The sequence below is a fragment of the Pelophylax lessonae genome, assembly GCF_965119305.1.
Source record: "Pelophylax lessonae genome assembly, chromosome: 12".
Classification (NCBI taxonomy): Eukaryota; Metazoa; Chordata; class Amphibia; order Anura; family Ranidae; genus Pelophylax; species Pelophylax lessonae.
In genome coordinates this window covers 179,263,919-179,336,007 of record NC_138779.1, presented here as the reverse complement: position 1 = coordinate 179,336,007, position 72,089 = coordinate 179,263,919, and the positions used below count along the sequence as shown (strand labels likewise).

The 72,089-nt window shown below is 43.4% G+C and overlaps 1 protein-coding gene across 1 annotated transcript; it reads right to left on the bottom strand.

Annotated features, from left to right (window-relative positions):
* Positions 1–30,929: 30,929 nt before the first annotated feature.
* LOC309568724 (uncharacterized protein) lies at positions 30,930–63,705 on the bottom strand. Its single transcript, XM_082274472.1, has 2 exons — positions 63,048–63,705; positions 30,930–31,052 (listed from the first exon to the last, which is right to left on the bottom strand). The coding sequence occupies exon 1, from the start codon at positions 63,590–63,592 to the stop codon at positions 63,059–63,061; it is 534 nt and encodes a 177-aa protein (XP_082130598.1). The 5' UTR covers positions 63,593–63,705; the 3' UTR covers positions 30,930–31,052; positions 63,048–63,058.
* Between the last annotated feature and the right edge of the window lie 8,384 nt (positions 63,706–72,089).

Below are 72,089 nucleotides of genomic sequence, written 5' to 3'. Positions count from 1 at the left end.
CAGAGTGGCGCCAAACATTGGTACTTAAAAATCCCCATAGGCAACATTTTAAAAATTTCTGCAGGTTACCAGCTTAGAGTTACAGAGGAGGTCTAGGGCTCAAATTATTGCTCTTGCTCTAACGATCGCGGCGATACCTCACATGCATGGTTTGAACACCGTTTACATATGTGGGCGGGACTTGCGTATGCGTTTGCTTCTGCGCGCGAGCTAACGGGGACAGGGCGCTTTAATTTTTTTTTTTTCCTATTTATTTTATTTATTATTTTTTTATTTTTACACAGTTTAAAAAAATGTTTTGATCATTTTTATTCCTATTACAAGGAATGTAAACATCCCTTGTAATAGAAATAGGCATGACAGGTCCTCTTTATTGTGAGATCTGGGGTCAAAAAGACCTCACACCTCACAACTACACTAAAAAAGAAAAAAAAAAAAAAAATTGTTGAAAAAGGAAAGAAAAAAAAAAAGAAAAAACGGCCCTTTAAACCGGTTGCTAGGCAACGACTTTTTACGTAGCTCCGGTCCTCCAAGACCATAGAGTCGAGTGAGAGCCATCTTGCCCTCACTCGACTTCCTGTCTCTGAGGATCCGGGACCGGATAGTTTTCCCCGCTGCCGGTGGGTCCGGTAAGCTAGGAAAACGTCTGGGACGCGGCGGGAGGGGGGGCACCTCTTCCCCTGCACCGTAAGGGTAATTCCACAGCGAATCCGCCACTGGGACCACCCTTATCTGAAAGCCGACCGCCCGCCGTTTCAAAAAATACCGGGGTTATGGGGGCTATCTGCTGCCATAACCCCAGTATTTAGCTTTTAATGGCCGACGCATATAGTCGTTAGGCGGTCGGTAAGTGGTTGCATGTATATGGCAACCACTTACCGATGACTGATGGGGTGACAGGTGACTGATGGGGTGACAGGTGACGATGTCTGATGGGGTGACAGGTGACGATGACTGATGGGGTGACAGGTGACAATGACTGATGGGGTGACAAGTGACGATGATTGATGGGGTGACAGATGACAATCACTGATGGGGTGACAAGTGACGATGATTGATGGGGTGACAAGTGACGATCACTGATGGGGTGACAAGTGACGATGATTGATAGGGTGACAGATGACGATGACTGATGGGTTGACAGGTGACGGTGATTGATGGGGTGACAGGTGACGGGCAATGGTCACCGATGGGTGACAGGTGACGGGCGATGGTGCACGGTGGTACTGATGGCAGTCTCTGGTGACAGGTGAACTTTAGGCTACGTTCACATGTGAGCGTAGCGATCACGGGCAGAATCACTGCGATTCTGCCCGCGATCCAGAAATCATTGCAAATTGCGGGACGCCTGTGCGTTGCCTGTGATTTGCAATAGCACCCCAAACGCTGTGCGATGTTGCTGCGATTTCCGCCTGCTGAATCGAGGTAACATCACGCAAACAACACATGACGCCCCAAAGAAACTCTTGTACCTTTTTTGGGCGTCATGCGATGTTTGCGCGATGTTACCGCGATTCGGCAGGTGGAAATGGCGGCAACATCGCACAGCGTTTGGGGTGCTATTGCAAATCACAGGCAATGCACAGGCGTCCCGCGATTTGCAATGATTTCCGGATCGTGGGCAGAATCGCTGTGATTCTGCCCGCGATCGCTACGCTCACATGTGAACGTTATGGATGTCAATTTCTGGGCACTGATGAGGTGACTGTTGGGTGACAGGTGCAATTGGGGAGGGCTGAGGACTGTGTGGGGACCTTTATTTTTGTGATTTTACATTTGACATGTATACAGAGCAGTAACTCACTGTTTCTAGCTCTGCTCTCCTCACACTGGAAGCTGTATGAGGAGAGAAGAGCTAGTAACAGTGAGTTACTGCTCTGTATTTACATTTTGTGATCAGCTGTGAATGGATTCACAGCCGATCACATAGTAAACAGTCACTGTCAGTGACTGTTTACTACTGCCGGTGACAGCTGTGTTCCTACGGAACACAGTGCCACCGACATGACCGCGCTGCGCGCTGCGCGCTCCCGATCGCGCATGCGCGGTCATCTTGTGGGCGCCTCCATTGTGATCGCGTGGGAAACAGCCACGCCCATTGGCTCATTGGCTGTTTCCCCCCTGCCGGTGACGGGGGGTGTCCCGGGGACACCCCCTGACACCGGCAGTGCAGGGCGGCGCGCACGCGATCGCGCACCTGCCCTGCTTAAAGTGCCGCCGTCATATGACGGCGGCCCAGAACAAAGGTCGCACCGCTCCGCCGTGATATGACCTCGGGCGGGCGGCATCTGGTTAAAGAGGACTGATTCACACAGGTTCTCTGTTATGTTTGTGTCCACTAATAATGTTTAGTGTATTTATAGTGAAAATATTGTCCTGATATATTCGGGGGGGAGGGCCCTGCCAGGTAGGCTGTGCGGGGGCCCCGTGATTTCTAACGGCAGCCCTGCCTATAGGTAGTGGAAATATCTCCTAAACATGCACCGTTTAGAAGATTTTTACTGACCTAGCAGCCAGTTACGTCACTGACGCATGCGCTCTGAAGGAACGGCTGCCCGTGCCGTATTTTCAGAGCAGTGAGTCATGACTGGCTGGAGCCACGAACCTGGAAGGAAGACCAGGTATAGATGGACGCTGCCTCTTGCTGGAACGCTTCATATTCAGGTAAGTTTAACATAATGTGCTAGCATGCCATGTATACTAGCATATTATGCCTTTCCTTGCAACCGCTTTAATGACATTCTTTTTTATGTAGGCTCATGTAGTACTGTCAATGTAGGCCTTGCTGTGTGTTGACTTCTTGGGCCTCCCTCTGATTACCTGCAGATAGTTGCTGTGGGTTTTTCACATATCTCTCCTTCCTCCTGTTTTACTTAATAAACAGTCCAGGAATATTTGTTTTTTTGTATTTATTGTGGAACTTGGATGGGAGAAGGGAAGAGTGGGAACTAAATTATTCACAATAGACAAGGACAACTCTCACTTGGCCTCACCCTCACCCACCTCATTACTTGTGGAAGCAGACATACTGCTTTGACCATACTGACACTTGTATGGAAGAATGAAGTCTTCTTGCTCTTTTTAGCAGCAGACTTGATGCAACTACTTTATCTTCACTCTCTAGCATCCCCTTGATCCACTGACTCTTCGCCCTGAAGGGATGGCCATTACATGTCAGGCCCCATGACACAGATCTGTACTCACTGTAGGCAGATTTAGATCTTTTCCAGTGTCTCCCTTCCAGTCAGCTCTGCATGACATCTGGGTTCAGCTCCTATCTGACTTCCAGGCCCTCAGGTTGACTACCCAAGGCCGCATGCAAGCTTCTACAGAGGAGGGGCAGCTGCCCCCTCCCTCTGGGACCCCGCTCTCCAGCTGAAGACCTCGAGCACATGTGCCCTTGGCATTTATACAGTCATCCAGCATGCACCGAGACACTTTCCTCTGCCAATCACCAGACCTGTAACAATGCACATGCTCTTACTTGTCAGGTTTCCTCCCACTGTCCAATTTGCCTCTCTATTGGACCAGTGTGAAATATTCAGACAAGCTGAACTGCACCTGAGCACCATGAGCAGACCCTACCAATGGATCCTGCTCCCTTGTAGGCAGAGATCACTATAAATTTACCTGGCAATCTTCCTGGTAAGCAGAAAAACCCAAAAACTATACTCTCTTCTAGCACCTACTCAGGAGGGTGCTACACTCGGATAATATGTTAAGGGTTTTGGACTTATTTGCTGGGGTGCCTTCTGGGTTCTTGAGGGGTGACTTGGGCCTAACAATTGGCCCAAATTTCTCAAAAACCTGTATTTTTGTTACATAAAGCCATAGGTTTTTATTGTGCAGCATTACAACCAGCTGCCAATCAATGATATCATCGATTGATAAGGAGGAAGTCGGGCGCCTGCATCCTTGTTTGCTCACCTCTCCATCAGTACAGGGGTCACTTTAGCTGAATGAGGGAGAAGAAACACTGGAATACTAGTCAGTACCAGTGTGCGAAGGTATAAATACATTTTATGAATAAATCGCCTCTTATGTTGGGTGTTCTACATGTTGAATGTTGCTGCATTATAGAAAACTGATAGTTTAGCTTTTTACGTTTTAGAATGGGGTATTTTAAGACTTTGCAAAATTTTAAAGGGTGCCACAACTGAAAAGGTCGAGAAACATTGGTTGAAGAGAACCTCCTAATGCAGAATGTTGATGTAAAAAAATGAATTTACAGACAAGTACTACTAACCTCATGTAATAATAATGTCCCCTTTGGTTGAAAACATGAACTATGAAGAGCATTATTGATCTACATATTAAAGTATTACAAGTGATATGTCTGTGGCAGAAGATAATGTGTCATACTAAGATTTTATGTGAGCCTGGGGGAAAGGATGAACATTATAAAAATGTTACTTATGATATCTATACTCAAAAAACCGCCGCCCATCCGGAGAGGACACCATGGACATGTAGTACAGAGCTGGTCAAAGGAAATCCAAATCCAAATTGTATAACTTACGGGTCCAACCCAAATAGTTATATGAAAACGTTCTCAGCAATTTTAATTGATTGATGGCAGCCAGGTCTTTACCATTCCTGGGCCAGCTTTATTCATATGATACCAAGCTCTGACTAGCCCATGAGTGTCCCTTCGTTACTAACTACCAATCACATTGCGGTGACTTTTGTCCTGCATAACAAGTATACAGAATCCATCTACAACATTTATTCACAATTAAGCTCCAGACGAAGCCTCTGTATGAGGCGAAACATGTTGAGCAATTGAATTATTACTCTTTGTCACCATTATCTGACCCTGTGCTGGACGGTGCCTACAATTGACAGGATCTCCTTGATGTATTTATAGCTTCTTTCTCTTATTCAGGATATGGTTAACAGCATTGTATTTGTGTAGAATCAAATTCATTAGAACTGCTGTATGTTATACATACGATTGGTGAGCCATCTGGGGCCCTAATCGGTTTTATACTGGACATGTTTTCATCATTTGTTTTTTCTTTTTTTCTTTTTTATGGAATTTAAATAAATATTGATTTTAATTACATTGTGTGCCTGGAAAATCCTTCCTTCCCAGTCTTCCATGTTCTCTATGTAGTAAACTTTAGGATGTGGCATGATCACTAATTCTTCTATATGCTCAGACTGCTGCTGTCTGAAGGCATATTTCATTCACATGTTGGGATACTGTTTAAAAGACAGGAGCACATGTGCTCGAGGTCTTTAGTTGGGGAGCAGAGTCCCAGAGGGACTGATCCTCTGTAAAGGTGCCATGCGGCCTCAGGGAGTCGTCCTGAGGGCCTGAAGAGTAGCAGTGAGGAGCTGAACCCAGAGGTCCAGGGAAGTTGACTGAGAGGGGAGACACTGGAGGATCTGTCTCTGCAGTACAGTGAGTACAGAATCTTGTGTCAAGGGGTCTGACCTTAGGGGGGCCACCCCTGCTCTTATGATAGTCAGTGTACGGGTGTCAGCTGAAAGGGGATGCTAGTGAGAATGTCCTGAAGATAAGATGTAATTCACCAAGTCGTCTTGTCAGAGAGTAAAGGGAGCAAGAGACTTAACCCTTTCTACACTTGTGGAAATGTGGATTAACAGCTTGGCTGTTCCTAAGTACTAAAGAAGTTAGACATCCTCATCTATGTGAATAGTTCAATTGGAGTATACAACTATTCCCTTCTCCTATCCCAATTACCAGTAAACAACAAAAACCAACACCCCTAGACTGTTTATTTCTGTCAAGAGCTTACAGGAGCAAGGAGGGATTTTTATCTAATTATAACCATGTGCTGGTAACCAGGGAAGCCGCAAAGTCAATATCCAGCAGTCCCTGCGGGGGCAGTGCTACACAAGGAAACAGAATATACACTATATTGTTAAAAGTATTGGGATGCCTGCCTTTACACGCACATGAACTTTAATGGCATGCCAGTCTTAGTCTGTAGAGTTCAAAATTGAGTTGGCCCACCCTCTGCAGCTATAGGAGCTTCAACTCTTCTGGGAAGGCTGTCCATAAGGTTTAGGAAAACGTCCTGGCTCGCAGTCTCCGCTCTTATTTATCCCAATGGTGTTCTATCAGGTTGAGGTCAGGACTCTGTGCAGGTCAGTCAAGTTCCTCCACCTCTAACTCACTCATCCATGTCTTTATGGACCTTGCTTTGTGCACTGGTGCGCAGTCATGTAGGAATAGGTAGGGGTCATCTCTAAGCTGTTCCCACAAGGTTGGGAGCATGAAATTGTCCAAAATGTCTTGGTATGCTGACACCTTAAGAGTTCCCTTTAATGGAACTAAGGGGCCAAGCCCAACGCCTGAAAAACAACCCCACACCATAATTCCCCTCCACCAAATGATTTGGACCAGTGCACAAAGCAAGGCTCATAAAGACATGGATGAGCGAGTTTGAGGTGGAGGAACTTGACTGGCCTGACCTCAACTCAATAGAACACCTTTGGGATGAATCAAAGTGGAGACTGCGAGCCAAGCCTTCTCGTCCAACATCGGTGCCTTACCTCACAAATGCGCTTCTGGAAGAATGGTCAAACATTCCCATAGACACACTCTTAAACCTTGTAGACAGTCTTCCCAGAAGTGTTGAAGCTGTTATAGCTGCAAAGGGTGGGCCAACTTAATATTGAACCCTACAGACTAAAGCCCCGTACACACACGCAGATCGTCGTCATACAAATGTTCGTCTTTTCTCCCCGGGATGTCGGTGTCTGTTGAAAAGTGCAAAGACAGCACAAGGACAGCACAAGAATTTTGTCCGCAGACTTCAGCTGACTGCAGAAGTGATGTCATGTAATGGTTAACTTTCCCTGTGTTTTTTATTTTCTGAGCATGCCCAGTCTTGCAAATCTGCGGTCTGTCGGCCGAATTCTGTACTGACAGGCGAACAATCGTCCGTTCTGGTGTCCGCAGACAAAAATTTTCATGTTTGCAAGAAAGACTTTTGTCCGCGGATTGTGCGCAGACAGCTGTCGGAGGCACCATACTAACACGCGTACAATCGGCAGATCTTTCGTCCGCCGACGTTTGTATGCCGACGATCGGTACGTGTGTACGGGCCTTAAGACTAGAATACCATTAAAGTTCATCTGCTTGTAAAGGCAGGCATCCCAATACTTTTGGTAATATAGTGTATTTCACATGATAGCCTCAATCAGAAGCGCTTCTTTTCCCCAGTTGCTATATTGATCTAACTTTGATCCCAGGAGTCTTCTAAGGATCCATATACATTGGACTATACTGGGCGCCGTGTTCCTCTTTTTCTGTTGTTCCAACTCAATATTGAACCCTACGGACTATGACTGGGATGCCATTAAAGTTCATGTGCGTGTAAAAGCAGGCATCCCAATACTTTTGACAATATAATGTATATTCCCTCTCTAACAGGGAACAACATTTGATTGTGAAACATGAAAAGAACCTTCTCATACACTGCCACTAGAGGACTCCACCTGGCTAAACCCATGCCATCAATGTACCATTGAATACTGGCTGCAAAAAATTGTGCAGTATTAGTAAAAACAAGTACCTAATTTAAGTACAGTTTATAACATTTTGTAGCATATGATTTACGCCAGGACTTTTCTTGAGCTTGGCACATAATCTCTGTTGACTACACAAGTTTGCCCAGGAAAAGTTACAGGAAACCAGAGAAGCAAGAGCACCACACTGTTGTTGAACCAAGAAATTAATGGACAGTAAATAAAAGTATAGAATAAGTAATAATTCAACCGTGAGTCTAAATTAATATGTGTTGTTTACTTTTACTGTATGTGCTGCTCATATCTTAGATCTTTAGACGTGATAACTGGGATGTTTTAAGCCCTCAAAGTGTGTTGGCTCACATTTTATGAGGAACATTCTGAATTCTGAAATTTTAATGAGCAAGGGTAGGCCCAAAGGGTCAAAGTGCAGGCTGGGGTTTTACTACAAAAACGAAGGCACTGCAAAAGATACAGCAGCATAAAATTGGCCAGGAGAACACTTTTATTCAGGAATAATAGGCCTAACCAGGGCCTAACTTTGAGTTTTCTTATGGAGATGGTGGGGTGCGGTAAATGGAATTGATATATCTTGGTTTAAGTGCACACGTCAAAGGATGCAGCAGCGTGATGGTCAGTATGAAGTGATTGCCGTGTTTGAGCACACCAAACTTAAAAAAAGGGCCCTATCAAGAAACCCCAAAAGAAAAGGAAACATCCAAAATTAACCCCTGAAACAAAGTCCACTTTTTTTTTTAAAGGGAACAAAGTTTGCTATGGATGGAAAAGCAGCTAAAATCAACTGCTGACCTCAAATCTACCACTAAATAAGAATTACTTAAAAAAAAAAAAAAAGAAGAAGAAAAAGGCAACAAAGGGCTTGATTGCCCAAAGAGCTAGCAATCAGTAATAAAGAATAATTTCCTAACTGACCCTAATCTCTCTATTTGCAGTTTGTCAGCTCTCCCTATCCTTTGAGCAGATGCCAATACACTATCACTAAAGCTGCTCTATAGCCCCCTTTTATAGTGAAGTGTTGGCTTATCCAAAAGCCATCCTATTGGTTCTTCTAAGCACCCTGGCGATAGTTCATAGGCAATGCACTGCATTATAGTTTCTCCCGGGCAAATCTGTACACAATTTCCCAGCAAAAATGCCTGTTAGCGCTGTCTTGACGCCAGCCGACGCTAGCCAATGCTTCCTGACGCTTGAACACCGTGTAATTACTGAAACTGTGCTGGATCCTCGACTTTAGTCCAGAAGATCCAGGACTGTAGAACTGCTTGACTTGTAACACTACAATAGTTCAGAGTCACTGAATGGCTCCCTCCAGCACTGCACTGACTGAGAAACTCCTTGTAAGTTCCTGTACTGCTGCAACTCTCAACTGGCACACTTCACACTGTGTACTATCACTTCAGGGACCAAACCACAGGCGCCCCTTTTACACTTTAAGCTCTTCAGGGTCCACTGACTATGTACCCCCTCTATTACTCCAGGGTCCTCAACCTAGGTACCCCCTTTCACCACTAGCTGGCACTGGATCCCAGAACCTCTTCCAGAGTGGTCCCCTCTAACTTCAGACCCCCAGGGGCAATCCGCAGTACTCACGACCTGTGTAGGCTTTCCTGGGACTGGACCCCTCTCACTCTCCGCAGGTTAACATTGAACTTCTCGTATGTAGCACTACTCCCAAGGGAGCTGCTGAGTGTGAGTCCCCCTGAGTTACCGCTAGCAACAACAGTACCTTTAAGCATGTTTTCAAGTGTGAGCACCTTAGACAAGAACCAGTCCAGTTTCTTTGGTTTTTAGGGTTTATTTGAGAACTTGGATGGGAGAAGGGAGAAGTGTGATACTCCAACAACCGAACTATGCACAATTAGGCAGGGACACTGAAAAATGCTGCTTGACGCTGGTTAGCGCATCACTGATGCTGGTAAACGCTGACTGATGCTGGCCTCGGCTAGGCCCATTACTAGACCTTCCCCTCTCACTGTGAAGAAGTCCTTTTAAGCTCCCCAAGCACTCTTTCTGAGGTAGCTGACTTTAATGCAAACTGTATTGCTGAACACTTCAGGGCCCTTCCTGGCTCCCCCTTTTACTCCCCAAACTTCAGGGCTTTACTACTTGGCACCCCTTTACTGTGCACTCCTGGTTAGCTGGCTCCTGGATCCCCTTTTACCTCTCTGGAGTGGTCCCCTCTCCTAGGCAGACCCCTGGGCAGATCTTGAGTACTCACAATGCTGTTTTTCCTGAAGATCTCTGCCCAGCAGCTCCACTCGGTCAGCAACTCTGGATCCCTTGCAGCCCAGATCAACCTCCGGTCCCTAGGCCAACTGCCTGGACCACCTTCTCACATTTATAGGAGGAGAGACAGCGGTCACCCTCCTCCTGGGACTTATGCTCCCGCCAAAAGACACCCTGTCACATGCTCCCCTCCAATTTATGTGCAATCCCAGGATGCATTGCAGGAATGCCCTCCCACTGGAACTAACATAAACCAGAGTGTATCACTGGCTAGGTTTCCTCCACTGTCTAATGAGCTCCCTCATTGGCTGCAGTGGAGACACTCCCTCAGACCCAGGGAATCACACTTGGAAACATGTAACAGGCTAAACTAATAGATCAGACCCTCCTGATAAGCAGACAGGACCACAAATTTACTTTTCCTAACACCTACCTAGAAGGGTGCTACACAGAGGCGTACCTAGGTTCTCAAGCGCCCTTGGCGAGGAGCTGTATTGGCGCCCCCCCCATGACCATGCCAACCTCCCCACTTCCTCAATATTTCCCTCCCCCCTTCCTCAATATTTCCAGCCCCCTTGCCAACCTCCCCCCCTTACTCAATATACCCTCCCACCCTTCCTGAAATCTACCTACCTATGCAATCCTCGTCCCACGCAGCACTCACAGAGCCAGCTGTTCAATAAATGGCTACCCTTACTTGCCTCCCTCCCTGCGTTTTGCCTGTCATGGTAGGGGAGAGGAGGGGGGTCGTCCAATGTCTGGTGTGCTGTCTGTGTCATGCTGAGCGCCGGGTAGTTACGTGACACCCGGCGCTCCTACGCAGACCGCGAGGGGGAGGTGCTCCCCCTGTGTACTGTGCAGGGCTGGTTAAAGGTGTTTTGACATCCTAGGCCAAACCTCATTTTGCCACCCCCCCTTCCCCCCAATTGGCCTCGCCCCTGACTCCACTACCTTTGCCCTGCTCATGTATACAGTGGAGACTACACAGACCTACCTGGTTTCCACTTTCACCTACCTAACCACTACACTGACCACTATACTGACCTACCTAACCACTACACTGACCTACCTAACCACTACACTGACCACCCTAACCACTACACTAACCACTACACTGACCACCCTAACCACTACACTGACCTGCCTAACCACTACACTAACCACTACACTGACCTGCCTAACCACTACTATAACCTGCCTAACCACTACTCTAACTTCTACACTGACCTGCCTTACCATTACACTGACCTGCCTAACCACTACTCTAACCTGCCTAACCACTATTCTAACCTGTCTAGCCACTACTCTAACCACTACACTGACCTCCAAACAAATATTTCACTCGCTCACTTCAAAGGGGAAGACTGGCGTGCTGCTCTCCTCAGGCATGGAACTCCAAATCGGGTACATGAAAGAAAGGAAAGGGGGCACAACCACCTAGTGCAGGGGTGTCAAACTCCATTTCATCGCGGGCCACATCAGCATTATGGTTGCCCTCAAAGGGCCGGTTATATCTGTAGGATTAGATGTCCAGAGCACCCCATGTCCTGGGGGGGGGGGGGCAAAGAGGACCCTTTCTACAGCTGCACAGAGGAGTGCAGGATCTGGTAAAGGAGTTTTGTCCTCTCTGCTGTCGACTACAGAGACAAGGTGGGGGCAGAGACAAGGGGGGTGCCGTAGCTGCAGGAGAGGTGTGAGGGCCACATGAAATGGCCTTGGGGGCCGCATTCGGCCCACGGGCCTTGTGTTTGACACCTGTGACCTAGTGCATTACCCGTGGTACTGTATAAAATATTTAATAAAAAATGTCAAATGCATACTCACAAACATGCAGAAATAAAATTGTGTTACAAATTCCCTTCACACGTGTGCTGGAACATGTCCCTTAAGATGCGACAGTTAACGCATTTCGGGAGTCAAGCCCCCAGCTCTGAAGGCCTCTTTCTGTAACGTTCATGCGTTTTTGTTAATGGATGGATTTTCAGCTGCAGAATTATCACACTCAGTAGCCTTGTAGAGATACTGTTGAATAAACCTATCCAACTCTCAGGACTTCATCACGGTGTACAGCCTGTTATGCAATATACATATACTCAATCAGATGTTTTAGTGGAGGGATAGAACATATGAGAATGTATAGATGAGAGACAGGTTGTATGGTGATTACTAGGAGTAATATTAGGAGAGTTGCAGGTGATGGTAAAGCAGATAGGTTCTGATGTCTAGTATAGTGCAGATGGTAAGAGGACACAGATGGAGTATACTTAGACAGAGTAACCTAGTGCAAGGATAGTTGAAGGTAGTCCCAAGAGCTAACAGTCTATGCAGATGGTATGGAATAGATAGATAGATAGTCCTGGTAATTGCAGTAGATGACAGTAGGAGAGTGGTTAGTAAGGAATCCCCTGTGGGGTACTTATCACTTAGATAGGTTAGTAGTAACAATGTCCATAGATAGAGAGGTGATCCCCGTAGCGAGATACGGATCAGCGGTGAGGTTCCGGCGTCAGTTCAGCAAAGGAAATGTCAGCAGCTCCAACTTCACAGGAGAAGGTGCGGTGAACATGTGGTTTGAACGAGCGATGAGTGAGAGAAAGCCGGCGATTGAATTAGCCGCTCATAGCGGCGCTCGGCAATGATGTCATCCGGTCTTAAAGGTATATGCGTCTCTTGTTACACAAGATGGGACGCAATTAGCAAAGGAGAAATATGGAACAAGGGTACCAGAGGTACCAGAACATTACAGTACCCCCCCCCCCCCTTAAGGCCGGCTCCGGAAGGCCTCTAGAACTGTTTTTTCTGGATATTTCGAGTGGAAATTGCGAATCAGTCTAGGGGCATGTATATCGGAGGTATCCAGCCAGGTGTCATCTTGGGGCCCATAGTTCTTCCATCGTACAAGATACTGGAGTCTTCTTCTATTGAAACGGGAATCCAAAATTTCTTTTATCTCAAATTCTTCTCCACCTTCCACTTGTACAGGAGGTGGAGGTGAGATAGTAGGCCTTATTCCTTGGTTAGGAACATGGGGCTTCAGTAGAGACACATGGAAGATAGCCTAGGATGTATCTTGAGGTCTGCTGGTAATGTGAGTTGTACTGCAGCTTTTCCAATAAGCTTCTCTATTGGGAAAGGTCCTAGAAATAGAGGTCCAAGTTTTTTACTAGGGATTTTTAATCTCAGATTTTTTGTAGAAAGCCAAACAAGATCCCCAATGGCATATTGGGGAGAGGGTTTCCTACGGAGGTCGTAGTACCTCTTTTGTTGGCTATGAGCATGTGATATGGTATTGTTGAGTAATCCCAGAGAATCCTTTATCTGGGCAAGATAATCAGATGCCACTGGATTACTTGATGGCAAGATACGTGGTGGAAGGAGTGTGGGATGAAACCCGTAATTTAGGTAAAATGGACTTTGTTTAGTAGTGCTATGAGTCGCGTTGTTATAGGCGAATTCCGCCAGCGGGAGGAGATCTGCCCAATCGTCCTGTAGATACGAAGTATAGCAACGCAGATACTGTTCAATGCACTGGTTAACTCTCTCTGTCTGTCCGTTGGTCTGAGGGTGGTATGGAGAAGTAAGTTTACGCTCTATTCGTAGTATCTGACATAGAGCTAGCCAAAACTTTGAGATGAATTGTGAACCACGGTCAGACAGCAGTGTTTTTGGAATACCATGTAACTTAAAGACATGTTTCACAAGTAATTCCGCTGTTTGTTTGGACGAAGGTAGTCTTCGGATAGGAGTAAAATGTGCCATCTTGGTCAGATGGTCCACTGATACCAAGATGGTGTTGAATCCTTTGGAAGGTGGTAGTTCCACTATGAAGTCTAAGGATACCACTTCCCACGGAACCTGGGGTATCGGTAAACTACAAAGTAACCCCGATGGTTTCGTGTTGTCGATTTTAGACCTTGCACAGATATCACAAGATGAAACGAACTTTTTTACGGTTGTCTTCATGTCTGGCCACCAAAACTGCCTAGTAAGTAGATTTAAAGTTTTAGTCATACCCATATGTCCTGCCATAGGTACATCATGCGACAATTCCAAGATCTTGGTTCGCATAGTAGGGGGTATGTATAATTTATCATTGTAATAGAGGAAGCCTTCTGCGTCAGTAGTTAGTTGTGGTGGAGGTGAGTCCAGTCCTATGCTGTGCAAAATCTCTTCCTTCAGGGAGTGAATGACACCGATAATACGTTCAAGTGGTATTATAGGAACTGAGGAAACCTCGGTAGAATCTTTCTCGGCTAGTCGTGAAAGTGCATCCGCTTTTTTATTTTTGTCTGCGGGCGTATAAGTCACTAAAAAATTAAACCTCAGAAAGAATAACGACCACCGAACCTGCCGGTGGGAAAGAGTTCTATTAGTCTGAAGGTATTGAAGGTTTTTGTGATCAGTATATATCAGGATTGGCAATTGAGTGCCCTCAAGTAGATGTCGCCAATTCTCTAATGCCAGTTTTATGGCTAATAACTCCTTCTCTCCTACTGGGTAGTTCACCTCGGGGCTGCTTAATGACTTTGAGAAGAAAGCAACTGGGTGAAGAGGTGAGGTGTTTGTTGGTCGTTGTGAGAGAACTGCTCCTACTGCCATATTTGACGCATCTACCTCCAAGATGTATTGAAGGGATGGGTCTGGATGGCATAGTATGGGGGCAGTAGTGAAGCTTGATTTCAGCAGACAGAATGCTCCATCTGCTTCTTTTGACCAATTAAATGGTTTCTTCGTGCTTGTGAGTTGTGTGAGAGGTTTCACAATCGCAGAGAAGTTCTTAATGAATTTCCTATAGTAGTTAGAGAATCCTAGGAACCTTTGCAATGCTTTGCGAGTGGTTGGCACAGGCCAATCCAGAATGCAGGATATTTTGCTCATGTCCATCTTGATTCCATTTTTTGATATAATATATCCTAGGAATAGTACTTCCTCTTTATGAAACAAACATTTTTTTTGATTTAACATATAAGTTATGTGCAAGTAGTCTTGACAACACAAGTCTCACATGTTTTATGTGCTCAGGTAAGGAATGAGAATAGATAAGTATATCGTCCAAATATACTACAACACAAACGTCAAGCAAGTCTCTGAATATCTCATTTATAAACCGTTGGAAGGCTGCGGGAGCATTACATAGCCCAAATGGCATTACAAGGTACTCAAACAGTCCGTATCTGGTTCTGAATGCCGTCTTCCATTCATCCCCTTTACGGATTCGAATTAAATTGTATGCCCCTTTTAGGTCCAATTTTGAAAAGAGAGAAGCTCCACGCACCTGTTCGATAAGTTCAGGAATAAGAGGTAAAGGATAACGATCCTTTATTGTAATGGCATTTAATTGTCTGAAATCAATGATAGGCCTAAGGCTAGAATCCTTATTGCGCACAAAGAAGAGTCCAGCAGCAGTGGAGGAAGTAGAAGGTCGGATGAATCCTTTTGCCAAGTTCTCATCCAGATACTCCTTAAGATGAGAGAGTTCATCCTGTGAGAGAGGATAAACATGTCCGAAGGGCAACTTGCTATTAGGGAGTAGATCGATACAACAATCATAGTCCCTATGGGGAGGTAGCATTTGAGCGTTTTTCTCAAGGAAAACCTCCGATAAGTCCTGATAACACTTGGGTATAATGTCATCCGGCACTACAGACAGGATCCTATCATATGTGGGATTACACGTCGTTTCACAATAGTGAGAAGAGAAAGCTAGCGTTCTTGTTTTCCAATCGATGATTGGTTGATGTATGTGTAACCAGGGAAGTCCCAAAATGATTGGGAAATGTGGTGATGTTAACACATCAAAGGTGGTGGTCTCCACATGAGACTCGTCAGCAGTTACAAGGAGTGCCTGTGTCTGACTGGTGATAGGACCAGAGGATAGGGGGGTACCGTTAATAAAACTAACGGAGACAGGTTTGGGTTTTGAAACAATAGGTATTTTATTAAGGGAGACAAAACAAATGTCAATGTAGTTTCTACAAGATCCTGTGTCGATCATAGCCTTGGTGGTGATCCTAGTTTGGTCCCACTGCAATGTTAAATTAACAAAAAGATAAGGATTAGAAAAGGAAGTTGTGAGTCCGCCTAGCAAGACATTTGAACATTCACCCTCTTTTCTGCGGACAAGGGGACAGCCGCGTATCAAATGATTCGGAGATGCGCAGTACATGCAGAGATGTTTGGTCTTCCTTCTGGCACGTTCAGAAAGGGTCAGAGGGGGGCGTATCATTCCTACTTCCATAGGAGTAGGGTCAGCAGGCAACATCCGAGAAGGACTGGAAAATGGTGAGCCCATCTTCTCAGCCTTTCTTTCTCGTAGCCGTCTGTCAATATTGATACTGGTCTGTATCAGTCCCTCCAGAGTGCCAGGTAAATCCGCTCGGGCGAGCTCGTCTTTAACGGCCTCAGATAGGCCGAGTCTAAACTGCGTTCTCAAAGATGTGTCGTTCCACCCTGAATCAGGGGACCATCTTTTAAAATTTGCCACGAAATCTTCAACGGGTCTCCTTCCTTGTTTCAAGGCCCGTAACTGGTTATCAGCGGTACTCTGCTTATTGGGATCTTCATATAAACTAGCGAGTTGTGCTAGGAATAGAGGGTAAGAATTAAGGAGTGGATCATCCTTTTCAAAGAGAGCGTCTGCCCAGGCCCGGGGTTCACCCGTTAAATAGGAGATGATGGTACAAACTTTAATTTGGTCCGTGGTGTAGGTTAGAGGTTTTAACAAAAAAAACAAACGACATGCGTTTTTAAATTCACGAAATTTGCTCCGATCACCAGAAAACACTAGAGGAGGGTTTATCTTAGGCTCACGGGGCTGAGCAGCAGAAAGCTGTGTGAGACGGCCAACCTGCTGTCTCAAGGTCTGATTTTCGTTTTGTACCTCTGTAAGCGCAAGGATCAATGCATCTACTTGCTGTTTTAATTGTAGTACATGAGTGGGTAATTCTGCTGAATCCATATTTTTTTTTTAAGGCTCGTTCAATCTGTAACGTTCATGCGTTTTTGTTAATGGATGTATTTTCCGCTGCAGAATTATCACACTCAGTAGCCTTGTAGAGATACTGTTGAATAAACCTATCCAACTCTCAGGACTTCATCACGGTGTACAGCCTGTTATGCAATATACATATACTCAATCAGATGTTTTAGTGGAGGGATAGAACATATGAGAATGTATAGATGAGAGACAGGTTGTATGGTGATTACTAGGAGTAATATTAGGAGAGTTGCAGGTGATGGTAAAGCAGATAGGTTCTGATGTCTAGTATAGTGCAGATGGTAAGAGGACACAGATGGAGTATACTTAGACAGAGTAACCTAGTGCAAGGATAGTTGAAGGTAGTCCCAAGAGCTAACAGTCTATGCAGATGGTATGGAATAGATAGATAGATAGATAGTCCTGGTAATTGCAGTAGATGACAGTAGGAGATTGGTTAGTAAGGAATCCCCTGTGGGGTACTTATCACTTAGATAGGTTAGTAGTAACAATGTCCATAGATAGAGAGGTGATCCCGTAGCGAGATACGGATCAGCGGTGAGGTTCCGGCGTCAGTTCAGCAAAGGAAATGTCAGCAGCTCCAACTTCACAGGAGAAGGTGCGGTGAACATGTGGTTTGAACGAGCGATGAGTGAGAGAAAGCCGGCGATTGAAATAGCCGCTCATAGCGGCACTCGGCAATGATGTCATCCGGTCTTAAAGGTATATGCGTCTCTTGTTACACAAGATGGGACGCAATTAGCAAAGGAGAAATATGGAACAAGGGTACCAGAGGTACCAGAACATTACACTTTCACACGAAGCTGCAACCCATGGTTCTTGTAAGAGCTGACTGAGGGAGGATGTCTACGGATTCTGTCTGGTACTACTGAGGAAGGCTGCCGTAGGTGCTTCAAGAGCCATGTGAGCACAGACCCCACGGGGATCTCTGGGACTTGTGCTGCTAGATTCCCCTCTGGGTGCTAGAGGTCAGCGGCTGGTTGCAAGCTAAAGGGGACACTGGCTAGTGTTTGGAAGAGGCAAAGTTCACTGAGTTCTTTCTGCTACAAAGGGACTTGTTCGTTCTGTACAGCTGCTGTATAGTCCTACTGATAATCTGCTACACAGTTCTATTGAGTAGTTGTCCTCACCTGTGAATAGTTCATGCGAAGTATCCTATTAATTACCTTCTCCTATCCAAGTTTTCCAAATAAAACATAAATACAAATCCCCTAGACTGGTAATTGGAGATAAGAAGCAGAAGAGTGTGTGCACCCGGTTGTGTGAAAATACCCTGTGACTGGCTATGGACCAATCAGTGGACACCAATATTCAAGGGGCTCCTGCGGGGGTAGGGTTACATACAGTACCTTTCAAAAGCATTTTACTAATATCTTGATTACTACAAAAAGACACATTTTGATCATGCTGATAACTTCTTGCTCTCTGCACTTAAGGCCTCACACGAACGATCCGATCGGCCTGTCAGTTTTTTAGGCGGATCTGATCGGATCCTCCATGCATCCCTATGGGGCAGCGGATGTCAGCGGAGACATGTTCGCTGACACCCACTGCCATCCGCATCCGATCCTGTCTGTGAAACCTGGACGGATGGAAACCGTATTTTCCATCCGTCCAGGGAATCGGATCAGATGGGATCGGATGAGATCATCCGATTCCCCCATAGAGATGCATGGGGCTCTGACACCTCCCTCTCCGCACACAGAGCGGAGAGGGAGCTGTCACCTGCCTGTTCAGCGGGGATCAGTGTATCGATCCCCTGCTGAGCAGCACGGATCCGCCTACGGAGGCGGACCATGTGAAAGGAGCCTTAGGGCTCTTTCACACGGGCGGTCCGATCAGATCCGCCTGTCAGTTTTTTAGGCGGATCTGATCGGATACCCATTCAGCCCTATGGAGCAGCGGATGTCAGCGGTGACATGTCTGCTGACACCCGCTGCCATCCGCATCCAATCCTGTCCGTGAAACCTGGACGGATGGAAACCCTATTTTCCATCTGTCCAGGGGATCGGATCGGATCGGATGAGAGCTGACAGGCGGCACGCTCTCATCCGATTCCCCCATAGAGATGCATGGGGCTCTGACACCTCCCTCTCTGCACACAGAGCGGAGAGGGAGCTGTCACCTGCCTGCTCAGCGGGGATCTGTGTATCGATCCCCTGCTGAGCAGCACGGATCCGCCTACGGAGGCGGACCGAGTGAAAGGAGCCTTAGTGATATAAGTGATAACAGTTAAGAGGTGAAAAAGTTAATAAGCATATCATCTCACCTCAATGGTATGGAAAAGTGCAAACATAGAAATTAAATTAATATTATAAGTCCACAAATGGTCAATGGTAAATTAGTGTCTGGTAGAGGTGCAGGAGAAGGCAGCAGCAGGTTGTTTTGAGAGAGATCTGGCTTTTCTATTATTGGATCCGGAAGAAGAGGTGAATACATAGGGGACCGATTGATGACTCTTATCAGGGGATTTAAAACTGCACTATTTGACTATTCTTTGGGGTGGTCATATCCTTACGTTAAGATGCTGCTTTATTGGGGTGATAGTCGAGGACTTTCTTAACCAGTTCTGCCCCCTTAATGACCAGGCCACTTTTTGTGATTTGGCACTCCATTAATTTAACTGAGGATTGCGTGATCATGTGACGCTGTACCCTTAAAAAATGGATGTCCTTTTTTTCCCCACATAAAGATCTTTCTTTTGGTGGTATTTGATCACCAATGCGATTTTTATGTTTTGCGCTTTAAACAAAAAAGGGTGACAATTCTGAAAGAAAAAAATTATATTTTTCATCCTTTTAGGCCAGTTTGTATTCTGCTACATTTTTTTTGGTAAAAAAAAAAAAAAAATCCCAATAAGCCGTATTTTGACTGGTTTGTGCCAAAGTTATCACGTCTATAAACAAGGGGAAAGATTTTATGTAATTTTTATTTGTTTATTTAATTTTTTACTAGTAATGGCGGAGATCTGAGATTTTTAGCAGGACTGCGACATAGCGGCAGACAGATCAGACCCCCTTACTGACATTTTTGACACTTTTTGGGGGGGACCAGTGATATTACTACAGTAATCGGTGCTAAAAATATGCACTGTTACTCTAGCTAGCTATAATGATAGCTAAAAAGGTGTACAGCGCCAAATATAAATTGATGACATATATTAAAAAACATTTGTAAAAAATTTCAATAAAGACCAAAGTCCATAAAGTCCTTAAGCAGGTGCATAAAGTCAGTAGTGAATGGGAAAAAAAGTCCAACACCATACAGCTTAGATGTTAAATCTTGGAGAAAAACCACGTGTTCTAATGACAGATGTCTCCTTACTGGAATGTTTGACCCCCGGTCAAGAGATGTCAAACAGGCATAGATCAAAAAGCTGGAAGCCCAGAGTACGCAGTGTCTCCAAAGATAATTGGCACCAGGTCAGTCACATTCGGTCCTTAAAGGTCATTACTCCCAAATGTATTCAGTATTCACGTCTCCTAAGTTCCTCACATAGATGGTTGGATTGCCCCTCCAAAAAACAGATGGAACTAAGATGGTGAAGTATGTTTGGTTTATTATGATTAACAGAAGCAAAAAGAACTACTGTAATAATGACACTGGCAGGGAAGGGGTTAACAGTATAGTTGATCAAAGGGTTAAGTGTGAGCCTAGGGGAGTGATTCCTTACTGTATGGGGGATGGACTTGTGGAATCAACACAGAGACCTGTGATGCTAAATAGGAGGATCACAGGCTCTCTGTGTTCATTCCAGAGAGAACAACAGTTTGCTGTGTTTACAATAGCAGATCGTCGTTCTCTCTTAGCGGGGAGCAATTGCGGGTACCCGGCAGCAATCATGGCAGCTGGTCCCATGGATCGGCTTCCCTGCTTCCTAATGGGGGTAAGCGCTCCCGCAAACCACCGTACCTGTATACCAGTACCAGCATATCTGCGGCCGGTGGCCGGCAAGTGGTTAATCTGTGTCTCACCTCTAAGCACCAGTCCCTACGGATCTAGGAGCATTTACATGGACTCATGTTATTCATTTTATTTTATGTGTTTGCACTTTTCCACACCTTTGAGGTGGGATTATATGCGTATTACCTTTTTTACCTCTTAACTGATAGCGCTGCACTTGCTGCTATATTTTATATTAAGTGTTTTGCCTACATATTGTGCTATCTGCTTTTTTATTTTCTTCATTAGGCTGCATTCACATGTCAGCGTTTGGATCGCGGGCAGAATCGCCGCGATTCCGCCCGCGATCCGGAGATTATTGCAAATCGCGGGACGCCTGTGCGTTGCCCGTGATTTGCAATAGCCCCCCCAACGCTGAGCGATGTTGCCGCGATTTCCGCCTGCCGAATCGCGGTAACATCGTGCAAAAAAAAAACGCGGGCCGCAATACGCTCCAAAGGAGCTCTTGTACTTTTTTGGGCGTAATGCGTCCCGCGATTTTTTTTTGCGCGATGTTCCCGCGATTCGGCAGGCGGAAATCGCGGCAACATCGCTCAGCGTTTGGGGGGCTATTGCAAATCACGGGCAACGCACAGGCGTCCTGCGATTTGCAATAATCTCCGGATCGCGGGCGGAATCGCGCCGCGATCCATACGGTGACATGTGAACGGAGCCTTATTCATTTTTCCTTTCACGTTTGTTTTAGTTATCATTTATATTGTTCCCAGCTTACTTTGTAGACTTTTTGGGCTCCCTATTATATGGCAAAGAGGAGGGGGGGGGGGGGTCTGTAGTGCTGCTCTAGGATGACAAAGCTGCTCCTCCATAGATATAGTATGAGTGAGTTTAGTCACCCTAGTACAAAAGAGAATTACTAGCAGGATCACCAGGCGTAAATAAAGGGAAAAAAAGGAAAAATATGTCTGAAACATAAGAAAAGGAATGCAGCCACCCCATTTAGGGATGAACTCTAGACACAAAAACTTTAATTTAAAAATATTTCTCAAAGCCACAAAGGATAAAAAAATCCAATCTATTTGTACCAAATGTCTTTGCAAACCCAAATGACCTTGTAAAAGTAGCAGTGACATCAGCACTGTGCTGTACGTGGCCTGAACAGAAATGTTGGGAGGGACCCAGCGACCCCGCCTTTTACAGGTTGCCTGCAGAAAACGACAGGAGGGGGTGGAGACAAGACCAGTCACCCTGCACAAAGATAGAGAGCAGCAGTGACCGGTCTTTATTACAAGAAGCTCCTGCACAGAGAAAACGTTTCATACTGGATAACTGCATAGATCTGGAAGATATAATGTACACAAAGCACACAAAGATTCAAAAGACACACTTGCCTCTTGCATTTAAACAACATTTGCTTATCCCGGGGTTTTCTAGGAAGAATATATATATATAAATAGGGAGAGAGAGTAGGGAAGAACTATTTTCTTTTTTTAGCTGTCTTGTGTACTATTGAGGAAATTTCCCTTCACTTCTTGTCCCCAAAATGCAATGGGGAGTTTAACCACTTGCCTACCGTGCACTTAAACCCCCTTCCCATCCAGACCAATTTTTAGCTTTCAGCGCTCACACTTTGAATGACAATTGCGCGGTCATGCTACACTGTACCCATATAAAATTTTTATCATTTTTTTCACACAAATATGGCTTTCTTTTGGTGGTATTTGATCATGTTTGGGTTTTTTATTTCTTACAAAAAAAAAAGAAAAAAGACAGAAAATTTTGAAAAAAAAAAAAGTTTTTCTTATTTTCTGCGAGTAAATTTTGAAAATAAATACATTTTTCTCCTTCACTGATGTGCGCTGATGAGGCGGCACTGATGGGCTGCACTGATGGGCACTGATGAGGTGGCACTTATGGGCACTGATGAGGTGGCACTTATGGGCACTGATGAGGTGGCACTGATGAGGAGGTACTAATATGCCGCACTGATGAGCACTGATAGGCGGCACTGATGAGCACTGATAGGCGGCACTGATGAGCACTGATAGGTGGCACTGCTGGGCACTGATAGGTGGCACTGCTGGGCACTGAGAGGCGGCACTGACGGGCGGCACTGATGGGCACTGAGAGGTGGCACTGCTGGACACTGATGGGTGGCACTGATGGACACTGATGGGCGGCACTGATGGGCAGCACCATCAGTGCCCACACTCAGTGCCCATAGTGCTGCCAGTCAGTGCTCATCAGTGCCTAGATGAGCAGGCAATGATGGGCACTGACTGGCAGCACAATGGGCACTGATTGTGGGCACTGATGGGGGCACTGATGGAGGGCACTGTGGGCACTGATGGTGGGCACATTTTATTTTATTTACCTCCTGTTGTAATCAGGGCACTGGTGATCAGTGCCCTGATTACATTCCTCTGTGTCCCCGAACGGCTGATCATCTCTGCTCCTTCCTCACACGCAGTCTCTGTGTGAGGAAGAGAGCTGGCGATGAGAGATGATCTTATATGTTTACATATGAGATCATCTCTCATTGCATGGGCCGATCACGTGGTAAATGGCCGCTGTGATTGGCCATTTACCACGATCTGTGATTGGCTGTGTCCAAGGGACACGGCCGACACAGATTTTCCCCGATGCGCGCTCGCGGGAGCGCGCGGGGAGCCTGTCACTGGGAGGCCGTTTAAAGACGGGGTCCCGGAAATTCGAGTCCGCGCTGCAGCCGTCTTTCGGCTATAGCGCGGACCGGAAGTAGTTAAGTAAATCTTCCAAAGTAAAGGAAATTGCCCTCTTGGACAGTTGTCCCTGTTGGCAGATTTCCCCTTATCTTGTTCTTTAGACAACTGTGGGATGTATTTATAAAGCAGTTAATATGACATTCACTGCAGGTGTACCTTCATATTTCAACCAACAGTGAATGTTTGGTGAAAGTCACCTTCACTGCTTCATAAATATAACCTTAAAATTTAGGAATTACCCTTATATTTTTTCTCAGTGCAGAGGAACTAACCCTAAACGTTTTGCTTAGATATGCACTTAAACCTGTTGCTGACCATGCAATTCATATGTACATGGTCAAGGAGGGTGGGCCAAAACCCATTTGCCGCACATATACTTCTATGGTGGCTGAGATTTCTTTGCTGAAAGCGCACTCCCAGCACAGTGACTAAGCTGTCATTGACAGCTCCCATTCTCTGTAATGAGCAAATGAAGGTGCCACTTTCCCGATCAGCCAGCATGACACAGACAATGAAGGACAGCTTCAGCCTACATGTTTTCACAAAGAAGCCATGGCCTCTGATGCCCTTTACCCTACCCACTGGGGTTAATTACCCTATGACTAAGCCCCAGTGGGCAGTGTGAAACGCATCGGGCGAAGCCTCTTGGTAGAGAGATGTAGGCTGAAGCTGTCATTTATTGTCTGTGTCACACTGGCTATTTAGGAGAACAGGTCCTTCTTTCACTTATTACATATATTGCTCTAGATCAGGGTTGTCAAACTCAATTTAATCATGGGTGGCATCATCATAATGATTGCCCTGAAAAGTGCCGGTTGTATCTGTAAGACTAGATGTCCAGAGCATTCCCTACCCTTATGTAAGTCATCAAGAGCCTCTCCACCATCAGAAGTTGGGTCCCCCAGTGCACCCCCATTGCCTTGTGCTGCTGCTGGGAAGAAGTTGGAGGCAATGCTGGAAAGCAGGAAGTACAGGATCTGGGGGAGGACCAGAGGAGGGCTGGAGCTCTTCTGCAGCTGCAGGAGAGGTGTGAGAGCCACATATAAAGGCCTGGAGGGCCAGATGTGTTTGACACATGTGCTCTAGAGCAGTGGTCCTCAACCCTGGTCCTCAGGGCCCACCAACAGGCCAGGTTTGCAAGATAACTGAAATTCATCCCAGGTGATATAATTTGCTGCTCAGTGATTGCAGTACTCTAGTCTGCATCTCCCTAAGGTAATACTTAAAATCTGGCCTGTTAGTGGGCCCTGAGGACCAGAGTTGAGGACCACTGCTCTAGATGAACATATTGGCATGCCTGCACCCCTCTATTCCTCCAAATCACAGGAGTTGAGTTCCTGGCTTGAATGGTTCTCTAAGCATATATTTTGAGCTCCCATTCCCTGGTTACGATCCAGATCTGGCAGATGGGCTCCTGATTATATGACCACCGTAACAGCCAATCACAGTGATCAGGAGGTCTGTCATACCCTCGGGAAGGGGTTCAGTAAGTGATAGAAAGGAGACAAAGGTTTGTAAGAGCATAAAAAAGAACATTTTCTGTTTTTTAATTAGAAAAATAGCTTAACATTCAGGTTAGAAAATCTGTAAGTAGAAAGAATTTATATACAAATAAATAACTTAACAGTTCTGAAATCAGTGAGAATGAATCAGCAACTCGTGTGTATCGGTCAGTACGTCCACTCTGGCGTTGTCTGCATTACGGAATGGACTCCCATCATGCTTTGTACAGGTGCTGACTTCTGATCTGCCATTATTTGAGTTGTTTAAGGCACAAGTCCATAGGTGAGAAGAGGCAGTAACTGTTTATATAAGCCGAGCTCCTTTGTTGATCACCTTGTGTCAGCTGTAGTTTGATGCCGTGCTTCCATTGTCTTAGCCGTACTCCGTGAAAAATGCTTTTGTGGTATTTTGCAGATCTGCATTTTTTGCTGCCTCAAGGCAGATCGCTCAGCCAGAAGATGTAGGTTTCAACATGAACACTCATCATAAGTAATCACAAGTAATAGTGCTTTGTCTAAGTAATTCCCAGATTCCCAGTGCTAATCCATCAAAAAAAAGTACTACAGTCAGTAGTAGGAGGTAGATACATGTACATATTGCATAACAGTGTAAAATATATTGGCCAAGAGTCTTTCCACCTAAAACTCCAGAAATTTTTTTTTCTCTTTTGACAGAGTGGATAAGGTAAAGAACCTTTATCAGGTTTGTACTACATTCTGTGTCCTCATTGGAACAGGAAGTCTCATCACGTATAGTTCATATTCCTATCGCACACCTTCCTGGTTTGTAGGCTCGTGTGTATTGGGTGCTGAAGCGATCACCAGTTGGCAACTGGATTAGTTACAAGGAAATATATATTCACCAGCACACCAAGGATCTTGCAAAAGCAGTCCAAAAAACTTTATTCGAGATATGATCACATCAAAAAATAGTGCAACGTTTCGGAGCCGCACAGGACCCCTTCGTCAGGCATGTGATATCACATGCCTGAGAAAGGGGTCCTGTGTGGCTCCGAAACGTTTCACTATTTTTTGATGTGATCGTATCTTGAATAAGGTTTTTTGGACTGCTTTTTCAAGATCCTTGGTGTGCTGGCGAATATGTATTTCCGGGAAATCTTATCAGTCGGGATACACACTGCAACTAAATATTTTTTTCATTCAAAAGGGAACTGAAGTACAAAAATTGGGCTTTTTATTTAAGATGAGACATGCTATGTCTCTTCTGCAATAAAATAAACATATCTGCCTGTCTGCAATCTTTTTTAGAATGTACAAGGAGCTACACATACGCAGCTCCATGTACATTCATGGCAAACCTGCACATGCATGGGGGTTATGTTATCACTCCCTGCCCAATCAAGATGGCCAAAGGTTCAGTACCTAGAGGAAGACAAGGAGAAGGTGTCCGAGCCAGCAAGGAAATTGCTGGAACGGAGGTGAACATTTTATGAACTTTCCGCTTTAAATGGGGAAGGGTTAGAAGCAATTTTAGGTTGGTATTACTTGGTAGAAGGATATAACGGACAGTACCACTCCAGAGATGTTAGTGCAGATTCGTTTTTTTTTTTTACTGTATTTGGTTAAAGAAAAAAAAGGCCAATGCTTTTCGAGGACGCTCCAAAGAATTTACTTTATCTGCGCTTTAGAAGTGTGGATTAAAGAGCTTTATTCTGACAGTTTGGCTAGGACAGTGGTTCTCAACTGCGGTCCTCAGGACCCACTAAGGTCTCTTTCACACAGGCGGACCGTTCAGATCCACCTGTCCGTTTTTTTGGCGGATCTGAACTGTCCCCCCATGCATCCCTATGGGGCATCGGATGTCAGCGGAGACATGTCCGCTGACATCCGATCTGATCCGATCCGTCAAATCTGAACGGATGGAAACCCTATTTTCCATCCGTCCAGAGATCAGATCGGATTGGATCGGATGAGAACAGACCAACGATTGCAGTATTTTAGTCTGCCTCTCCCCAAGGTAATACTTAAAATCTGGCCTGTTGGTGGTTCCTGACGACTGGAGTTGAGAACCACTGGCCTAGGATATGCTCAGGGAACATTTTTTTTATAAACAGGAATCTGTCTCTATATTTCAGTTCAAGCTACCAAACCAACAATTGAGGACAGATTCTGTTCTTGATAAAAATATTTTTCCAAACATATTTTTTGCCAAACGTCACATCCCTAAGGCCCTGATGAAGGAGAAACCTGCGAAAAGTGTTTGCCTTCTTTTTTTTTTTTTTTTGAACAAACAAAATGATGAATAAAATTAATCTGGACTAAGATCTCTGAAGTGTTGGTATCTTCTTTTTCTAATACATTATTACAGGAATCTCACCGAGACTGATGTACTTAGCTGCCTAGGTAACAACCCACAAAACTAGGACAAAAAACATTTACAAGTTATGTGTTGGTGTAGAACTGGACTCCAAGGTGAGGACAAATAGGAGCCAAAATCTAGCTTTTTAAAGGCAGCTCTCTGTCACTCAGGAAAGAATCCCAGGAGGAATCTGTAGGATGTTGGATGGAGTAGGTACATAAAACAGAAAGCCAACATTTTTCAGAGGTTCAAAACTTCCCTTCATAAGGGCTGAAGAACAAAACAACGAAGAATGATATGGGGCTAATGTTATTCTTTATTGTTTTGTTTCTCAGCCCTGATGAAGCCAAGTGTGAGCCCCTGAAACATGCTGGCTATCTGTTTTATGTACCATAATGAATAACATTTTCACTAGACTTGTTCAAATTTTGAGGAACTCTCATCCTTCCAATGTCCTAATAATAATAATAATACAAGGGATCCAGCATTCCTCAATCCCCCTATATTTAGTATTACTCTCTGTGTCTTCTCATCCCAGTGAAAGCCACACTCTCAGTTCTTGTCCTGCCATCACAGGCTGTTGCAGTGAAGTGAAGCAATAAAAACGTTACAGAAGTGTTTATTTTTTACCATCTATCCTAATCAAAAATAGGTTTTAGCTGGAGTTGAGCTTTTGGCTAAGTGTTGGGTGGATGCTGGTGTGGTGAATTACCACTAATGACTAACTTGTCCCTTATCCCATATCCCTTAGTGTCTCCAGTGGTAACATTTCTCTACTGAGTTCCTACAGAATCCATTGGAGAGACTGAATATTTTTGGGTAACATGGCTGGTTCTAGAACCTCAGGAATCTGATAGACCATATAAATCAGTGAAATATTCAACCTGCCACTCAAAACCGAAACTTCAGTTCTGCATAGGCTTAACTTTTAAAGCTGAATTCCAGGCAGATGTAAAAATAACCATTTATTCCTATTATGTGTACATAGTACTAGCTTTTGTAGCTGAATCTTTGTTGATGTCAACCTGTTATCCCTTGAACAGTAGCAAGCAGACTGGGAGAGATAATGTCAGCACTCTGAGGCTGGGTTCATACTTATGCGAATTGGATGCAGGTTTCCCTACATCCAATTCGCATGGTAGAAGACTGTGACTGGCTTTCAATGGAGCCGGTTCACACAGCCCCGGGGCGGCCGCTGTCCGCACTGGAAAAGGGTCCTGTGCGTCTTTGGCTCAGTTTCAGGTCCAAATTCAGGCAAAAATTCTGACCTGATTCTCACCTGAAACGGAGAACAGAACGCACTGGACCCCCTGCTGTCAGTCGCAGTCGCAGCTAGTGTGGACCCAGCCTAAGACATTTTCAGGCTCCACTGTTTAGCACGGTGCTGTAAGTCTTACATGTGAGCATGCTTTCGGGAAGGGAGATGATCACAATGGTGTGCTACTGCTCTTTCATTGTTCAATCACAGAATTGGTTGAGTCTTGGACCAGTCTATATTTTTTAACTGCAGTGTCGTCTACAGCGATAACAGGGACATGTCTGTGCATTCTCACAAGGGTACTTGGAATACAAGACTGGCTGAAAAGAATTACAAATACCATTGCCAGGTTGAATAGATTGCATGTATATTTTTCAACTGTGTATTTAGCTTTTTTGCCTAGAATTCAGCTCTAAGGCAGCCAAAGTCATGCTTTAGCCTTTGTTCAGGAAATAACCTGTAAACGGGGTCTTAAGAGACCTGACCAGGAAGCCTGATGCTACAGGTGTAACTGATATTGTACTGAAGTTAAAGTGGAGTTCCGGCCTCAAATACATTTTTTAACTAAAAATACCCCTATAATACTAATCCATCGCCCTTTACAGAACCGCTATTCTCATACTTACAAGGTGTACAGTATTGGATTTTAGTCAAAATCGTACTTTTAAAAACGCTGTCTGAGCACGGCCATCTTGGATGTGGGCATCTGAAGACGCAGTGTAATCTGCTGTGTCCTTCCTGATTCGAGGGAGTGCTGTGGGAGTTCTTCCTGATTCCAGCCTCCTGGGAGTTATGACAAACAGCTCCCAGGATGCAATGCAAAGGTGGAAGTGATGTCGGTGGCCGTGGCCACAGAGGGGGGAGAAGGAGGAAGTACAATCAAAAATGCCCTGAAAATAAGGTAAGGGACCCCCGAAAAAAAATTGAAAATGCCCAATTGTTGATCAGCATAGCGAGCACTCCAGGAATCACTAAAGTTGCAAAATAGGCCAGAACTCTGCTTTAAGCTACCATTTCCAGTGCTGTTAGCAATCTGGAAATCTCTATGCAGTATGTTGGGTGCACGACAATGTTATTATCCTATGTCCACCACAACATCAGCTTCCATCCATTTTAGGGTATGCGCCTCTAATCTTTTGTACATAACATGTTATCCATGTATATGCCAAGAACTGACACATCAGCCTATCGTTTGTCCCTTTAGAGAAAACAAAGGGTTGGCCAAAAACACCCCATGCATGCCCTATCCATTATTCCAACTGTCTCTATTACAGGACAATGGTCATCAAATTACCATTAAGCAACCTGTTCTTGTCAAGTTGATACAGGACTACAAAGTTCTGCATTCTCACGCTTACTTGGGAAGTTCATGTCCAGAAACAGCTGGACATTAACAAGTTGCCCAGGGCTTGTTTAGGCAGTTGACTCACAACGCAAATCGTCGCCACCTAGTGGCCATCTATTAAACTGTCAACAAGACATTTTGCTCATTTAAACTTGTAAATGAAAGCAACACAATATACAAATACATAATTGGTTTCAGCTAGCAGGCTATTAACATTTTGGAGAGATAATGTTAAGTGGCAGTGTTACCCAAAACTGATATTTCCATTTAAATAGGCACAGTCGGTTGGCTGTTCTGTCATCTTATATGTCTGAAATTTAGAGACTGCGGGGGGGGGGGGGGGGGGTTCAATTCCTTGCACACAAGACTAAACAAAAGTGTCAATCTTGCAGCTAGATTCTCCAGTTATCTATGATGGGGCATGACACCATCATTCGGTTTTAGATTAAGTGGCACTTGACATTTGGTAGGGATTTCTTGCCACTTGTGTTCCAAAGATATTTAAGAAACCAGCATGAGAATGAATTTGCCAGCAACCATGCAAAAATTAAACATCAGTTTTGGAGGAGTCAGTCTTAAAGAGGTCACACAGGGCATAATAATGCTGCTGTAGACTGTACTCTGACAGCCAGAATAATACACATCTCTGTCATCGAGGTACTATGCCAAAAAAAAAAAGACTTTTTGATGTATATATTCTGTTTTTTCTTTTTGTCCTCCATCCTGTCTGACTTTTTAGAGCTGGCTCTGTTTGCTCTCAGATCCATTAGTAGAGTGAATGTGGCTTTGCCATTGAGTCCTTTGTATAGCCTGGAGCAAGCCAAAGCTCTCTGCAAACAGTGGCCTTTCAGATCCCAACAAAAAAAGGGGGATTTGGGCACACAATGGCTTTCACTTAAAAGCCCTTCTCCAAAGGTAATTGTGACTCCCCCTGAGTTTTCAGAAAAGTAATATCAAAGAGGTTTTTTTTGCAGCACAGTCAATACAAAACCCAGAACAGGGCATATCACTCACCCATCAAAATACATAAAATACTGATTGTACCAAATATATTACCCTCCTACAGTATTGTTAAATACAAAATGGCCAGAACGTATGTACAACTTCACATATAAATAATTGTCTCTTAATATATTAGCTGTCCATGTTTTCCCATGCAGTGAATCTTTATGGGCAGGTACATCCAAAAAGCAAGGAGATTCTTTTGAGTTGAGCACAGCCATAAATGTTCAGGTCCTACAGAAAGAAAAAGATACAGAATATTACTATAAGGTCAAACTGCTAAAAAGAATATATTAGTAACACTTTTTTACCTGATTACTTGAAGACAAATGTAATATTACAATGATACAATTATGTCATTTTTGGGCCAGGATCACAGACAACATCTAGCCCATGCACGATATGATACTAAATCTGCTTTAGAAGATATTGATCCAAACGTATAAAGTAAACCCCCCTCCATCGCGGGGGTTACGTTCCGGACCCACCCGCAATAAGTGAAAATCTGCCAAATAGAAAGACCCTATTTAAATACACTGTTAGCATATTTTTATAACTTTCACTGTACTTTTAAAAGCATTTTAAGGTCCTTAAACACACTTTTAACCACTTAAGCCCCGGAAGATTTTACCCCCTTCATGACCAGGGGGTTTTTTGCGATTTTTTACTGCTTAACTTTAACGGACAATTGCGCGGTCGTGCAACGCTGTACCTAAACGAATTTGACGTCCTTTTTTTCCCACTAACAGAGCTTTCTTTTGGTGGTATTTGATCACCTGTGCGATTTTTTGATCATGCGCTATAAACAAAAAAAAGCGTAAATTTTGCAAAAATAACAATATTTTTCACATTTTTTTATATGAAATTCCCCCCCCAAAAAATGTAAAAATCAAATTTTTTTAACATTTTCGGCCAATTTGTTTTATGCTACATATGTTTGGTAAAAAAAATCGCAAAAAGCGTATTTTGATTGGTTTGCGCAAAAGTTATCGCGTTTACTAACAAAGGGAAAGATTTTTGTCATTTTTGGTGTTTTTTTTTTTAACGAGTAATGGCGGCGATCTGCGATTTTTTTGCGGAACTGCGACATTGCGGCGGACAGATCGGACCCCTGATTGAAATTTTTGACACTTTTGGGGCTACCAGTGACATTACTGCAGTAATCAGTGCTATACATATGCACTGTTACTGTAAAAATGACACTGGCAGGGAAGGGGTTAACTGTACTGGAGAGGGAGGGGTTAAGTGTGTCCTAGGGGCGTGTTTCTAACTGTGATGGGACATGGCTACTAGTGTTAAAACAGAGATCAACGGTTCTACATAGTAGAACCGTCTGATCTCAATTTTTACACAGGGGAGAATGCCTTTCTCCCTTCCAAGCGAACGATCGCGAGTGACCGGTGGACATCAGGTCCGCCGGTCACACGCACTGACTTGTTAGGGAACAAGCCGGGGTGGGCGTGCGCCTCAGCGGGCACGCGCTCGCCCGCTATTGGCTCACAAGCCAGTGACAGGCTAGTGACGTACCGGTGCGTCACTTTGCCTGGCCGGGGCTGACCGCCGCAGTATATGTACTTGCGGCAGTCGGCAAGTGGTTAAAACAATAGAAACATATTTAAACACATAAAAGATACTGAGAGACAGAGCAAGAGCAATGGAAAACACAAAAACACTTAATTAAAAATGATTTAATTAGTAAAATAATAGTAATAGGTCTTACAGAAAAAAAGAAGCAAAATACCTGGACCGCAAAAACTGAACCGCGATATAACGGGGGTTTACTGTAGTTATCCTTTAGGCTACGTTCACATGTAGGCGTTTTTCAGCTCTAAGGATCAGCTCAAAAAACGGCCAACAAGACAAATCCTATTCATTTCAATGGCCCCTGTTCACATCTGAGCGTTCCGAAGCCTTGAGCAAAACGCCAGACGCGCCAAAAAGTACATGAGCTTCTTTTTGGGCAGATTACAGGCGTTTTTGCCCCATAGACTTTAATGCAAATGCTGGAAAGGTGATATAGAGCATTTTACAGGTGTTTTACAGGCGTTTTGTAGCTGCTGATCTGCTCAAACAGCATCTCTCCACCCAGCTCTCCACCCCTTGTCATGCCTCTGCTTTAGCACATGTTCTGCAAAATGGAGGACAGCACTTTACTTTTGGAAGCTGAAGGCTTCATTGCACTAGTGAGGACATATCCATGTGTGTACAATGCAAAGCATGTGCATTACAAGAATCGTGTGTATTGGAAGAATTTGTCCTCATGCACATGAAGGTCATCATACATTGCCGAGAACTGGCCACGCTGTCGCCGATTAGCGATCACAAGATGGACCCAGTATTGTCGATCCCTTGCTTCCTCCTCTTCCTCCAGCATCAGAAGTGCAACTGATGCACAAAACAGAAATCTGTATTTGTCGGCCATTTTATAGACAAAAAGCAGGAGAGCACACAGTAACACAACCTCACACAGACACCAAACACCACCACAAAATCCTGAGGAGGAGGTCCCCTTTTTATGTTGTAAAAAAACATGCTACTTTTCATTGGTCACCTAACTCGCATGACTACCCAAAAACGCCTGTAAAACATACCTATAAAAATGCATGTAAAACGATTGTAAAAACGCCTATAAAAACGCCTGAAAAACGCCTGAAAAACAGCAACGCCTAGATGTGAACGTAGCCTTAAAGTGGTTGTAATCCTCAGACATGAATTATGAACAAAGCATATCCCTCTCTATAGGGTGTACTTGTCTCCATAAAAAGCACTAAAGCCCCGTACACACGTACCGATTGTCGGCCGAAACTGTTCGGCCGCCGAACGATCGGCCGATTTTCGGCTTGTTAGTATGATGCTTCCAACAGCCGACAGCGCACTTTCGGCCGAACAGAATCTGTCGTGCAAGCATTAAAATTTTTCTATGCCGACACCAGAACGGCCGATTGTTCGCCAGTCAGTACAGATTTCGGCCGACAGACAGCAGATTTGCAAGACTGGGCATGCTCAGAAAAGAAAAAAGACCAGGAAAGTTAACCATCACATGACATCACTTCTGCAGTCGGCTGTTGTTGGCCGACAAAATTAGTGTGCAGTCTTTTGCACTTTTCAACAGACAAGACAGCCCTCGGACAAAAGACGGCCGATCGTTCAGCCGACGATCGGTACATGTGTACGGGGCTTAAGTGTAATTTCTGTCTGCTGCTTCACTCCTCTGCAATCAGCATGAATCACTTATGACAATTTTTCATGACTCCAAGAGAAAAATGATGACAGGGGAGGGAGCTCCAGCAGATTGACAACCTCAGCTCTGTTCCTGTGAGCTGTGTGAAAGGAGGATGGTGTCCTTTCCCTCCAATGAGCTCTCAGACCTCTCCTCACTGAGCTCTGCGGAGTGTAACATCAGCTCTCTGCCCTCTTTTTTCTGAATCCTCAGACAAGCTTTATAAATTCAGAACTTCGAACGGATGTAGAGAAGATAGACAAATACAATTTATGTAGGATGACTTGTTTCATCTCTGTGTATCCCCTGAGGATAGTCCCTTCATTGGGTATATGTAAGGGTTTACAACCACTTTAAAGCTAACACCTTAATTATCCCTGAAATTTAACACTTAACGAAACCAATTTCTAACACATAACCCTATCCCTGACCATACCCTTTACCCAAACCCTTAAGCATGGCCCCAGGTCCTAAGCCTAATTACAATTTAACACCTAATGCCATTTTTTTTACTTAATCCCAAACACTGAGAGCCTGTTTAGATCTATGCGAGTATGCGACTGCGTAGAGGTGCATTTTTTTGTAGCGTTGTGATGCATCACCATTCCTTTGTGCGGTGAAATGCATTTTCATGCCTATTGATGTCAATTTTCAATGCACTTTTGAGTTTGAAATTGGGAGTGAATAGGGTTAATAGCCATTGATCAAAGCGTGTTAATACCTGTTGCACGTGGTATATCTACTTTGATGCACTGCTATTGACTTATCTTGGTCTCCCAACACACTAAACACAGAAAAAAAATGTACGTGCTGTATTGTTCAAAACACAGGTGCTATTTTTTTAATGGGAAAGTTGGGCATATGCCGCTTAACGCCTTGCAGTGTGTGCTTTAAAACACAACTGTATATATGGGCCCTGAAATATCTGCTTAAAGCTGAACTCTGGGAAAAGTAAAGATTCTCCCTTAGATTGGGGCTGCTCCCCCCACCAAGGTTTAAATGCTTGTTTAGGTATAGCAGACTGGGAAAAGCAGTTTTACCTGCTGAATCTTCCACTTCCGCAGGCTCGTCCGCAATTCTGGTCCACACAGCCCCAACGGTCAGATACCCTCTGACATCATTAACCACTTTACCACTAGAGCATTTTGCTGTCTTACGTCTGGGCCACTTTTTGCGATTCGGCACTGTGCGAATTTAACTGACAATTGCGCGGTCATGCGACGCCGTACCCAAACGAAATTTACGTCCTTTTTTTCCCACAAACAGAGCTTTCTTTTGGTGGTATTTGATCACCTGTGCGATTTTTACTTTTTGCGCTATAAACAAAAAAAGAGCGTTTGTTTTGAAAAAATAACAATATTTTTAACATTTTTTTATATGAAATTTCCCCCAAAAAAGATGTAAAAATCTAATTTTTTTTAAATTTTTGGCCAATTTGTTTTCTGCTACCTATGTTTGGTAAAAAAAATCGCAATAAGCGTATTTTGATTGGTTTGCGCAAAAGTTATTGCGTTTACTAACTAAGGGAAAGATTTATGTCATTTTTGGTGTTTTTTTTTTTAACGAGTAATGGCGGCGATCTGCGATTTTTTTTGCGGGACTGCGACATTGCGGCGGACAGATCGGACCCTTGACTGACATTTTTGACACTTTTGGGGGTACCACTGACATTACTACAGTAATCAGTGCTATAAATATGCACTGTTACTGTAAAAATGACACTGGCAGGGAAGGGGTTAATTTTATTGAAGAGGGAGGGGTTAATGTATGCCTGGTGCTTACTGACGTGTGGGGGGGGAGGTGACTGTGTGAGACAAGGACAGATCGGATGTCCAGCTATGCTGAACAGTCCGATCTGTTACTCCCTGTCACTGAGGAGATCCGCCCGCTCTGTTTACACAGGCGGGCGGATCTCTAAACTGGATTCCCCGACGATCGGGGCAGAGCAGCGGCGATCGCCGCTGCTCCTCCCCTGGCCCGACTCCCGCTGTGAATGAAAACAGCGGGAGCGCGCCTCCGGCGGCGCGCGAGCGCCGCCTACAGGGGGAGGAGTCTGGCGAAGTAGGTCTACGTCGTCAGACCTACAAGAGCCACTTTGCCGCAGTAGTACTACGGTACTCAGCGGTAAAGTGGTTAAGACTAATTCATGGCACATAGTCCACATTGGATGTGAGGGTGCTGAGGAACAGTCCACTTCTGCAGCATAGGGGAGTGCCAACTGCCAGGGGAGTGGAGGATTGTATAAATAAAACAGCAGTTCCTGTCCTCTATACATAAACTAACATTTAAGCTTTGCAGTGTGGGTGCTACCCCAATGCAAGGAAGAATTTTTGCTTTTCTTGTAGCTGGGCTTTAACTGTAGATGATACTTAACCAGTCTCAGTATCTTGCTAAAGAGTAGAAGTGCTGAAACAATGGCATACAAAACTCATTATTTGGGCCTAACATTTTGCAACATAGCAGTAGATAATCCCAGCCAGGAGGATTACACATGCACTGCGCAGCTTTCTGTCAAGGAGAGATGGCTATCGTCCTAATGCTCTATTGAGAGGACATATACTGAGTAGTGCCACCCTGAATCTTCAATTGGTCACTTTCAAATAAAAAGTTTTAAGAAATCGCAAGTTTGAGCCTGGATTTCTCCTGTGTCACCACGTTTGGACCCCATGTGAAGTCCTGGTGTTATCGACCCCCCCTCCCCTCTTTCTGATCGCACTCACTGCTCACATTTGGAACATCAACACCTCTGCATCTGGGGTGCATGGTGAGGGGCAGGCAGTGTGGTAGTCGGGCCAATCTGTGACATACTCCTTTCGGCTGGTCGGACAGTCTATGCTTTTATCTAGGCGACCCTCCCAAATAAATGTGACTGACTTTATGATTGTGTATAGTGGAATTATGGTCTAAGACCCCTGAGGAAGAGATTGTACACGTTATATCGAAACGCGTAGGGTCTTTTGGACCAATTCAAGGTTCTTCCAAGCCAAGTCTGTCACATCAATTCTTTGTTTAGTCGCCACTATTTTAAGGTAACGTTCTGTATCTGAATATGTCTGTTCACTGTATTTATATTATGCAATAAAATTTATTTTTTGATACATTTTGGAGTGATTACCCGTTATAGTCCCACCCCGGGGGTCCTTTCCTCTTTGTGCAACTAGCAGTAGATAATAGACACTGTTAAGCTGGCCTACATTATGCAATTTTCTTGTTCAATTACCTTTGGATTTACCTTGAACTGTGTAGTGGAAGGGCCTGCCTAATTGCATACAAATTGAAAGTGTTTAGGTCTGACCTATATATCTATAGAAAAATTGTACAAGCAGATTGTATACTGTATGGCCAGCCTAACTTAGGATGGCCATACACGGAGCAAATTGTTTAGCTTGATTCCTCCATCAACACAGACCGTGTTGATGCGGGAATCCCTCCTGCCGGACCATTGTCTTCTCCTGGCGGGGGGTGGGAGCGGGCGGGGAGAGCCGTCCCTGCCGGGAGAAGACAGTAATTATTGCCAATAGCTATAGCAGCCGCTTGCGATAATCACAAGTGAATTCGGCAGGCTGGTTGTACCAAAGTGGAAGGATAAATCAACTTAGTACATTCAGCCTGTCCACTAATGGTTCAAATCTCTGTAATCTCTGCCAATAGCGATAATTGCAGTTAAAAACCCAGCTTGCTGGTTGTAACCAAGTAGATCGATCTATCAACTTGGTACATTCAGCCTGCCCATATATCCTGCTGAACCGGCTGAGGTTCGAACAGTGTATGGCCTGACTACCCCTAAGTATCAGGCATAATGAAGACCAGCTGTTTAACCGGTTGCCGACCGCCGCAAGTACATATACTGCGGAGGTCATCCCCAGCCAGGCAAAGTGACGTACCGGTACGTCACTCGCCTGTCACTTGCTTGTGAGCCAATAGCAGGCGAGCGCGCGTCCTCGGAGGCGCGCGCCTGCCCCGGCTCGTTCCCTGGGAAGTCCGTGCGTGAAGGGAGAAAGGCAGGCAGCTAATGTAAACAAGTCGCCTGTCATTCTCCCCTGTGTCGGAATAGTGATCATACGGTTCTACTATGTAGGACCGTTGATCTCTGTTCCTACACCAGTAGCCATGTCCAATCACAGTTAGAAGCACGCCCCTAGGGACACACTTAACCCCTTCTTCCCCAATAAAGTTAATTCCTTCCCTGCCAGTGTCATTTTGCAGTAACAGTGCATATATATAGCACTGATTACTATATTAATGTCACTGGTAACCCCAAAAGTGTCAAAAATGTCAGTCAAGGGTCCGATCTGTCCGCCGCAATGTCGCAGTACCGCAAAGAAATCGCAGATCGCCGCCATTACGCATTAAAAAAAAAAAACCCACCAAAAATGACAGAAATCTTTCCCTTAGTTAGTAAACGCAATAACTTTTGCTCAAACCAATCAAAATACGCTTTTTGCAATTTTTTTTTTACCAAACCTATGTAGCATAAAACAAATTGGCCTAAAATGTTAAAAAATTTTGATTTTTACATTTTTTTTGGGGGGAATTTCATATAAAAAAATGTGAAAAATATTGTTATTTTTGCAAAATTGAAGCTCTTTTTTTGTTTATAGCGCAAAAAGTAAAAATCGCACATGTGATCAAATACCACCAAAAGAAAGCTCTGTTTGTGGGGAAAAAAAGGCCGTCAAATTAGTTTAGGTACAGCATCGCAGGACCGCGCAATTGTCAGTTAAAAAAAAAAACCCTGGTCAGGAAGGGGGTAAAATCTTCCGGGGCTTAAGTGGTTAAGAAAGAGAAATAGAGGGACTTTAATACAAAGTTGGACAGTTAAAAGTTACACAACTCTAGACCTTTAGCTTCATGGGTAAAATAACAGCTAAATTAGCTCAGCAGTGTTATCCCCCTGGTGTTACTTGTGCCTGTCACCAATTCCTTCTCTGAAAATGGTGGTAACATCTATGCATTAATGAATTGGCTATTGCTGTGGACCAGTAACTTCAGTTACAGAGTTCAGTCAACTCCATACAAGGTGATGCTGCACTGATGGGCCTCCTTTCAATTGTAAATGAAAAGTTGCTCTGAAGACCCTCCCTATGCAAAATCACCATTGATTAAAGGGCTTATTGCCAATAATTGTTACTGATTAGTACAGGTTCCATAGTGACAAATGCTAAGTTGTGGTCATTATGCTTCCTAGTATTAGTCTAATTTTTTTTGGTCGTCCTGGTCGTCCATCTACATATACAAAAAATACAACCATGTTGCCCTCTAACATGTTTCTCCAATATAATATTTAAAGACTGAAACATGTTTAAAAAAACTGCTAAATTTATAAACTTTTTCCACTGTTTGGTCACTGTGTAGAATGTTAAAGAATAAATGAGAATGTCACAACACCTGATTCGTCTGGTATAATTTTATTTTTCACCAAAACGGTGGAAAATAAAATGACCTTTTAGTGAAAAATTAAGTTATTACTAGACTGAATCAAGTTTTGTGGTGCTCTAGCCCTTGTTGTGCTCTACAGACTACTACAAGAACCCTATAGGCAGGGCCGGTGCTACCACTAGGCGAACTAGGCAGCCGCCTAGGGCGCACTGCCACCTAGGGTGCAGCCATGACCAGTGCCACATTCCTCTTCTGTCACCTTCTCATCCCTGGTTGATATCACCTCTAGAGAGGGGGGCAGTGTGTACAGGAAGGGGGGTGTGGGGTTAAATGGGGGCAGTGTGTATAGGGAGGGGGGTTCAGGGTTAAAGGGGGGCAGTGTGTGCAGGAAGGGGGGGGTTCAGGGTTAAAGGGGGGCAGTGTGTGCAGGAAGGGGGGTGTAGCGTTAAAGGGGGGAGTGTGTGCAGGACAGGGGGGGAGCAGTGTGTACAGGAAGGGGTGTAGGGTTAGGGGGGCATTATGTGCAGGAAGGGGAGCAATGTGTTCATTTTTTTTTGTTAGAGGGGGGTGCATATGGGTTGGTCCTGCCTAGGGCGCAAAATAGTCTAGCACCGGCCCTGCCTATAGGACACCCTGGTTGACAGAGCATTGCCATTGAAAATTAGTTCTTGACGACCACTAAACCTCTATCCACTTTGGGGTTCAGAATTTCACCAACACATACCTACTATGATCACTATCTGTGTCCATTGGAAAGATTTCCTATCACGTCAAGTTCCCCATACAGCAAGTGTTTAGAAATCATCCCAATGTAGGTCACAGACTACAATGAACGGGCAGAGATTCTAATTCCTCCACACTCCCAAACTAAAAAAAACATTCTGATTGAAGGCTTTTTTGCCCAACCGACCGAACTTTCAGCTTAATTCAGTGAAATATATTCCAGGTGCATAAAAACAAAAGATATGCAAATGCATACATCTAAATAAAAGAACTGAACTCTCTGTTGCACACCTTTTGTTAAGATGTTCCTGGAACAAGCTGATTTATAATGAAAAGTTCAGTTGGTCGTTAACTCAGGCTTATTTATGTGCAACATATAATTCATTGTGTTTTCAGTTTGGTAAATGGTGTCAAACAATCCAGTTTATTCCACTTCCCCATTTTACTCAAACTAACAATACAACCGAAGAGCAGGTGTGAAAAGGTAATTTTACAAGTAAATTTTAAACACTCCAGGGAGCCTTTTGATGTACACTGCCCAGTTGGCTTTGACCAACCATAGCTTTGACTTCTGTATCCCACAAACTAACAGCAACACTTTCATATAGCTATTAACCGCTTGCCGACTGCTCACAGTATATTTACTGCGGCAGTCAGCCCCTCACAGGCAGAGCGACGTAGGTCTACGTCGCTAGCCTGTGAGGCTCTGGGGAGCGAGCGCGCGCCGCCGGAGGCGCGCTCCCGCGTGGTCACGGACCCCCCCGCGCGTGTGACCGGTGGACCCGATGTCCGCCGGTCACTCGCCGATCGTCGGGGGAGAGGGAGAAAGTCAGGCGGCTTATGTAAACAAGCCACCTGTCATTCTCCCCGGTGTAGAAACACTGATCACACGGTTCTACAATGTAGGACCGTTGATCAGTGTTCCTACAGCTCAAGCCACAGCCAATCACAGTAAGAATCACGCCCCTAGGGACACACACAGCACCTCCCTCTCAAATAAAGTTAACCCCTTCACTACCAGTGCATTTTTACAGTAACAGTGCATATGTATAGCACTGATTACTGTAGAAATGTCACTGGTAACCCCAAAAGTGTCAAAAATGTCAGTCAAGGGTCCGATCTGTCCGCCACAATGTCGCAGTACCGCAAAAAAAACGCAGATTGCCGCCATTACGCGTAAAAAAAAACAACAAAAACACGATAATTTTTGCGCAAACCAATAAAAATACGCTTTTTGCGATTTTTTTTTACCAAACATGTGTAGCATAAAACAAATTGGCCGAAAATGTTAAAAAATTTTGATTTTTACATTTTTTTTTTTGGGGAATTTCATATAAAATATTTTCAAAAATATTGTTATTTTTGCAAAATTGACGCTCTTTTTTTGTTTATAGCGCATGATCAAAAAATTGCACAGGTGATCAAATACCACCAAAAGAAAGCTCTGTTTGTGGGAAAAAAAGGACGTCAAATTCGTTTAGGTACAGCATCGCACGACCGCGCAATTGTCCGTTAAAATCACGCAGTGCCGAATCGCAAAATACCCCCTGGTCTTTTAGCAGCCAAATCCTCCGGGGCTTAAGTGGTTAAAACGTCTTCTCCTTCTTATTGCCCAGTGCCTCACCACAAGTGACAAACCAGTGCACTCACCAAAATTCAATGACCTCCTTAAAAGAAGGTCATAAACATTTTATTTCAGGTGTTTTCAACCCCATTCCAACTGATGGATGATATGATGATAATCTTCATAAATATCTTATCTATCTTATCTTATCTAGATTTTTATTCTGACCTTCCTGATCCACATGTTTATTCCAGGTCAGCATCTCAGGGTATCAATAATTCCAAAGACAGCCAGGCAACTAGCATGTTCCATGGTTAGGAATGGCACTGTCTGTTTCACCTAGTACTTCCTGCTATCGCTTCTAGCTGGTCTCCAGTCAAATGAAAATTTGGGCCAATGTGTTAAATAATTTAATTGTAGAAATCCCTCTGAATCCACAGCCGTCTCACCAATGCACACTGAATTGGGACAAGCAGGTTGCACAGCACAACGTCATGTGACAAGATGTACATTGTGGATTATAACCAATTGGACCTTTGGATTTTAGTCTACCTGCAGCATTTGCTAGATAGCAACAGAAGCGCACTGATTTTGCTTAATGCTTGCATTCCTCAACCAGTAAATGGGATGGCAGGGGTATAAAGTGGTTTAATTTGCATTAAGAGGTCCCATTTAAATTCTCAGAAGTCCACAGACAAAAAGGGGCCTACGATGCACAAAGACAGATAAAGCAAACACTGAGATTTTCAATGACGTGAGGAATTAAGCCAGTGGGCTCTTAAGAAAGATGCATTAGGCCAAGAACAGATAAGCCCAGCAAACAGAAGCGGACCTTCAGTGAAAAGAGTGGTGACAGAAGGGTGGACATCAATGTATGCAGGTCCACGACAACCAATCAGAAATAATCTTTTCTTGCCCTGACTGCTGGAAACTAATAAAGAGTGGATTCAATTAAGTTGCTCTAGGTAACTGCACGTGCACATTATAATTAATCTTTGTACAGCCTTATCAGATGAGCCTGATAATATTTTTTTTCCAAGTAGGGTATTGGTTAAGCTGACAGTGTTGGCATTCTGAATTCAAACTCATACCAAGGAAACTACCTGTATTTAGCTTGTATTAGTTCTCCAGTTTGTATCGGTGTCCTTCCACAGTACTAGTCAGCTTCTGACCGCTCTGTCTCTAGTTTTTACTTATATGACTTTAACAGGGTCCATGTCCATTCAGACTTATTAAAAGCAAAAAAATAGAAGAAGTTCTATCTCTTTGCCATTGCGGCTCTTGGAATGTCGGCTCAAGAGCTTGGCTCCTAGGTGTTCTCTAATGATTATCCAAGTAAGTGAAAAAACTGCGATCCTTATCAAAAGTTGATGAGTTTAAAAGCGAAGAACATCCAACATCAACAAGATCAACCCATTTGGTTTAAAAAAGAAATTAAAGGCAACACATGTAGGTATATATATATAAGAAAACATTCTAAATTCATTTTTTCCCTTTTTTAGAAGTGATCACATTCCCTCTGTTCTCAGCTGCATAATAGCATTAGGAGAGGAGACAGCAGCACACTCCGCTTCCCAATTAAAGGCTGTGTGGTGGTGGTGGGGGGGGGGGGGGGGGGCAGGACAAGTCTGATCATTGGAAGAGAGCAGTCTGAGTCCCCAGCGTAGCTAGAGAACTGACCATGCTGTGTTCTTCTGCTTGGGTGGTCAGTTTTTAATAGTAAAGCAGTGGGACTGGCAGGAATACCAGGGATTTCACACAAAGGAAGCAATACAAAGATAACAGAACACTTATCCATACAAATACATGGTACAGCAGACACATATCAGGAGTATGAAATGTTGGGCTTACATTTTCTTTAACCACTTCCCGACGGCCAGGCAAAGTGACGTACTGGTACGTCACTAGCCTGTCACCTGCTCGTTCCCTAAGAAGTCAGTGCGTGTGACCGGCGGACCCGATGTCCGCCGGTCACTCGCAATAGTTCGCCGGGAAGGGAGAAAGGCAGGCGGCTAATGTAAACAAGCCGCCTGTCATTCTCCCCTGTGTAAAAATGGAGATCAGACGGTTCTACTATGTAGGACCGTTGATCTCTGTTTTTACACTAGTAGCCATGTCCCAGCACAGTTAGAAACACGCCCCTAGGGACACACTTAACCCCTCCCTCTCCAATACAGTTAACCCCTTCCCTGCCAGTGTCATTTTTACAGTAACAATGCATATGTATAGCACTGATTACTGCAGTAATGTCACTGGTAACCCCAAAAGTGTCAAAAATGTCAGTCAAGGGTCCGATCTGTCCACCGCAATGTCGCAGTCCTACAAAAAAAAATTGCAGATCGCCGCCATTACGCATTAAAAAAAAAACACCAAAAATGACAAAAATCTTTCCCTTTGTTAGTAAACGCAATGACTTTTGCGCAAACCAATCAAAATACGCTTTTTGCGATTTTTTTTCCAAACATATGTAGCATAAAACAAATTGGCCGAAAATGTTAAAAAATTTTGATTTTTACATTTTTTTTGGGGGGAATTTCATATAAAAAAATGTGAAAAATATTGTTATTTTTGCAAAATTTACGCTCTTTTTTTGTTTATAGCACATGATCAAAAAATCGCACAGGTGATCAAATACCACCAAAAGAAAGCTCTGTTTGTGGGAAAAAAAGGACGTCAAATTGGTTTAGGTACAGCGTCGCACGACCACGCAATTGTCCGTTAAAATCATGCAGTAAAAAATCGCAAAAAACCCCCTGGTCAGGAAGGGGGTAAAATCTTCCGGGGCTTAAGTGGTTAAGTATAGCTTATGAATAAGGCTGTATAGCTATAATGTGTTAGCCTTTCTGTTGGATACCCTTCTGAAACAATTAAACTTTTGATAAGGTTTGCAGTCCGAGTCCAGTTATTTTACTGACTCTGGTCTATTGAGGTCTGTTTAAATGCGTTGTTGTGTTGGGAAATCTCATTCATTATGACTGAGCAGATAAAGTACCACAATACACCAGAAAATGCAAATGGGAACTTTTTTCCACTGTAGTGTACTGTACGTAAATGCACAGTATATGTATTGTGGTACTCTGTTGTTCATTGGCTGCCACTGTATAGCGCATCAGGGTGTTATTCACAATGAATAACGCCCATATGCACTGCAGTAGGACCCGTTTCTTTCAGTAACGTACATGTTAATCTAACCGCAGCACACAGTCTGCAGAATTTTTCACTGCTTTATTGGCGGATACGAGATTTAATATGCTCTGTAGATTATTCACTACAATATAAGGTACGTGTCATACAATGCAATGCTAATCACTACAAAAGACTGATTATGCAGCGGTCTCTGTGAATTATAGAAGCACCTGGAAAATGCTCTTTAGCACTCATTGACCATACAACAGCAACTTACCCTAAATTTCCAGCAGCAGGGTCTTTCCTAGATCAAGCTAGCTTCAGTTCAGTTTATGGAGACCAGTGTGGCTGTTGCTGAAACACTGGTACAAATGTTCATAGCTCCTGGAGTTGTGGAGTGTGTGCTTGTGTACTAAAATAGAAGCTTTTGTTCATGGTATGCATTTGGTGCTATTAAACTGCTAAAGCATGTCTTTGGTTAAACTGTATGTAGCAAGATTTCCAGGCCTATGGCCTAATGTGGGTCTGCCATTAGTACCGGAATCCTCTCCAGCCCATGTGTGGCAACTGAAGCGGTGACAACTCCGGCATCTTTGTTTGTGGTTTTTTATTATAAATTAAGGGGATGGGAGAAGGGAATGAGTGGGATACTCCTTTTGGCTTGAACTAATTACAATTGGGACTTCGATCCTGAAAATGCCTGTTGGCGCTTCCTTGACGCCAGCCGGCGCCAGCCGGCGCCAGCCAACGCTCACTGACTCTGAGAACACTCTGTATAACAGATGAAGTGTTGAATCCCCGACCTGTAGTCCAGTAGATCCAAGACTGAGAACTGTTGTACTCCTGAAACTGTTTCACTGTTTCACTGAATACTTTCCCCCGCCTGGCACAGCTTGAGGTAGTATTTTGTAGAACTCTTAATAACTATCACTGTAACTGACACACGCAATACAATTCAGGGCCCAGACTGCATGCGCCCCCTTTACTCCTTAAACTCTTCAGGGTCCACTGACTATGTACCCCCTTTACAACTTTAGGGTCCTCAACCCAGGTACCCCCTTTACAGCTAGCTGACACTGGATCCCAGAACCTCTTCTGGAGTGGTCACCTCTGACTCTAGGCAGACCCCCAGAGGCAATCCTCAGTACTCACGACCTGTGTAGGCTTTCCTGGGACTGGACCCCTCTCGCTCTCCGCAGGCTCTGGGCACACCGGATCCCCTCAGCACAACTCAGCACTCTCTGGACACTCAGGCGACACCCCCGAGACATCCACCTTCCTCAGACAAGAGGAGAGACAGCCGCACTCTCCTTCCTGGGACTCTGCTCCCACCAAAGACACCGTGCCAAACACTTACCCAGGGCCGGTGCTACCAATAGGCAAACTAGGCGGCCGCCTAGGGCGCACTACCACCTAGGGCACAGCCATGGCCAGTGAGACATTCCTCTCCTGTCACTTCCTCATCCCCAGTGGATGTCACCTCTAGAGAGGGGGGCACTTTGTATATAAAGGGGTGTGTGGGGTTAAAGGGGGCAGTGTGTATATGAAGGGGGGGTGTAGGGTTAAAGAGGGACAGTGTTTGCAGGAAGGGGGTGTAGGGTTAAAGGGGGGCAGTGTGTATATGAAGGGGGGGAGTAGGATTAAAGGGGAGAAGTGTGTATATGAAGGGGGTGTAGGGTTAAAGGGGGGCAGTGTGTATATGAAGGGGGGTGTAGGGTTAAAGGGGGGCAGTGTGTATATGAAGGGGGGTGTAGGGTTAAAGGGGGGCAGTGTGTATATGAAGGGGGGTGTAGGGTTAAAGAGGGGCAGTGCTTGCAGGAAGGGGGTGTATCAGAGTGTAGTGTTAAAAGGGGTATTATTTACAAGGTGGCAATGTGTACAGTTATTTTTTATTTTGGAGGGGGTGGGTGCGCAGGTAGCTGGTCTTGCCTAGGGTGCAAAATGGTCTAGCACCAGCCCTGCACTTACCCCCAAACTTATACCCACTCCCAGAATCCTTTGCAGCATAATCTGCCTTCTGGGGTAGTTACAAGCTGGGATGTGTCCCCTGATTGGGGTTCCCACACTGCCCTACGAGAAGCCTCTCACAGGAGCCAGTGGGGATACTTCTCCCCTCAGCAGGCACATCTGGAAACCATGACACCCTGACTAGATAAATCACAGCCCTGCTGTTAGGCAGACAAGGCCCACTATAGTTTTACCTAGCACCTACCTATAGGGTGCTACATGTATTAAAGTAGGTATTTTAGTGGCTGGTATGTATTATGCACTAATGCATATAGTTATGCCTGAAAAGCTAAAACAGAGTAACATACCCTAATTTTGAATGCTGGATATACACGTGGAGTTTTTGTGGTGATATCAAGTAAAGGCCCTTAAGCTGGATACACACTATCCAACTTTTGTGGTTAGATTTCCTTCAGATTTACCTTTTCTATGTAGTGCAAAGATTGCATACAAATTGAAAGTGTTTAGGTTTGACCTCATATTATATGGTTTTTGGTAAGTCTAAAGGAAAAAGTCTTCAGAAAATCTTATAGTGTGTATGGCCCATTACACACGATAAGAAAATCGGAAGGGAAATTTCGTCAGACGAACGATCTACCGATTTTCTGATTGTTAGTATAGTGCTTTCGACAGCCGATTACAGATTTTCGGACGACAAAAACTGGATGTGCAGGCTATAAAATTTTTATCGTACGTTAACACAACGTTCGATTTCCACTTAATTAGAACAGTTTTCGTCTGAAAAAAATCTTAAGAGCAAGACTAGGCATGCTCAGAAACGAAATATCACATACAAAACAATTCAACACATGACATCACTTCTGAAGTAGAATTCTGTCATACGGGAAATTTCGTATGAAAATAACCTCTTCACTTTCCACATGAGACTAGCATGCAACAAAAAATGGACGACAGATCGTTCGATAATCTGATCGTGTGTACGGGGCTTAAAAGCTGGATTCACACTATACAACTTTTGTTGTTAGATTTCCCTTAGATTTACCTTCAACTTTGTGGTGCAAGGACCTGCCTGATTGCATACGAATTGAAAGTGTTTAGGTTTTACCTCATATTATATGGTTTGGGTAAATCTAAAGGAAAAAATCTAAAGAAAATTGTATAGTGTGTATCCAGCTTAACTTTTAACCAGCCTTTAATCTAAAACTCAAACACAAGATCAAGGCAACTTACCACCAACCAACTTTGTTGAAGCAAATTGAAACTGGTGGATCAATTGCCTAGTGTATGACCAGCATAAGATTAAGACCTCATATTATATGGTTTTGGTAAATCTAAAGGAAAAAATTCAAAGAAAATTGTATAGTGTGTATCCAGCTTTAGACCGATGGTTCAGTTCAGATAGTGTTAAGCTGGATACACATTATACAATTTTTTTTGGTCGATTTCCGTTAGATTAAAGCCCCGTACACACGTACCGATTGTCGGCCGACGACCGATCGGCCGATTGTAGGCTTATTAGTATGATGCTTCCGACAGCCGACAGCGCATTTTCGGCCGAAAATCTGTCGTGCAGGCATTAAAATTTTTGTTGGCCAACACCAGAACGGCCGATTGTTCGCCAGTCAGTACAGATTTCGGCCGACAGACAGCAGATTAGCAAGACTGGGCATGCTCAGAAAAGAAAAAAGACAAGGAAAGTTAACCATCACATGACATCACTTCTGCAGTCGGCTGTTGTTGGCCGACAAAATTTGTGTGCAGTCTTTTGCAGTTTTCAACAGACACGACAGCCCTGGACAAAAGACGGCCGATCATTCGGCCGACAATCAGTACGTGTGTACGGGGCTTTACCTTCAACTATGTAGTGCAAGGGCCTGCTTGATTGCATACAAATTGAAAGTGTTTAGGTCTGACCTCATATTATATGTTTTTGATAAGTCTAAAGGAAAAAAAATCTAAAGAAAATTGTATAGTGTGTATCCAGCTTTACACTAAAGCCCCGTACACACGTACCGAATGTCGGCCGAACGATCGGCCGTCTTTTGTCCGGTGCTGTCCTGTCGGCTGAAAAGTGCAAAAGACTGCACATGAATTTTGTCGGCCAACAACAGCCGACTGCAGAAGTGATGTCATGTGATGGTTAACTTTCCTTGTCTTTTTTCTTTTCTGAGCATGCCCAGTCTTGCTAATCGGCTGTTTGTTGGCCGAATTCTGTACTGACTGGCGAACAATCGGCCGTTCTGGTGTTGGCCAACAAAAATTTTAATGCCTGCACACCCGATTCTGTTCGGCCGAAAATGTGCTGTCGGCTGTCGGAAGCATCATACTAACAAGCCGACAATCAGCCGATCGGTCGTCGGCCGAATATTTACGGCCGACAATCGCTACGTGTGTATGGGGCTTTACCCTCCACATTACCTTGAACACTGAAGCATGAAACATAATGCTGTGTGTTGCTATGCAATTCATTTTGAATGGTACCCCAATGCATCTAGGTGTTTTGTGCACTGTTCCGCTAAAATGTGCATTGTATTGGCAGATAATTAAAGATAAATAGACTCTCCTAACCCAAAGCATTTTAATGCAGGAAATGCTGCACATTGCTCTATGTATGGTAATAAAGGTCAACGCATTGTAACAGTGTGAATGGGTGCCTTCACCAGAAACCCTTTACAAGAGAAATATAAAAACTGCTAAATGTGGAGCCTTCCCATTCTGCTTTGCTTATGTGTATGTGGAGATCCGGGTTCCCAGTTTGAACAGGGGACCGGTCATAGTTTCTGTGCTTTGTGCATTGTGATTGTTCAATTAATAGAGGTATTTTTGTGATAGATGAGTGCTAGTGGGCTAGATCAGTGTTTCTCAACCTTTTTTCAGTCAAGGCACCCTTTGAAATTCTGCACCTCGAGGCATCCCCTCGTTTTTACATTCTAAAATGTAAAAAATGTAATTTATAATTTTTTCATAACACAGCAGCATCCACACATGTGGGACATCCAACATTAGAGGTGATTTATTCCTACAAAGCAAATACACCTTTGCACACTAGTACTGACTAGTAAATCAGCATTTCTCTTCTTCCTTAGTTTCTCTCCATCAGCTAACATGAACCCAGTGCTGAGGAGAGGGGCAAACAAGAATATCTTTGAGCGCTCAATGTCCTCCTGATCAACCTATGATGTTATTGGTGGTTAGGATGCCCTCAGCTGGCCCACATGGTGCCCAAGCTTTTTAATGCTGCACAATAAAAAAAACTTTGTGTAATAAAAAAGCAGGCTTAATCCATCCTCTAGCTTGTTGACATTTTTTGAGCAATTTGGGGCAATTTTTAGGTATTTTGCCAAGGCAACCGTAAAGAATCCAGAAGGCACCTCAGAGTGCCCTAGCACCAGAGATGTATAGTAACTAAGTAGAACTACTTCACTACTGTACTTAAGTACCGAAAGGCGGTATCTGTACTTTCCTAAAGTAGAATTTATTTCTCCTACTTCCACTTTTACTTCACTACATTTTTTCAATGATTTCAATACTTCTACTCCAATATTTTTTTTTTGTGCTGCATAGTTACTCGTTACTATTATAAAAATGACCACTGCCAGAACAGTAGATGGCAGGTTTCATGAAGCTCAAAACATGTGTATTATCAGCGCATACGAAAATAAATGCTACTGTATCAATTTTTGCAGATGACACAAAATTGGCCAGGGCAATAACTGCACAGCATGAAGCAGATATCCTACAGAATGACCTGGACAAAATTACGGAGTGGGCAACGACATGGCAAATGAGGTTTAATGTGGAGAAGTGTAAGGTTTTGCACTTGGGGACCAAAAACATAAAAACACAATACATGTTAGGAGGGGAACCCTTGGGGGACTCAAAAATGGAGAAAGATCTGGGAGTCTTGGTTGATGATAGATTAGGCAACAGCATGCAATGCCAAGCGGCAGCTTCCAAAGCCAACAGAATATTAGCATGCATAAAGAAAGGGATGTATTCCAGAGATAAGACTATAATCCTTCCACTTTATAAAACTCTGGTCCGACCGCATCTGGAGTATTCTGTCCAGTTCTGGTCGCCAGTCCTCAGGAGGGATGTGTTGGAGCTGGAGAGAGTCCAGAGAAGGGCAACTAAACTAATTAGGGGATTGGAGGACCTTACCTATGAAGAGCGGCTGCAATCGCTCGATTTATTTTCCCTGGAGAAGAGACGTCTGAGAGGGGACATGATAGCAATTTATAAATATCTTAATGGGGATCTCAGCTTAGAAAAAAAGCTGTTCATTCGAAGGAATTGCATGAGGACTCGAGGACATACAATGCGATTAGAGGAGAAGCGTTTTAACCTCAGGCAACGTGGGGGGTTCTTTACTGTTAGGGCTACAAGATTGTGGAATTGTCTACCACAAGAGGTGGTTTCTGCGGGTAGTATGGTGACTTTCAAAAGACTCTTAGACTTACATCTCAAGGATCAGGAGATAAAGGGCTATGTTAGATTATTACAGTCACACACACCTACACAGGTTGAACTGGATGGACTATTGTCTTTATTCAACCTCACCTACTATGTAACTATGTAACTATGTAACTATGTATGTACTGTATAAATAAAAGCTGCATTTGAAATAATAAAAAACAATATGATGTTCAAACTTTTGACTTCTTTCTTTAATAACTACATAACACAGTACTTGTACTTTTACTTTCAGTACTTGAGTAGCATTTTTTTTTTCAAAACTACTGGTACTTTTACTTTCAGTACTTGAGTAGCAAAATTTTTAAAAAAACTACTTGCAATGCTTAAGTACAAAAAATGTTGAATACTTTAGCACTTCTACCCAAGTCACTTTTTGATCGAGCACTTGTACTTTTACCCAAGTATGGGTTTCGAGTACTTTATACAACTCTGCCTAGCACCCTGGCTGAAAAAGGCTGGACTAAGTCTCCTCCAGTTTTTTTATATATTGGGATAATATTAGTGAGATCTTTCCACCATATTTTCTCACTCTACCCTCCCCTACTACAGATTCTAAGTTGAAGAAAGAGAGTCTCCTCATCATAATGCAAAATTATAATTTCAGCAAAAATTAGCCTTCTTGTGATGGTCAGTGCATGTGGTTGGACCTGGAATCTTGTGAGTTAAATACCTTAAAAGAGGAACTTTTCAAAACATCCAAGAAACTAGTTAACGAGTCATCCAGTCAAAATCATTCTGCAACAGTCATTGTGGGTGAACTGACCCTTCAAATAAACATGTAAAAATTTAATTAAATCAATGTAATGCAAATATATTTCATAGGCAAATAAAAAACTGACTCCTTAGGATTGTCTGTTGAAATGGAAATGACCCCATCACTGAAAATCTCTAGTAATTTATCAGTGCAGTCTGTCTATAGGCATTCATATTTATGTAGGCATCTTTGCTTTCAAGGCCAACATTCTGATAAATGGGCTAAAGGATGCTTGACTACGCAGTATGCAATAAAGAATGATCTTCGTTTAGAGATCACCCTGCCTCACAGAGGTTGATTTACTAAAACTGGAGAGTGCAAAATCTGGTGCAGCTCTGCATAGAAACCAATCAGCTTCTTACTTCAGCTTGTTCAACTAAGCATTGAAAACAAAACCTGGAAGCTGGTTTCTATGCAGTGCTGCACCAGAATTTTCACACTCCAGTTTTAGTAAATGAACCCCATAGTCTCCTATTTTCTGGGGCATGTGCATGTGCAGACTCACTGTACCTCTTATTCTATCAGCATGGAAAAATCTTTACAAATCCAAATTTCCTAACCCTAAACTTGGGACCAGATGATCTTTGGTAAATCATTAATTTACCAAGTAATGGAGGGCAAGGATTAGAACCCTGGGTCTTGCAACCTGAAAAAAAAAACAGCATTGGTAGCTTCCATATTTGTGTAGCCACAGGTAATACATGGAGAGGTAGCAACTGTCCCTGATTTTGAGGGACTGTCCTAGATTTGAAACAACGTCCCTCTGTCCCTCTTTACACCTTCCTTGTCCCTCATTTTGGTCTGATCTATATAAGTGTATATAAAATTAACTTTTTATCTTTCAAAAGGTGTTTCCCAGTGCTACACCTTTCATCCAATTTCAAAATTGCTGTATTTGTAAATTTCAAAAGCCAGTATAAAGGAAGAGTAGTGGGTAAAAAAACAAAAAAACAAAAAAAAAAAAAAAAACACTTGTAGGTTTAATCTTTAATTCTCCTTTAGGGGGGGCCAAAGGAGGAACACAATTTATTTATTTATTTATTTTTTTAAAAACAATGTATTTGTTAAAAACTGTCTTGTGTTTATTTTTTTGTACAATTTTTTGGTGAATGGATAGGGGTACGATGTACCTGAACCCTATTCACATAGGGGGAGGGGGGGGTGGAATCTGGGGGCTCTCTTGTTAAAGGGGGCTTCCAGATTCTGATAAGCCCCCACCCGCAGAATCCTACAACCACAGCCCAGGGTTGTTGGGAAGAGGCCCTTGTCCCCATCAATTTTGGCGTGGAGTTCCCCTACAAATCTATACCAGACCCAAAGGGCCTGGTATAGATTTTGGGTGGGACCTACGCTGTTTTTTTTTTCTTAATTCTGTCATAGGGTTCCCTTAAAAGCCATACAAGGCCCAAAGGGTCCCCTTAGCTGTTTTTACCCCAATTTTAATTTAAAATGTATTTTCAAAGTTTTTTTTTATTTAGTTCTTAGCAGGGAAGCTTTAACAACCTACTGATTGTGCGCTCAGCGCGAACACCCCGCTAAGTACCGAGAAAGTTCAGGTGTTAGGCAAGTACCTAAATGGGCGATGTTTAGGCCAAACTTATGCTCAGCCCAAACCAATCTCCCATCCCTAGTGGTGCCTGAACACTGTAACCCATCACAGTTACTCTTGCTGGGCACAGGAACGGGCCCTGCTGTTAAAAATTAGAAACAAACATTTTAATTAAATGCACTTGTCATACAGGTGCAGAAAAATTGGGCCTTGGGTGTTGGTGATGCCTTAACACTGTAACCCCTCACAGTTACTCTTGCTGGGCACAGGAACAGGCCCCGATGTTCAAAATTAGAAACAAAAGTTGAAATTAGATGTACTTGACATACAGGTGCAGAAAAATTGAGCTTCGGGTGTTGGTGGTGCCTGAACACTGTAACCCCTCACAGGCACTATTGCTGGGCACAGGAACAGGCCCTCCTGTTAAAAAATTGGAAACAAAAATTGAAATTACATGCACCTGTGGTGCAGGTGCAGAAAAATTGGTTCTTGGGTGTTGGTGGTGCCGTAAACTACAAACATTGTTGGAAGCTAGCATAATCAAGATTCAGGAATAGGATAGGCAGCATAGGTAGTCTTCAAGGGATTCCAGATCCCTAGCAAATTCAATAAGCTACATCAGCATCAGGGGCTTGATAGCTGCTGTTGATCCAGGACTGATTCATTTTGATAAATGACAGTCGGTCAACGAAGTCTGTGGACAGACACACTCTTTTATCTGTCACAAAACCTCCAGCAGCACTGGATGTCCAGTCGGAAAGCATGCTGGAAGCAGTACAGGCCAGTACCTCGATAGCATATTGGACAAGTTCTGGCCAGTGGTCCATCTTCAAGACCCAGTAACCCAATGGATGCTCAGTTGGAAAGGTCTCCAGGTCTCCATTGTCCCTAGATAACCCTGCACCATATGCTGCAGACGCTGCTGATGGTTGCTTAAACCTAACAGCCCTGGGCGCTGAGGACTAAAGAATTGTTTAAAGGCATTGGTCAGCCGGCAGCCTTCTCCACCGCTCCTCCTTTGACTGAACGAAGCCTCAGAAACACTTTTTCCAGGAAAGTGTCTGGAAAGGTGCTACACAAATTTTTCCTCAAGGCATCCTCAGGATGTTTTCATCCTCCCCCTGCGAAGGCAGGAGGAGCTCTGCAACTTTACCCTTGTAACGTGGATCAAGAAGGATTGCCAACCAGTAATGATCCCTCTCCTTAATACTACAAATCCTCAGGTCCTTTTGCAGGCTTTGCAGCATCAGGGAGCCCATGCAGTGTAAGTTTGAGGAGGCATGAGATTCTGAGTCCTCTGGGTCACTAAGGATAACATTGTCAGGAGCAACCTCTCCTCAGCCACGTACAACTCCTGGGGTTTCTGGGGAATGAAAACCATCCCTTGAAGACTGGTGTATGGTATCCTCTACATCCATGCTGCCACAATCCTCCTTCCCCTCCTCCTCTTCCTCCTGTGTATTTTGTGGCCCCGCAGGAATTTTATCTGCATAAAAGGGGACTTAAAGAAATTAAGTCCTCCTCTTCCTCCCACTGTTCTGCCTCAAATGCCCTGTCCATGATTCCACAAAGTGTGTGTTCCAGCAGGAAGACTAGAGGGACAGTGTCACTGATGCATGCATCGTCATGGCTCACCATCCTCGTGGCCTCCTTAAATGGTGACAAGACATGCATTCTTTATCAGCAGCCACTGGCGGGGAGAAAAGAAGCCAAGCTCCCCTGAGCCTGTCCTCGTGCCATACTCACACAGGTACTCATTGATGGCCCTCTGCTGCGCGTGCAGCTGCTGCAGCATTACCAATGATGGGTTCCACCTGGTTGGCATGTCATAAATGAGGCGGTTGGTGGGCAGGTTGAATTCCCATTGAATGTCAGCCAACTGAGCACTGTCATTGTAGGACCACCGGAAATGGTCACAGACTTTTCTGGGCTGCCTCAGAAGATCTTGTAAGCCTGGGTACCTGTTAGAGAAATGCTGCACCAAAAAATTCAGGAGATGTGCCAAGCATGGAACATGTGTCAAGTGTCCCTGTTGGAGGGTGGGGAGAAGGTTGGTGCCATTGTCGCATACAACCATTCCTGGCTCAAGCTGCAGTGGTGTCAACCACCTCTGAGCCTGCCTCTGCAGAGCTGACAGAATCTTTGCCCCAGTGTGGCTGCTGTCCCCTAGACAGACAAACTGAAGCACTGCATGACATCTTTTAGCCTGACTGCTTGCGTAGCCCCTTAAATGCTTAAGGAGCTGACAACAGAGTTCCAGTACCCAGTGCGCTGTGAAGGAAATGTAACGTCCCTGACCATGCCTGCTGGATCCTGAGTCAGCAGTAATATGAACCTTCCTGCTGACTGCTCTGTTCAACGAGGTCACAACATTGCCTTCCACAATATGGTACAGAGCTGGAATGGACTTACGAAAAAATAAATTTCTTTTTGGAACCTTCCACTGGGGTACAGCACATTCTGAAAATTCACGAAAGGGGGCAGAGTCTACCAGATGAAAAGGCAGCAGTTGTAGTGCTAGCATTTTGATGCTGAGCATGTGGATGGCTGGGGACAGTATTTTTTTTACAGTTCAGCAACTGGGGTAGTGAAATTTGCCTGTTGGTCAAATCAACAGGTGGTGTACTGCTAGCAGATTAGTTGCAAGTACCTTTGGCTCCCATTGCTATACCATCACCCCTCTCAGTGCTGGTTTTTGAGAGGACTTGAGGTATAGTTGGTGTAGAGATCCCAGATGAGAAGCAAGGAGAAATCTGCATTTTATTTTGATGTGGGTCTTTCAGGTTCTGTTGCCAACAGACTGCATGGCAGGTCATCATATGTCTTGTCAAGCATGTGGTGCCCAAGCGGCTGGTGTTCTGGCCACGCTTCATCCGCTTCAGACAAAGATTGCAAACAGCAATGCTACGATATGCTGTGCATGTGTTGAAAAAACCCCACACCAATGAAATTTTGGAAGTCAGCTGGGAGTTAGCAGCGCCCTGCACCTGTGGAGCTCTGTGGTGTGATGCAATAGGGTGGCTGCCCTTAAACTGGCTCCTGGAGGACATCCTGCCTCGTTGGCACCCAAGTACGGTCGGTGACCTCATCATCCCCTCCCTCCTCGTCACTGGAGCAAACTTGGCAGTATGCTGCAGCTGAGGGAACATGACTGCTAGTTTCTTGTCCGTCATTGTCACCCCCTCTTTCTAGGCTCACATTATTCCCTTCCTCAACCTGGGAACCAACATCGGAGCATTCAAATTGCTGTGCATCCTCCAGCATCATGTAATTGACACTATGATCGAATAATTCAGGTGACTCCTCCATTCATGATGGTGAGGCTATGGAAGGAGTTGCTGTGGACAAGGAGCCTGTAGAATAGGCCGCTTTGGCAGCTGTGGTGGAAGGCAAACTAGTATGAGCCTGGGTGACAGAGGATGAGGAAGACTTAGTTATCCACTCCACCAACTCTTCTGCATGTTGTGGCTCAATAACATGTCCAGCAACGGAAAAAAGGACAAGCGTGCCCCGCCTGCAGAGGATGCACCATGTCCGCGACCACCACTTTTCACTGTGCACACAGAGGCTGCTTGCCCTCCTTTAGTGGCCTGTGAGTGTCTGCCTCTCTATGTTGGCCTTTCGGACATGATGGGAATTTTTAGGGGGGGGGGTTGTTATAACTTTTTATTATAGAATGTGGGATGGAAATATGATGGTTGGGTGCAATACTTTTGTGCTTGGTGCACTATAAACCATTTTATTATTCTTTTTTATTTATTTTTTTTTTGGGGGGGGGGGGATTTTTATAACTTTTTATTATAAAGTGTGGGAAGGGAGTATGGTGTTTGGGTGCAATACCTTTGTACTGGGTGCACTATAAACCGTTTTATTATAGTTTTTTTAATAAAGAAAAACTTAATAAAGCCAAAAAAAGAAAACCTCCTGCAGATGTAGAAAGAATAGCACCTACAATGCAAAAGGGGGGACAGCAATCATGCCCTAAATAAAATATTGCTGCTGCGCCACAAAAAAACCCTGCTGATGCAGAAGGAATAGCACCTGCTGATGCAGAAGGATGGACAGCAATTATGCCCTAAATAATATTTGTGCTGCTGCGCCACAAAAAAACTGCTGACGCTGAAGTAATAGCACCTGCGATGCAGAAGGGGGGGACAGCAATCATGCCATAAATATTATTAGTCCTGCTCTGCCACGAAAAAAAAAAATCAAAAAAGAAAAACCCACTGCTAACACTGAAGAAATAGCACCTACGACACAAAAGGGGGACAGCAATTATGCCCTAAATAAAATTAGTGCTACTGCGCCACAAAAAAAAACTGCTGATGCTGAAGTAATAGCACCTGCGATGCAGAAGGGTGGACAGCAATCATGCCATAAATATTATTAGTCCTGCTGTGCCACAAAAAAAACAAAAAGAAAAACCCACTGCTGACGCAGAAAGAATAGCACCTACGACATATAAGGGGGGACAGCAATTATGCTCTAAATAAAATTAGTGCTGCGGTGCCACAAAAATGAATCACTGCTGATGCAGAAGTAATAGCACCTGTGATGCAGAAGGAGGGACAGCAATTATGCCCAAAATAATATTAGTCCTGCTGTGCCACAAAAAAACCCACTGCTGACGCTGAAGTAATAGCACCTACGACACAAAAGGGGGGTCAGCAATAATACCCTAAAAAACATAGTGCTGCTGCGCCACAAAACAAATCGCTACCGTGCCACGAAAAAAAAACCACTGCTGACGCAGAAGGAATAGCACCTATGACAAAAGGGGGGACAGTAATTATGCCCTATATAAAATTAGTGCAGCTGCGCCACAAAAAAATAAAATCACTGCTGACGCAGAAGTAATAGCACCTGCAATGCAAAAGGGGGGACAGAAATTATGCCCTAAATATTATTAGTCCTGTAAAAAAAAAAAAAAAAAAAACACTGCTGACGCAGAAGAAATGCCACATACGGCACAAAAGAAGGGCCAGCAATTATGCCCTAAATAAAATTAGTGCTGGTGCGCCACAAAAAAAAATACTGCTGATGCAGAAGTAATAGCACCTGCGACACAGAAGGGGGAGTACTAGTATTGCAGTAACAGAACCTGATGCTGCAAAAAAAAACAAAACAATTGAAAAGAAAAAAAAATATGTCAATGAAAAAAAAAATGGGATCAGTGGAGTGACACAGATGTGTTGTATACACCAACACTTCCGTGGCCCCACTACACTGTGTCACACAAGAATCACAGCACAGCACTACACTGACTGGACTACACTGTGTTACACAAGATGAATCAGCCCTACACTACACTGCACTGACTGCATTAAACATCAAAGCGCAATCCACTAACTACCCTTCCTAATCTAAACTCCTAATACACTACATACGGCTGCCGTGTAAGCAGCCTTAGATGTTGTGGGGCGTGAACTTAGCCCCTGAGCCATGATTGGCTAAAGGCACCCTGGCTTTGGCCAATCATGGCTCTGACAGGGCATTGTACTGTGATTGGCCGAAGCATACAGGTCAGGTGCATGCTTTGGCCAATCACAAGCACTTAATGCACTGCAATCGCGCAGTGCATTATGGGGTGCTCATCGGCGGGCACACTTCCCCCCGAGCAACCCATTTGTTCGTGTGTTCAGCGAACACACAGGAACACCTGATGTTCGAGTTGAACTTACATTTGACTCGAACGTTAAGCCTATCACTAGAGCTGATTGCAGCCATTCCAAATGTATTTTTTACTGATCCTGAAGGGGTAAACTCAAATGTGATTAGATGTTGTGGGTTTCTGCTCTTTACATTTCCCAATTGCCTTATGAATAACTTCATTGAAATATCACAGTTGAGGTTTATGCAAACAGTGCAAGATGAACTTACAAACACACAACTCACAAGAACAAGTATATTAACCTAAATAAACCTGAAAAAGCAATCTGCGCAGTCTACTATATGTGTGATAATATGAAATTAGGAACAAGCAAGTTGCCAACTAAACAGTGATGGAGTGATTTCACTACACTCCCTGAACATCAATTTAAAACAAATAAAATTTAGCGCAACTTTAAGTCCCCGTTCACATTAGGTCGTTCCGACTTAGGGGGAGACCTGTGAAGTCGCGTGCAGTGCGACTTGAACGGACTTCACATAATGGAAGTCAATGCAAGTCACCTCCAGGTCGCCCCCAAGTAGTACAGGACCCTTTTTCTAAGTCGGAGTGACTTGTGTCGCTCCTATTAGAACGGTTCCTGTACTACACAGTGGGAGCGACGGTGCGCGACTTGTCAGGCTGACCAAGTCGCCTGACAAGTCGTACCAGTGTGAATGGACACTAAATAAGAAATATGCAATCAACAGTACATCAACATGATTATTGTTAAAAAATGTCCCAAAAAAAAAAAATATATAAAGCAACAGTCCAACATCCCAGTGTGACTTCTGACAGCCGTGAAAAGAATGTGATCTCTCTTAAAACTTCCATACATCAGCAATCCCACAGTGACACCAGTGCTCTCCACCACGTGACAATGCAATTTGCGTACACTCATGTACAGCCCACTGAACATATCACGTATAGGGGATGAATCCTTAGTTGATGATGTCACCACACTACCATTATGTAATTGCCGTTACGTCCTGCCCATCAGACGTAACATGTATAGGGGGGTTGAGCTTGTAGCAGATGACATCACCACACTGCCATTTTGTAATTGCTGCGGTGGGAAACCAGTATATGTTACTGCTGCTGCCTATTTTGAAACACACACAGTTTTGAGATTTTAATCTTGTGAGTGTTTTTATACCTATTGTTTTTACCATTAATAAAATACAGTGAGCACTATAAGTTCCCTTTTCTCTTACATATTTAATGGATGTTTGAGTCACATGAGAGTGTGAACAAGGTATCAGTTCCTTTTCAATGTATCAGCCCTAAGAAGGGGCAAAAAAGCGCTGTGTGACCTCACTTTGTGGTAAGAGTGTCAAACTTTTGAGGTTAGCAGATTGCATTGCCATGTGGTGTAGAGCACCGGTGTCACTGTGGGATTGCTGATGTATGGAAGTTGCATGAGTGATCACATTCTTTGCACTGCTGTCAGAAGTCACATTGGGATGTTGAACAATTGCTATCTATAATTTTTTTTAGGACATTTTTTAACAATATTTATGTTGCTGTACTGTTGATTGCACATTTCTCATTTAAAGTTGCGCTACACTTTATTTGTTTTAGAAGTACACTAACCTTTTGTCGACTGCATAATGCAAGGAAGGTGGGCTTTAACACCCAGCCGCTGCACCTTTGCATCCACGGCGACAGGGGTTTGTGTGCTGATTGTGCGCTCACTGCTAGCACACTGACTGAGCTGTCATTGACAGCTGTTGGTCAAGGCTTCTGATCAGGAGCCAGCAGGATGGGCTCCCAGTCATGTGACTACTGTGAGAACCAGTCATAGAGGTCACATGATATAGAAGCCACAATGCCTCCCGACCAATAAAACCACCTAAAGGGCTGTCACGGGGTGCCATTAAGGGATTAATAACAAGAGGACTACACCGACTTAGTTTTACACTCTCTTGTCCAGTATTACACCTACTGTATGTTGTAAATGTAACCCTATGGATCAGCCATTCTCAGAGTTCTGGAGCTCCAGAGGTTGTTCCTTGAGCTGTGGCTGATTGACTTCCAATCTTTTAATACCTTTCCAGATCTGGGGCCAATGCCAATTGGCAGAGCCAGCAGCATCACACCAATTATCTTTTTGTTTTCTTCAAAGGGTGGCATTCTAACCACTGCTGTAAGGCGGGCATTTTTCCTACTGACCACAAATATAAGGGGTATTTTACCCCACTGATACCCAATGAATCGGTCTTAGAAGTTGTTCCCTAAATCTTGAAAATTATTTTAAAGAGTCCTCTTGTGTAAGAAGATTGAGACTGCTATGGATATGGAGTGTTTTTAAAATTCCTAAAACACACATTTGTAATTTATGTCACTAAAAACCCCAGATGTGGCAAAAGATCTCATACATTTTCATGTGTATGTTATATGTCTTATCATAGTGAAACAGCAAGACAGCATTTGCTCTGCTCTACCATTGTCTGATGTGCCTCCTACTGGTCCACGTTGCTGATGAACTTTTTTAACAGATTGGTTTATACAAAGCATAGGTAGATGTCTATGGTACAGTAACTCATAGCAGCCAATCAACACTAAAGATTTATTGATATGGAGTCTCCAAAACCTATGTCAGGTGAAATTGGATTGCTATGGGTTACTGCAGCTTGCATATCATTGTTAGAGAATGCTGTTCCCTATTTAAATAATAAATATACAACAAAACTGAGTTGTAAAATTTCAGTTTGTGGGGTATAGTATTCAATAACGCAAGTCTTTTAAACTTGTGAATAAGGCGAGTCTACAGTAAGCAGACATATTGGTTAAGTTCAGATACAATTATTAGCAATACATTTTGAGGGTCTGACATATTTACATACATAGTTAAGTCAAACCAACAAGAGGGAAAAAAATGACATATTGTGTATATATATATATATATATATATATATATATATATATATATATATATATGTATATATATATATATATATATATATATATATATATATATATATATATTTATTTATTTATTTATTTATATATATATATATATATATATATATATATATATATAGACCTATATATACAAATCCATTCCCACTGTTGATCCAGAGGAAGGCAAAAAATTGCATGGCAAAACATGTTAAACACAGAATTTACGAACAGTCAGAAAACCACCTTGCACTAGAACTGTTGGTCTATTAAGAGGCTGTGTAAACATTTTCCCTAATCCCTTACCTCCTGAAAAGCCTATTCACTGAACCCGAAAAAAAGAAAAAAGAAAAATAGAAAACAAGCACAAAATCGTGGTTGTCAAAAGCAACCAGTCAGGATCTACTTTTCATTCATTGATAAAATGAAAGCAAAATTCGTATTGGTTACTAATGCCAGTTACTCCACTTGTATTCTTCTTTTCTTTTCTCTAGTTTAAGCGAATCAGCTCCCTTTTTTAAAATATAGACAATTGTGTCTCCGAGAAAAAACACACTCTATAAACAAGTCATGATAAAATGGGCTAAAAATATTATTTGCTCTGGCTCCAATATAGCACTTAAAGGTGCTGATGCATAAAATAGCACTTAAAGGTGCTGATGCATAAAAACTGGAGAAAAGAAAATGGGCACACAATTAGAGCGGTGGCCCATCCAACCCTTTCATTGAGGCATCAAACAAGAATTCATATTAATCGCTGTTGGCAAAATCTCCAATGAGATTGTAATACAAAGAGAGGATTAGGTTTAGTTGGTACGTTTCCAGAGACAATGTTTTCCCCCTAGGGAAAAGTTTTCCAAAACCTGTACTGCACCTTGATATTCAGTAACAGCTGTTAGCTATACATTACAGGTGCACCCACCTTGCAGTGTGCTATCCCCAGCCATGCAATGTCAGGAAGAAGTCTGCATCTGACACACTGCTGTCCTCCCTGGAACACTCTTCAGAGGGACAAGGAGAACAAGAGCCCGGAGACAGAGGCATGGAACCTGAGTCCACTGAGCAGCTGCTGCCACATGGAGACAACCCATCAGAGTTTGGACCTCCTTGGCCATCCTCTCCATTCTGCCTATCCAGTAGAAGAGCCTGGAGTGCCCTGATGTACTCCACAGCTGAACGCAGGGTTTCCACCTTGCTCATCTTCTTGTTGGGTCCTTGAGCCTGGGGCACATGCTGCCTGAGCTTGGCAAAGCCCATGTTGACCAGCTTTACCCTGTTCCTCTCTCTTTCGTTTCGCCTCTCTGAGGTGGAAGAGATGACCCCATTTCTGTTGCTTCCAGATCCCCCACTGCGTCTTTGGCATCTGAGCCTCTGCGGGGAGCCCGAATGTGTGCCACCTTTGCGCATAGTCCTAGGTGGCCTCTCTGGGCTGCTGCGCAGTAGGTTGGGTTCCTCTGAGGTCTCCATTGGGCAATGAGGTAGAACAGGTGCTTGTCTCTTCAATGAGATATACAAGGAATAGATAAGTGTCTGATCTGTTCTGTCTTTTGTGCTGAGTCCTATCCTGCAAAGTGCGAGGATCTCTGTAGAACAGGTTACTCCCCTGTCAGCTCGTCATGACTTGTCTCTTGTGATATGTCGAGCACACTTCCTTGTGCACTATAATGTGTATGCCTCTCTCTCTTTTCTCTCTCTCGCCCCAGCTAGATTACATCTCCTCCCACCAATCACCTTATACTACTTTCACTAGAGCTCTCTATTCAATGACTGAGCCCTCCTTTCTCCTTAAACTTTCTCAAGAAACCCATGAAGGGGGGCCAGGGAGGTTAGAGACAATTCAAGCTTGTCAGTCTCTATGATGGACAGCTAATATAAGCTATTATCTTAAAAAAAGGGTTTGCAATTCTATACAGATGTGACACATCAATGCCCGGAGATTTTACAGTTCCTAGAATTAAATTGTAATCCTAAGAAGGATATCATATTAAAATGGAGAAAGTCAAAACGAAGGTTGGTCCTTCCTACATGTCATTTTTGTCCTTTTCTCAAAAGATAATAGGCAGCAATAGAGATCAAACAATTGTTTGCATTCAATAAAGAAATTACAAAGTATTAGTGTTGCCTCTACTGTGTACATGTTCCTCCATCAAATTAAATATGCAGCAGTGGAGATTATTATTTTATGCATTAAAAAAAAAAAAAACAGCGTTAATGCCTTGATTGAATTAGAAATATATTCCCATGGGGGTGCCTGGGTCGGGAAGTCCACCTTCATATTAGGCGGTTGTTAAAACACCTTTATACACGAGTTTCGTTGTGAGGTCACATGGTGACCACTGTTTGTTATATCTTACTGTATGAATATTTAACTATGTTATGTACATCCTCTACTACATGACGGAATTATTTGTGTGACTGCTTGCTTAACGCTTGTTGTACCTTGTTAAAACTAATAAAAAATTATTGAAACTGAATTAGAAATATATGTTAAATAATTCCAAAGCTCCCTAGTTAAATTGTACTCATAGCCAAAAGTTATTTTCTTGTTTTGGCTAGAATAGAGGACTGTTAAAACCCCTGTAAAGTTTTTCTCAATGTCTGTGTCCCCGTTGGGGGATTTCCCTTCATTTCCTGTCCCAAAGACACTGGGGGAGGAGTATATATAAGTGGGGAGGAATCTCACGTTGTTATTGGAAAAGGTGTCCCCAATAGAAAATTTAAGCTGGCTATATATGGATCGAAATTCTGCCCGTTCAACAGTGACCAACCCGAATTTTGATCTATGTATGGCCACTGTTTTTGAACAGAATTCGATTTAAGCTCAATCAGCACTGAAAGCTATGATCAGTGTCTTCTGACAGCATGGGAATCTTCCCAATGTCAGAATACAAAGACACAGTGGGGAGGATTCCCCCATTCCTTCTTGGATGGGGGAATCGGGTTAGGTTTAAAAACTGACATCTATGTCCAGCCTTAAGCTGGATGCACACTATACAACTTTTTTTGGTAGATTTCCATTGGATTTACCTTCAACTATGTAGTGCAAGGGCCTGCCTGATTTCATACAAATTGAAAGTGTTTAGGTCTGACCTCATATTATATGGTTTTAGTAAGTTTAAATTAAAAAATCTAAAGAAAATTGTATAGTGTATCCAGCCTAAAGCCTCGTATACACAATCAGATTATCAAACGATCTTTCCTCCATTTTTTGTTGCATGCTAGTCTCATATGGAAAGTGAAGAGGTTATTTTCATACGAAAATTCTCGTACAACAGAATTCAACTTCAGAAATTATGTAATGTGTTGAATTGTTTTGTATGTATTCTTTCGTTCCTGAGCATGCCTAGTCTTGCTCTTATGATTTTTTTCGGACTAAAACTATATTAATTAAATGAAAATCGGACGTTGTGTTCACGTACAATAAACATTTTATAGCCTGCATATCCAGTTTTTGTTGTCCGAAAATTCGTAATCGGCTGTTGAAAGCACCATACTAACAGTCAGAAAATCGGCAGATCGTTCGTCGGATGAAATTTTACTTCCGATTTTCGTATCGTGTATCTAGCTTTACTCTCACTTTCTGTTCTGGTGGCAATCAAAAAAGTTTGAATTTTCTATTAGTTGTAGTTCCAGTGACAACAATAACCAGGACAAATAAAGAGAAATAATATCCACAGGAGGGACAAAGACAGCAATACCAACCTGAGGGAATTTCTAACCCTTTTTTTTATCCAAAAAAAAAAAGTTTTTACGTGATATCCATCTTAAGAGAAAAACGAATTACACATCTTTGTTATGCACACTCAGAAACTGGGAGATTTTATGCAGCAAGCAGTGTAAGCAGCCTACTAAGAGGTGTTATGTTCTCGTTTTAGAGAAGAAGTAGGACCCCAGTTACCATCCAAATGGGTTAGGATCAGTGGGAATTTTTTTTAGCCTAGAAACTTCTATTGGTGGCTCTGGTAGCTTTTCTACCCTTGTTCACCTTATAGATTTAAAGGCAGGTATAAAACACAGTTGAATGAAATTATAGCTTGAAGTACATTTTTAACCACTTGCCGACCGCCGCACGACTATTTACTGCGGCGGTCAGCCCCTCACAGGCAAAGCAACGTAGGACTACGTCGCTAGCCTGTGAGGGTCTAGGGAGCGAATGCGCGCCCCCGGAGGCGCGCTCCCGCTCGGTCACGGACCCCCCCGCGCGTGTGCCCGGCGGACCCGATGTCCGCTGGGCACTCGTGATCGTCCGTTACACCGGTAGAAAGGCAGGCGGCTAATGTAATCAAAGCTGCCTGTCATTCTTCCCTGTGTAAGAATGGAGATCAAACGGTTCTGCTATGTAGGATCTCTGTTCTTACACCAGTAGCCACATCCAATCACAGTTAGAAGCACGCCCCTAGGGACACACTTAACCCCTCCCTCTCAAAAAAGTTAACCCCTTCACCGCCAGTGTAATTTTTACAGTAACAGTTCATATGTATAGAACTGATTACTGTAGTAATGTCACTGGTAACCCCAAAATGTCAGTCAAGGGTCCGATCTGTCCGCCGCAATGTCGCAGTCCTGCAAAAAAAATTGACGATCGCCGCCATTACTCGTTAAAAAAAAAACAACAAAAATGACAAAAATCTTTCCATTAGTTAGTAAACGCAATAACTTTTGCGCAAACCAATCAAAATATGCTTTTTGCGATTTTTTTTTTTATTTTTACATTTTTTTGGGGAATTTCATATAAAAAAATGTGAAAAATATTGTTATTTTTGCAAAATTGACGCTCTTTTTTTGTTTATAGCGCATTATCAAAAAATCGCACAGGTGATCAAATACCACCAAAAGAAAGCTCTGTTTGTGGGAAAAAAAGGACGCCAAATTCGTTTAGGTACAGCGTCGCACAATTGTCCGTTAAAGTCACGCAGTGCCGAAACGCAAAATACCCCCTGGTCAGGAAGGGGGTAAAATCTTCCGGGGGTTAAGTGGTTAAATGTATTTAAAATACAGGTATCTGAATTTGTATTTATGGCAGTTTCTTGTTATCCCTTGTACAGCAGGACTAAAGCTCGGTATACACTAGTAGATTTTTCAACATTTGTACAAAAATTCTCAATACATTAGATGGCTTGATGAATGTTGTTCAAAAGTAGTTAAAAATGTTGTTTGCATTTAGCATTCAATTTTGGAGTGAATGGACTTTACCAAACGGAAAAAACATCAGCTGTTAGCAACTCGTTTGTTTGAGAAAAAAAATTTCATCTTGCTGCTTTAAATTTTCTCATCACTGTGGTCAAAGACAAATGTCCTCTTGATCCCACTAATGAGTTAAAAATCGAATGAACCTTCTTAAAATAAAACATTTTTAAACCAAAATCTGCTAGAGTTTAAAGGAGTTGTAAAGTCAGAAGGTCTTTTTTATCTTAATGCATTCTATGCATTAAGATAAAAAGCCTTCTATGTGTAGCAGCCCCCCCCGTTAGCCCCCCAATACTTACCTGAGCCTCATCTCTGTCCAGCGATGTCCACGAGTCCCTCGGCCATCCGGGACTCTCTCTCCTGATTGGCTGTGACACAGCAGCAGCGCCATTGGCTCCCGCTGCTGTCAATCAAAGTCAGTTAACCAATCAGGAGAGAGAGGGGGCAGGGCCAAATGGCAGCTCCGTGTCTGAATGGACACACAGAGCTGTAGCTCGGCTCGGGTGCCCCATTGCAAGCTGCTTGCTGTGGGGGCACTCAACAGGAGGGAGGGGCTAGGAGCACTGAAGAGGGACCCAATAAGAGTAGGATTCAGGCTGCTCTGTGCAAAACCACTTTTCAGGGCAAGTAAGTATAACATGTTTGTTATTTTTTGTTTTTGTTAAATTAAACTTTTCAATTACTTTAAGGCTCCGTTCACATGTGAGCGTATGGATCGCGGGCAGAACCGTCGCGGTTCCGCCCGCGATCCGGAGATTTATTGCAAATCGCGGGACGCCTAGCGTTGCCCGTTGATTTGCAAAAGCCCCCCAAACGCCGAGCGATGTTGCCGCGATTTCCACCTGCCGAATCGCGGCAACATCGTGCAAACAAAATCGCGGGACGCAATACGCTCCAAAGAAGTACAAGAGCCCTCTCTGTGGGCACGCCAGCTTTACTGGGAAGCTGCCGTCGCTAATGCCTTGGCTCTCTAATCCTCTCTCCCCCTCCCCCCCATGGCAGTGGCGCTGTGACAAGGGGAGAAGCGAGCGTGGACTGTCAGTGTTTTCCCACTCGCCCCCCTTCTGTCATGCAGCGCTGGACAGGGACAGAGTGGCGCTTGCAGAGATCGTCACCCGCTCTGATTCCTTCTACCTCCCCATTGGCTATAGCCAAGCACCAATGAGGAGGTTGACAAGTGCACCATGGGACATGTAGTCCTGGAAGACTATCGAGAGAGATCGAGAGAGAGATCGTGAGAAAGACTGGAGCGGCCCACTGTGAGCCAGGGGACAGAGAGGCTGTGAGGATATCCCCCCTGCAGTGTCAGTTGCGGCCTTGCCATGGGCAACCAAGAGTGAGTGGACATCTGTTCGGAGGAAGTGTTGCTGTGTCCCTGGGATTGGTGAGAGGCCAATCTCTGGCTGTTATTAATGGCAGTGATGGCACTTTGAAAAAAATACGTTGGTTTTGTGTCGCAGTTTGGGCACTCGGGCTCAAAAAGGTTTGCCATCACTGCACTATACTTAGCAATGTTCAAGTGCCAATATGCAAACGATATGCAAATTACCTGGCTAAGGGGGCTATGGGCAGCTTTGTAAAAACAAACCGGTTCTAACTTTGTTTTAAAAACACAGAATTAAAGGGGGTCCAAAAAGCAGCAAATATGTGGCTATTTCTAAATTGGCTTTAATGCTGTCTGTACCAAGTAAGATACCAATCTGTAACAAAAAAAATTTTGGGCACCTGTTCAGCGCACTTATTTCAAGTTGGTAAGTTTGTTTTTAGTGCAGAGTTACTGCCTTCTGCCATGAGAGAAATTTGGGGCTGTCATTTGCTAATCACTGTCTGTCATATTGATTCTCTGGTTTCAAAGCTTTTTGAGCCACTGACCTAGAATATATATACAGATCAAGCTGGCCATAGATGGATCATTATTTTTCGTTCAGCCAGTGGGCTAAATAAAAATAAAAAAAAATGAACAGATTCCTCCATCCACACAAGCAAGGTGGATAGAGTCATCCATTGGCTAGACACTAATGATGTAACTCTTACACATGCACCATGGGTAGTATACACAAAAAATAAAATTGTACAGGGAAAAGAAAAAACTTTATTTGTTAAAAGAGACTTACAGAGTCCCTTTTATGAACAAATTCTATTTCCCAGCATTCTTTTTATTTTAAAGTTTAGTTCCCCTTTAAGTAGTATAATTGCCTGCTTTTTTTTTTAATAGACTTTTATGTTTAATTCAAATTCTTTATTGATTAAGGTGGGGCAAAAAGTAAAGTGTTGTAACACCTATCATCTAATTAGAAACCTTAGCTCAGTGATCCCAATTAGGACAGTCATGGACATTAAGGACAGTTTGATGTGCAGGCACGAGCCAACAACTGTCAAGCATTTATACAATCCATCATTAAACACAAATGGTTCCAACAAATACTATCACTTTTTCCCCTACGAGAATTGGCCTGCTGATGCCTTATGGACAGCAGATAATTTCCAAGCTGGTTTGGTAAATTCCCATCCAATGTCTATAAGCACATTTAGAGCCTACTTACACTGCCTTAAGGACTTGCTTTGCCTGTAATCTACAGCATTACAATCAGCCTAGAATTTGGAGCAATTTTCGGAATTAGGAGAAAGAAAACTATAGAAAAAAGAAGTATAAAAGTATATGATGGGGGTCTGATAGCACGATTAAGACAGGGCTCCTTGTATTTCTGGTCAAGCCATGCACCACTCTAAAATACTGCAGCATTCCTTGTTTTTTCATAACAATCTGAATTTTGTATTTAGTTTACAGAAGATAGATTGACAAACGGTATTGCTGTCCCTACTTATTGGCATGCCTAAATTTACACCCCATGAACAGCCAACCATTCCTGTAAGAGACCTTGCTGGTGGTATTTATTTATTACAGGTACTTATTTAGCCGTCAATGTATGCAGCGCTTTACATATATACTGTACATTCACATTGATCCCTTCCCTCAAGGAGCTTACACATACCAGGGCCAATTTAAACAGGAGCCAATCAACCCATCAGTATGTCTTTGGAATGTGGGAAGAAACCGGATTACCCAGAGAAAACCCATGCAGGCACAGGGAGAACTGCAAACCTCAGGCAGCTAGTGCTAGCTTTGGGATTTGAACCTTCACAGTAGAAGGTGTTAACCTTCTTAACGGTATTCCCGAGCGTGGCTCTGGGTTAAATTTCAGAGCCAAAAGCGGTAACCCCGAGCCACACTCGGGGTACCGCCAGAAGCATCGCTGGATCCTGTAAGCAGGGTTACGTACCTTGTCACCGGGATCCAGCGTTGTGTCCAAGCGGTGTCTCGCAGCGGATCTTCCTCCCGATCGTCTCCGTGCCCCGGTTTCCGTCTCCTGACGTTCGCAGGGGGGTGGAACCAGCGGCAAATTCAAATGTAAAGACACACCAAACACACTGATACCATTCATAATAAAAAAAAAAAATCATATTAGTTTGCCCCCCAGTGCCCTTTCCTGCAGTTTTACTGTACTTTTTATGTATACTGTATATATATATATATATATATATATATATATATATATACGTATATATATATGTAATTCTTGTGAATGAGCAGCCCAAACCAACTGTATACATTTATTATATATATATATATATATATATATATATATATATATATATATATATATATATATATATATATATATATATATGTGCATACATATATTTATATATATATATACGTATATATATATATATATATATATATATATATATATATATATATATATATATATATATATATATATATGTATAATAAATGTATACAGTCGGTTTGGGCTGCTTATTCACAAGAATTACATGCAAAATAATGGTACCGCTTTCAGCACCTAAAATCCAAAAGAATCATACCACCAGGGAGGTTAAAGAGATCTAGGCAAGGTTTCCACTGTTCCTGATTGGTTGTTTCCCTAAAGAATGGACAGACATCAGTCATGCAGAGGTCCCATAGATGAAATTGCCACCTGAAACTGCCTACTGTAGATCAGTTGACTGTCATTGCATGGGTTGGGTTGCTTTATTTTTGCTGGATCTTGAAATGCTGACTCTCATGCCATGGTTAATTGTTCTTTCCTTTTAAACAAACTTATTAAACTAATATTATACTATGTACTATCATTAGCGTTTACATTGATCATTCTGTGTGCTACAAATTCACAGCAGACCCAAACTAAATGTTACCCATTCCTTTACAACATAGAAAGGAAGGACACCCATGCTGTGAGAGCTTTTCATTCTTGAGAGTGAATAACAATGAAGAGGCTAGTGAGATGGCAGCAGGGTACTTCCTAAATGGATCTTGTCTGTCAGTTATTGATGACTTTCCATTTTCATTTATATAAAGTACTTTCATAAATAGTAGCAATGGTGTACCCTAAAGGCATTTTAGAACATTTTATTACCATTTATAGTGAGTTTTGAACATGTATTTTGTTGCTGTTGGGTATTCTGCTCTTCTGTACTAGTCTATAGACCAGCCTTTTTCAACAAGGATTATGTGAAACTCTTGAACACTTCCAGAAGATGCTAGGGGGTTCCTTGAGCAATGGGCTCTGAGATTTAAGAGGTTTAAGGCTGTCTGTAAGGTATGGGGTGGTCTTCCCACTGACCACTAATGTAAGGAGCATTCTGACTACTGACCACTAATGTAAGGAACATTCTGACCACTAATGTTCTCCCTGACCACTAATATAAGGAGCATTCTTCCCACTGACCATCATGCCAATGTATTATGAGTCTG

What these genes read in the sequence shown, in the direction of transcription:
- LOC309568724 (XM_082274472.1), bottom strand. Translation starts at nt 63,592, where the DNA reads ATGGAGACCTCAGAGGAACCCAACCTACTGCGCAGCAGCCCAGAGAGG.